Here is a 72,089-nt window from a genome sequence, read left to right on the forward strand (position 1 = left end):
ATATTATTATTATCTCTCTTTTCTTTCTTATCTTTCTATGAATTCTCATCATGTTCTTCTTTATATTTTGATACACGATAAATCTCATGATTATTCTTCCGCATCCACCGTTCGTATAAAAATGGGTTCCTACAATATGTATCAGAGTCGTACCTTGAAGATTTAATCGACTAGTTCAAGGGAACGACTCCCGTTCGGTGATTATCTTGAAGTTTTTCGTGTTTTTGCAAGAATTTTTGGGTTCAAACCCAAAATTTCTGATGAGTTTTCTATTTTTCTGGGGTGATTCTTACTTGGTAGAATAATTATGTTGCTGCTTCTCAATCACATTCGTTGCTGGAAATTTTTGTTCTTGGTGTTCTTAGTATTTTTCTGTTGAAGAAATGAAGAAAAATAGGAGAAGAAATTATTTTTCTGGTCTCAAATTGTTGAAGAAATTGTTCCAAGAAGTTTTTTATTCTTGGAAGTAATGACACAAAATTAATGGGCTTATTATTCTTGAAGAAAGTGGAGAAAACACTTTATTTTGAAGACTTTTTCTTTCCAGCAACCTCTTATGTTCTTCACAACAAGCCAATTTTTTTTTTTTTTTATTAAAACCAATTATTTTTTTAACACCAATTTTTGTCACAACCGAACCTTGGGTTGTCACATTGGTTCATTTCATGCCGATTATTTTGGAAGATTACTCCATACCGCAGTTGGACTTCATATTATTCTTTGTGATGCTTGCACCGCAATGGCGATTTATCAACAAAGTTGTTTCGTATTCTTCACTTTTTGGAATTTTATGACTTGTCGCTGTTGATCTTTGGTTGACGAATCATATATCTTGAGCATGTGGACTTTATTTTCTATTGAAGACCACTACGAGAGTTCCAGCACCGCAGTTTGGATATTTCTTGTATTTTCGGCACAACAGAGTTATTTTCATGAAGTGATTCTTTGTTCTATGGTATTTGTTAATGCAGTTTCAGCAACTATCTCACCCACCTTCTCATGACTTCAGAGTATCTATTTTACTCTATTTCTCGTGTCTTATCGAGACCCATCATTCATCTAGGGAGATCTCTCTTAGCTCTTGGTATTCGACACTCTCCATCCAATGATTTGTTGATTTTTGATATCCGATCATTGGTTATAAAAAATAAGGAGAGAATATCATCCGGATTTGGTTATTATGATTGTTTGAGTTTGGATTTTTGAAGACTTTTGAAGACGATTATTTATTTAGTGATGCGATGTGGCACTTATTTTTGGTCTTTATGGATCAAATTTTTGGCATTACGCGATGTTTTCCGATTTAGATTATTTATTATTCGGACTCTACCACAGGATGATATTGTGTTTGCATCCGGTTCAGATCTTATGATTTTTCGAGTTCGGATTTGTGATATGTTGAAGACAAAGATTATTTTGGCGATGTGACGTGACACTTATTTTTGATCCTTAGATCAAATTTTTGGAATTGTTGGACCATGTCGGTGGACTCACATTATTTTTATCCAGACTTCATTTTATGGATGCTTCACATTTTTAGCAAGTTATTCTTTGAAGAATCTTGGTGTATTGTGATTCAAGAACTCGAGATGTTTTTCAGAGAAGTGTTTCTTTTATTGGATCTTCGACTTGCTCATGGTGACCTTCTTCTTCCGATGATTATGACTGGTTTGAAGATTTGGATCTTATTTTTTCTGCTTCATTGGTTGTGCTTTGAAGTCGAAGGCCTTCATTGTTTAGAGATTCATGTCCAATTTCAGACTTCATAGACACTTCAGAGTTTCAGAGACATTTTAGCATTTAGTTCTCACTATGTTTCATTTTATTACCATACTTGCTAGTCGGATTACTGTACTATAGCCTTGTATCACTTGTTATATCTCTCATCATTTGTAAGCATTTAGGGAGAGAATGTTGGAGCATGGAAATGCTCTACAAATTATGAGTGATAGTTAGGTTGTATTTTTCCCTTTATTGTATTGTATGCATCTTTTCTCACAATGTAATCCTAGAAAAAGAGAAAGTGATGGATCTCTCCCACTTAGGGAGAGTTTTCTCTCCCACCATTGTTCTTCATGAATATTATTATTATCTCTCTTTTCTTTCTGATGTGTCTAAGAATTCTCATCATGTTCTTCATATTTTTATATTTTGATACACGATAAATCTCAAGATTATTCTTCCACATCCACCATTCGTATAAGATTGGGTTCCTACAGGGGGCGTCTAAGATGTCCCTTAGGACGACGGGGCGTTATTGGGGCATCTCGTGTTGGAACGACTTGTTATGTAAAGTTTTCAGAATTCTGAATGGTGTCATACACAACATCTAAGATGTCCCATAGGATTTCAACCACTTTAGGCCATTTTTTAGTGTATTTCAAGGACGACAGAGAGCATGCAAAGATGCAAGGAGGACGCCTAGGCGTTATACATGGCGTCTAAGATGTATCCTAGGATGTCCAACGTCCCACATCGCTTTATTTCACTATTTTCTACCACACAATATAAATAGGGACATGCACTCGCTTTGAGGGTTCCCACTTCCGAAAATCAGAGTTCTTACCTGCGATTTTTAGGCTTCTAAACCCTTAGAATTATTTCAAAACGCAATTCCATTCTATTTCAATCTGGATTCAAGGAAAGACCACATTCAATTCATCATCAAGCAACATTTGGAGATCATTCAACCGGCTGATCATCATCAATTCCAGTAATTTTCAGAACCGATTACTTCTTCCCCAAGGTTTATTTAATTCAAATATTGATAATCATTAGGTTACAATTATGGGATTATTTTAAGTTTGTTTATGAATTCTACTATGCATTTTATTCATTTCATCCAAGTTATTGTTTTTATGAACTCAATGGAAGGCTAAACCATTAGGTTACTTCCAAGGATGTTTAGGAATTTTGGATGAACATACTTGATTATTAATTGGTTATAGTTAATTTTAATTGCTGTTTTGTGTTTCGTATGATGATCTTTGAAAGATAATGATTGGAATTGGGTTGTACGAATTCATTTGATTTCATCACTAAATTAGTACATTGCCAATTCACTGATTGTTCTAAGTTCATGTAGTTTAGGAACAAAGACTATTGGTTGAATCCACATGTATTATTCCAACTTGTGATATTAAATCTTAATATTGTAATAGGTAGTTGCAAGACACTTTATTGCCAATTCACTATTTGTTCATGATCCAATTAGAAGTAGAGAGTAATACAACTAGTTAAATGAATATATTGTGTACCTAAAATTATATGTTACAAGATAATAAACCCCAATTACATATTGAACTAGGATCTTAGGAAAGAAAGTGTGTGAATCTGAGTTGTCCGATAACTAATAGGGAGTAGCTTAGTTTTCTCATTTAAAGTTTCATTTTAATTAATAAAGTTCCAAGTACTTTTTTTTAATCTTTGTTTAAACCTTTTCCTGACAATTACAAGTAATCCATTTTCCATTGACTATTTTGACACAAAGTTTAACCACAAACTCGTCGTAGATTCTACCCAACTTATCCTATGTACGTAGGTTAGTTGGTTTATTTTTTATTGAGACAGCGACCTCGGTCAATGATGCTTGCTTGAGTCGATAGATTAACCTTTCCAGCTTATACACCATATTGGATACTTGGCATGCTCAAAACCTTCATGTTGTGTCATGTACAAATCCTCAGGAAGTTTGCCTTTAAGGAAGGCTATTTTAACATATATTCTTCATATTTCATAATCGTGAAAAACAACTATGAAAAGTAGTATTTGAATAGACTTAATCTTGGCTACCGGTAAGAATGTTTCCTCATAATATATTCCTTGAGTTTGAGTGTAACCTTTTTCCCCAAACTAGCCTTGAATGTCTGTATATTCCCATCCATGTCGATCTTCTTTTTAAAGATCCATTTACACCATATTGTCTGAAGAACAGGTGTAAGATCAACCAAATTCCAAACTTTGTTATGCATCATAGATTGAATCTCGTAATCCATTACCTCTTTTCATTTTGCTGCCTAAGGGACCACCATTCCGACTCATCCAGCTTGGCTAGTGTTCTTTTACCGATCAATGTGTCCCCATCCACAATTATACGGAATCCATAAAACTCGGGTCGCTAGCTAACCCTACTAGATTTCCGAAAAGGTAAGGAAATATCATTTGGTTCAACATGTTTTTCAACATCTGGTTCAGAGCTAGTACCAGCTTGAGGTTATTTTAGGTTGAATCTTGTAATTCCTCAAGGTCAAGTTGACTCCTACTGGCCTTTTGATATATAAGTTCTCTCTCAAGGAACACTCTTCTTGGTCTACAAACACCACATTTTCACTGAGTCTATAAAACAAATATCCAAAAGTCCTTTTGTGGATAACCGACAAAGTGAAATATCTCAGATCTAGATTCAAGTTTGTCTTGGGTTTCATGAAGAACAAAAGCCTCACAACCCCAAACCTTACTATGGTTAAGCGAAGGAACTTTTCATGTCCACACTTCGTGAAGTGTCTTTGCAACATTCTTAGATGGAACAAGGTTTAGAATATGAGCAGATGATTGCATAGCCCCAAAACGTGACTGGTAAAGAAGCACGTAGATTGTACCATATCCAATAGTGTCTGATTTCTCCTTTCAGAAACACCATCCAATTGTGGCATTCTTGGAGGAGCCAATTGTGAGACTATCCCACAATTCCTAAGATGATCGTAGAACTTGATACTAAGTTATTATCCTCCCTATCAGATCAGAGAACCTTTATCTCCATGCCCAATTGGTTCTCTACTTCATCCTGAAATTCTTTGAACTTTTCAAAGGTTTTAGATTTATGTTTAATGAGGTAGACATAACCATACCTACTAAAATCATCAGTAAATGTGATGTTGTAGTGTTTACCATACCTTGTGGCAGATCTGAATAGTCCACACACATCTATATATATGAGATCCAACAATCCATCATCTCTTTCACACTTCCATGTGAATGGTGATTTTTTCATCTTTGCCTTATAAACAAGGCTCACATATATCATATGATCTAAGACCGAATGACTCCAAGGTTCCTTCCGACTGGAGCTTGGTGATGTGTTTCTTATTATGGCCTAAGTGAAAATGCCATAAGCATGATTTATCTGGAACATTAGAAGAATCAATATTAAATTTAACATTGTCATTATATGAAACACAAACAATAGTTTTGAAATTACATTACGAGGGGAAGCTTTAAACATAAAACAACCATCTTTATAAATGAGAATATCACCTTTCTTATTATAAAAAATATTGAAAACCTTGTATATACAATGCATGGAAAGAAATTATGTTTCTTGATATCTCAGAAGAGTAATAAAAATTAACTAAATTAATCCTAACTTCACTACTAAGCTTCAACTCAAATTCTCCAATCATTGTGACAACCGACCTTCATCTGTTTCCCATGATCAGATTGACATCTCCATGTTTAAACTTTATTTTTGCTTTTAGTCCCTACAATACCGAACATATGTGAACACCACATCCAATATCAAGAACCCATGATTTAGAAGTATTAGTATTGTGAAATTCGGTCATAAAAGTACCTGAACTGGATCTGGTTGCTTGAACCTTGCCATCCTTGAGATTTTTCAAGTACTTGGGGCATCTTCTTTTCTAGTTTCTCTTCTCTTGACAGTAAGTACAATTAGCTTCATTTTGATTATGGTTTGGAGCAATATCTGAGTCCGGCTATCACACCCTTGGCCACCGGCGGAAATGCCGAGTTGCACAACGTAAACCAGTAATCACAGTTATTAAACAATACAAATATAATCTTCTATTATTACCGAAATGGAAGTTACATTGACAATAGTTATTGATGAATCGCTACATGCGCCTAACAATCTGGCATTCACAATTGTACAATAAAAATACCGGAGGATCTTCTGTACAAACACTTCAGACATTATAAATAACCTGAGAATACATGCATTAAGATACGTCAGCAAAATTGTTTGTGCGTTCTATAGGTTTTGACATAAAGGAATTTTATACTAAAAAATGTTTTATAATATTTATCAGGTTGACTAGCTTTATAAACACATTCTTTTCTATCAAAAGTATAAAATAATTGAGCCACAAAAGTATATTTAAACTCATTTAGAAATATCGTTCGCTCAAATCCAAAAATATACCCGTTGTAAAATATATAAGCAAATCAAACTTATAACAAATTTTATAGTTCACATTACCAAAATCTTTTTATATAAATATTTTGATTATCAATTTATATAAAATACAGTCATATCACACTTTGTGAAAACATAAAATATTTGAAACTTTGTACAACCGTTCATATAGTTTATGTGCAGAACTCATAGGCTTCGAATTTTATAAACTTTGTAAATTCATGTCATTGCATTAATTAAGTATTATCTTACTTAATTTAAAAACCACACTAAACCAGTGGGACAAACTCCTCCCAAAATACTTTTCAACAACCGGTAAATTATAAACACATATTTTTACTACTCATGTGATTTCAACGACAAGGATTAGTTATTTTGGTGACAACCCTATTACTAGAACATATTTGCTTACGGAAAATTATGCCATAACGAGATGAGGTTATTATAACATGAACCATTTTAAACATTCAGCCCAAAATTAGGGAGGATTAACTCATCCTATACCTATACTTCTCTAGAATATAAATCTTCATTCTAACAGTTAGCCTATAACCGACACTAAAGGCATTCCGGTCCACAAAGGCACAACAAAAAGGAGGAAATCGGGATCATTACTAACATTTCAAAACAGTCATATAATAACAAAGAAAGAAACACTTGACCCCTCCTGGATTAACGGTTATAATGTTAGGTTTCAATTCTATGATTTTCATCCTAATGAAAGAAAAACACCCCATCATAAAACTCTCTATTTCACCCTTTTCGTAAATCCTCACACAGACACACACGAGATCTAACCATATGTCTAAGAATCCTAATCCTAAATTCTCCAATATAAGACATTAGAATACTTATAATTCTTTGGCGTCTAGGAATGATTCTGATTTATGACTTTTAGTATTTGAGATTCATAAGACTTAACATATTTTCAAATCTTATTGCCTGCCAAGACGAAATTCGGGCAGCGTAACGGTTGTTTTTATAACATTTTCTAGTTTTCAAATAATGTGAAAACCAACTCTCGGATTAGGGTTTCAACAACGTTTTCGGCTAGCAACGGATTTCGGTCAACAGTTTTCGGTCATAACATTATGAAGGCTCCATTGTACTAGACGATTTCTTAAATATAAATGTGTGCATTGGATTGATTTCGCTTCTTTTTCTTGATTTGCTTTGCATTGAATCTGCCATTGTTTAGCTTATTCGATTGATCACTAGTTGGTTCATGTTTTGGGACTTACAATTGGTATTAGAGCTTGGATCTGTATCAATTGATTTGGCAAGTTTTTGAGAGTTTCTAGCGTTTTTTTATTTATGATTTATGAAAATTTGGTTGTTTGTTCTTCGGGTTCTTCATATTTTTGGAGTTTTGATCGAGTTTGGCTTTAAAATTTTGAAAAACTCGTGTTTTTGGAAAATTTTGGGTGATTTTGGTCGTAATTTGCATGACCCTGACGGCTATTCTCGGTCTCGGATTAGGGTTTCAGCAGCGTTTTCGGCTAGCAATGGATTTTGGTCAGCAATTTTTGGTCATTGCATTGTGAAGGCTCCAGCGTAGTAGACGATTTCTTGAACATAATCGTGTGCATTGGATTGATTTCGCTTCTTCTTCTTGATTTGCTTTGCATTGATTCCGCTTTTGTTTAGCTTATTTGATTGATCACTAGTTGGTTCATGTTTTGCGACTTACAACCCATAACGCCTAGTCTGCCAATATACGATTTCACTTAATTGACAAATGCACATACTGGAGTTCCTTCTTTGTATTTACATGTAAGTAATGCCTTTTTGATGTCAAACCTTTCTGGCCTCATAAGGGTGGAAAGGAGTCAAGGTTGCAAATTAAGGATAGGTGGTATGAATGAGAGTGAAAAGTTTGAGTTGGTGGGAGGAGGAGGAAGACGAAGTTCATTTTGACCCGACATCTATGAAAACAAGAGAGAGAGAGAGAGAGAGTTTAATTATTTGCTTTATTCCTTTAATTAATTACCTAATTTAGTTAAGGCCATGATCCATATATTCAATTTGTTTTATGAAGAGGGATATCGTAATCATTCAACAATTTATTTTAGGTTGGCAATTCACTTTACCAATTTCAATCATTACGAAATTCCTAGATCTTTGAGATTCATTGAAGCTATTCAATGGCATGTTAATCCCAGATATGCACATCCTATATATCTGTATGGGATGTCGAGGTCTCACAAATATGATGGTGAATCAGCCATGCAAGAATGCGTGACCACTAATTACCTTATGGCTCTCAAATTGTGTGTCAGTTATCCACACATGCTACATCAATTAAGTCACAAGCACACGTCCACATCATTTTCCTTTTATGTCTCAAATTTATGTGTCGATTAACCACACATGCTCCATTAACATACTTGTAACGAATAATGTGCATTGATCATGGATTAACAACTATCCACATTTTCCTAAATTAACTAAGAACGAGAATTTTGTTTTTAGTACTTATACTTGTTATACTCTTAACAAAACATCGTCCTATCGAACCCTTTCGGCTATAGACAATCCACCACACAACGAACCGGTGAGTGAAAAGAACATTCATTCAACAATCATTTTATAGGCTATTTCCTTATACATCTTTTATAGCATGACTTCATGAATGAAGCCTAGTCTTGATTTGACTAATGATCATTAAATATACATGTGAGGACACATGTTGTAATTTTTCTTTTACATATAATAGGTATTACATATATATATAAATTTCAGGGCCTAATATAAACTTCTATAATTTACGAGGGGTGTATTTTAAGCTATTTAAAGTTATATGATTTAATTTAATTATCTTTAATTATTTAGATTTTAAAGATTAAGATAACAATTAAAACTAAAGATAAATCCTAAATTAAAAAATATAGCATAAAATCCGATCTCACAAAACTCTGCCGGACACGCCGTGTTCTGCTATAACAAATTTCTTTTGCGAAAAAATTTCAGTTTTAAATCTTGTGCATATAAAAACCCTATGGCTTTGATACCAATGTTGGGTAGTCTATGCAACTATACACTAGATAAGGCAAGAAAAGCATTCAATAATTATCCTTAGTGTACATGGACCCAAGGATTATCCTAAGTGTACATGCAACCAAGGATCTAAGTTTTAGTATTATAGCAATGTACTTTAAAAACCAAATTAACAAGTTATAAAAAAGAATTATTAGAACATTAACCTTAGACAAAATTTATTTGTATCTTGAGGCTTGATTCCTTGATCTCTTATTGCTTATAGGAAGAATATTACCCAAAGTAGAGTACCTATAATGTTTCACACCCAAAAGCCAAGAACCCTATAAACTTAGGAGAGAGAGACTAGACAGGGGATCAGAATTTTTAGCCTTGCAGGAGGAGTGTATGGACGGAAATTTCGGCTCCCCAAGGCCCCTTTATATAGTTGAGTAGGTGACATGATAATCCTGATTTGAATCAATTAAATTTTAGGATTTAATACAGATTCAACTCACTTCCTTATCTGTTTCATGGATAACTTCTGGAAGGATTGTGGAATCCTCCTAAAACTGTCCACACTTATAGCCTTCCAAAATGTTCCCTTTGTTATACTATTGAACAATTAACATTCAGTCCTTGTACCTCCAGATTAATTCCATTAATCCAAAATTAATTCTAATTAATTTCAATTAGTTTCTAACTAATATATTAATCATATAATAAATTGTCACACCCCCAAACCGGAACGGCGGAAACGTTCGGGGGCGGAGGACGTCATGTTTAGTATCACAACACATGTATCATAGCAATCATAGTAATAATAACCATTATATTAATATTAAAGCATTTTAAGTAGTGATTCACAAAGGTTGAATCCATTAGTAAATAACAAAACAAGACTTAAAGCTACTATACTTCATCTTCTGAATCCCTGTGCGCATACCTGTCTGCTAGTTTCCTGAGAATACAAGTTATTTTGAAAGAGTAGTTTAGCAGTTAAGCTGGTGAGTTCATAAGTATTTTAGTGATGTAAAGTGAGTTGAAAGTTCTTTTAGAAAAGTTCGTCTGTTACTCCAGAAGATCCTATATCTTCTGATATGATGAAAGTTAAGAAAAAATGGCTCTACAATCCTTTCTAAGAGTGCTAAATGAATACAAGTTATATAAAACCCAGAGTAAACAATAACCGGTTGTGTGAATCTGCCCTAAGCCCACAACCAAACAAGGAACATGAAATGAGGCAGAAGTCGCACATCCCATTGTTTGTTTGATCTTTGTTGTATATAATCTTGGCGTATTCATTTGGTACTCACGGAGTTAACTGTAATAGTTCCTTTATATTTGAAGAAAACACTCTTTAAGAATAACTTTTATTTCCTTTAGGAAAATGGTAACCGCAATGGTTCCTTCTATAATCACTTCGTTTACACTAGCTATATATAATCTAATATCGAATGGATAGTTGATTGTGTGCATCTACCCTAAGCCCACAACCAAACTAGGAATAGGAAATGAGGCGGAAGTCACACATCCAACTACCTATTAAATATTAATGATATATTACTCTCATGTATGAACTACGGTATTATAGAACTAACCACTTAAGGTCCTTTAAGTTATACTGGTTTAATAAAATGGATTAAACCTTTTGCTAAAAAGTTTCTAGTTTAGTTAACTCAATGTTCTACTGTTCGAAAGACTACTAAAACTAATGAGATCTTGTACTCTTAACGCCCCAGTCGATATTGTTGTGATTTTTGTATATATTTGTGAGTTTTATTTATTATTGACAGGTACTTTATAGATGTACCCTTTATAAATAATTTCGGTTCAATATATTGCTATCACCTCATGTTTGCTAACCCTGGCATGTTGTTATCATACCTTTGTTAGTGCAAACCCGGTAAGATATGTGATTATGTAATATCACCTCGTGGTTGCTAACTATAACACTCGTGTTTCTAGCCTAGGCATTTATATTGAGGTAATAGTCTAGGTTAACCTTTGTAACTTATTTTGAAGAAATGAAAAGGAATTATGTGAATATTATGTGTTTTATGCTTAATTACTTGGAGTTAATTAATTAAGAATAAAAATGAGCGTCGAAAATAAATATTAAATAAAGCCGGGATTTATTAATAAAGTTGTAGTGGTCATGACAAGGATTAGGGATATATAAAGAATACCGAAATCCGAATTATAACGAAAAAGTTATGACCTGTCAAAGTTTCACGACAAAACCGGCACGAAGCCGAATGTCGTAAAAAGTGAGTTTTTGATAAACGACTTTTTAGCCTTAGTGATCTAAACGAAACTCGTAGTGTTCGTTAAACCGAGAGTAGGTATAAAAAGAACACCCAAATCTGACTTCGTATGAGGAAGTTATGATTTTTCGAAGTTTCAACTTAGCAGTAGACATCTAAAAACTTGAATTTTAGATCGAGTGATTTGTAGCCGACACAACCTAAACGAGAATCGAAGGTCTCGTCATTAGCAGTACAACAGTAAAAAGTCTGACGAAAACGGACGTCGGATGAAGAAGTTATGAATTTTTAACGGATTTCCTGTCTCGGTCTGTTAAAAATAATAATATAAAAATTAAAGTCAAAATTAGCCGACGAAGTCTAAACGAAAGTTGTAGAGCGTAATTTTACCTACGCGTGCATATAAAGAACATCAAAAACGGAGTTCGTATGAGAAAGTTATGGATTTTAGAAGTTTTTGCACAAAAATCGAGAAAATTCGCATAGTCACGTTTTTGCCACGTCACCCTTGCTCAAAACGCGCCATGTGTCCAAAATATTGCTGAGTCATCCGAGCTGCTGATTCATCGGAAGCAGTCCAGTGAGAATCTGACGCGTGTCCTCTTCCTCGTGTCCGAAGCCTTCGCATGATGCCATGAACCCACCCTACATTGGACTAGACATCGGTCCAATCAGGAGCTGCCAACGAGGCCATCGCATGCACAGCCCATGTGCGAAGCCATCTGCTCCCTTCGGATCTGCTGCCAGCTGAGAGCTTCTCAGTCGTCCGATTAGAAGCCTCCCCCTATAAATAGAAGGTTGCGAGCCTTCTCGGATAATTTTAAGAAATTGTCCATTTTCACCCCTTTCTTCATATTTATTTCATTTTAATATTCCCCAAAGCCCCGGTATCAATTATAACCCCCGGAATATGCCACGAAGTGCCCGAGAAGCCCAAAAATTTTATCTTTTCGGTTTCGAAGCCCAACCTTCGCAGAGCCCGGTTTCTCAATAAAACTCCCGGTTTTATTAGAAACGATCGTTTTAAGCAACGAATTGTTGCCCGATTATCATCAATTCATGTGAGTGTGTATTCACTTCCATCTTACACCTAGATATGAAGTATTTTCTATAAAATACGTGTTATGTGTAATTATATTAAGTGTTTATTTGAGGTGACTATTGAACAGATGTTTTATACAAGTTTTAAACTGTATATGTATTTTATCTACACATATGGTGGGTAGAACATGGGTAGATGAAATAATTGATGTGTGTTAAAATGGTGAGAGGCCTCGATGTTGTTGTTGTTGTTGTTGTTGTAGTCGTCTAGCGGAGTATAGATGACGACCACATACTTTTCTAGACAATCCAGTGGCACACTAGCAAGTTCGCAACTTGTAGGTGTTGATGAACTGAATGTTCATTGGCGTACTCCAATCCCCCTCATGGTTGCCTTTAGGACGTGTATGGCTGAGGAGACCCCTTAGTAGTAGTGTCCATCCCAATGATATTCCTTAGGCTAGGTCCCTTGTGATAGGTGTTTAGGGACGTAAAGTGAGGACAACGGGAATGGGTAATCAAGGTTATTGCTGATTGGTGAACTTAATAAGTTTATTATTATTGTGGGTTGAAAACCCTATATGCTCACCAGGCTCCCAAGCCTGACCCACTCAGCTTTTTATTATTACAGGTAGTGGACCTTGAGCATAGTCGGAGGATGATGAGGAATTGAACATGAGGCAACGGCGCTGGCTAGAGTTACTCAAAGACTACGACTGTGAGATACTTTACCACCCTGGTAAAGCAAATGTTGTTGCTGATGCTCTCAGTCGGAAGGTAAACCTTGAAAAGAAAAGGCCAAGAGCGTTGAGAATTGAAGTTGTGTCGACAATTGTGGAAAGTATAAAGAAAGCTTAAGAGGAAGCTTTAGAGAAAAATGACCGAAAGGAAGAACATTTGGGCAAAACGTTAGTATTCGGTACAAACAACCAAGGGTTGAAGGTATTCCAATATAGGATTTGGGTACCTAAGACGGGAGGAGTAAGAGATGTTCTGATGGATGAAGCTCACAAGACCATGTACTCGATTCATCCCGGCAGTACGAAAATGTATAGGGATCTAAAACCCTATTATTGGTGGTCGACGATGAAGCTCAATGTTGCTAAGTATGTGGCCGAGTGTGTAACTTGTGCTAAGGTTAAGGCACAACATCAGAAACCGTATGGGAGTTTAGAACCTTTGCGTGTACCCATGAAAAAACTGGAAGATATTGCCATGGATTTCGTGACTAAACTGCCCAGAACAAGGAACCGTCACGACATGATTTGGTTGGTCGTTGATCACTTCACTAAGAGTGCACATTTCATAGCAGCCAAAGAGAAATGGTCTATGGATAAACTTGCAAATGCTTACGTGAAGGAAATTATGAGGCTTCACGGTGTTCCATTAACGATTGTATCTGATCGTGACAGCTGTTTTACCTCAAGGTTTTGGAGGAGTCTACAAGAGGAATTGGGTACCAAGTTGTGTTTGAGTACAGCTTACCATCTGCAAACCGATGGTCAGAGCAAACGAACAATTCAAACATTGGAGGATATGCTGAGAGTATGTACCCTAGAATTCCAAAGTAACTGGGATGAACACTTACCTCTAGTAGAATTTTCCTATAATAATAGTTTCCACTCAAGCATCAAGATGGCACCTTATCACGCTTTGTATAGAGAAAAGTGTCGAACACCGTCATGTTGGCTGGAAGCTGGGGAAAAGCAGTTTATGGGACCTAAAATAGTCCATCAGACTGCTGAAAAGTTGAAAATAATTAGGGAGAGGATATTAGCTGCTCAAGATCGACAAAAGCGTTATGCAGACAAGAAAAGACAACCGATATCCTTTGAAGTTGGAGATTCGGTTTTATTTAAAGTCTCACCATGGAAGGGACTTATAAGATTTGGAAAATACAAAAAGTTGAGTCCAAGGTTTATTGGACCATTTAAAGTTCTTCAGAAGATCGGGAATCAAGCTTACAAGCTAGAATTACCGGAAGAATTGGAGGGTATTCATAACACCTTTCATGTGTGTTATTTGAGAAAGTTCACGGGAGATGTGCCCGACATAATTCCGATTTCTGAGTTAAGCTTGGATGAAAACAAGAGGTTAATCGAAGAACCTGAGGCAATCATTGACCGTAAGACTATGAAGTTGCGATGCAAGATGGTTGATTTAGTGCTTGTGCGCTGGAAACATACGAATCGACCAAATCTCACCTGGGAATGATGAGTCGCTACCCACAGTTGTTTGTTGAGGTGTAATTCCGGGGACGAAATCATCCTAAGGGGGAGAGAATTGTAACACTCGTGTTTCGAGCCTAGGCATTTATATTGAGGTGATAGTCTAGGTTAACCTTTGTAACTCATTTTGAAGAAATGAAAAGGAATTATGTGAATATTATGTGTTTTATGCTTAATTACTAGGAGTTAATTAAATAGAATAAAAATGAGCATTGGAAATAAATATTATATAAAGCCGATATCTATTAAGAAAGTTGTAATGGTCGTGACAAGGATTACGGATATATAAAAATACCGAAATCCGAGTTATAACGAAGAAGTTATGACCTGTCGAAGTTTCACGACAAAACCGACACGGTGCCGAATGTCGTAAAAAGTGAGTTTTTGATAAACTATTGTTTAGCCTTAGTGATCTGAACGAAACTCGTAGTGTTCGTTAAACCAAGAGTAGGTATTAAAAGAACACCAAAATCTAACTTTGTATGAGGAAGTTATGATTTTTCGAAGTTTCAGCTTAGCAGTAGACAGCTAACAACTCGAATTTTAGATCGAGTGATTTTTAGCCGACACAACCTAAACAAGAATCGAAGGTCTCGTCATTAGCAGTACAACGGTAAAATGTCTGACGAAAACGGACGTCGGATGAAAAAGTTATGAATTTTTAACGGATTTCCTGTCCCGGTCTATTTAAAATAATAATATAAAAATTAAATTTAAAATTATCTGACGAAGTCTAAACGAAAGTTGTAGAGCGTAATTTTACCTACGCGTACATATAAAGAACGTCAAAAACGGAGTTCGTATACGAAAGTTATGGATTTTAGACGTTTTTGCACAAAATTCGAGAAAATTCACATAGTCGCGTTTTTGCCACGTCACCCTCGCTCAAAACGCGCCACATGTCCAAAATATTGCTGAGTCATCCGAGCTGCTGATTCATCGGAAGCGGTCCAGTAAGAATCTAACGCGTGTCCTCTTCCTCGTGTCCGAAGCCTTCGCATGATGCCACGAACCCACCCTACTTCGGACTAGACATCGGTCCAATCAGGAGCTGCCAGCGAGGCCCTCGCATGCGCAACCCATGTGCGAAGCCATCTGCCCCCTTCGGATCTGCTGCCAGCTGAGAGCTTCACAGCCGTCCGATTAGAAGCCTCCCCCTATAAATAGAAGGTTGCGAGCCTTCTCGGATAATTTTAAGAAATTGTCCATTTTCACCCCTTTCTTCATATTTCTTTCATTTTAATATTCCCCAAAGCCACGGTATCAATTATAACCCCCGGAATAAGCCACGAAGTGCCCAAGAAGCCCGAAAATTTTATCTTTTTGGTTTCGAAACCCAACCTTCGCAGAGCCTGGTTTCTCAATAAAACTCTCGGTTTTATTAGAAATGATCGTTTTAAGCAACGAATTGCTGCCCGATTATCATCAAATCATGTGAGTGTGTAGTCACTTTCATCTTACAGCTAGATATGAAGTATTTTCTATAAAATACGTGCTACGTGTAATTATATTTAGTGTTTATTTGAGGTGACTGTTGAACAAATGTTTTATGCAATTTTTAAACTGTATATGTATTTTATCTACAAATATACTGGGTAGAAAATGGGTAGACGAAATAGTTGATGTGTGCTAAAATGGTGAGAGGCCTCGATGTTGTTGTTGTTGTTGTTGTTGTTGTTGTTGTTGTTGTTGTCGTCTAGCGGAGTGTAGATGACGACCACAGACTTTTCTAGACAGTCCAGTGGCACACTAGTAAGTTCGCAACTTGTAGGTGTTAATGAACTAAATGTTCATTGGCGTACTCCAATCCCCCTCATGGTTGCCTTTAGGACATGTATGGCTGAGGAGACCCCTTAACAGTTGTGTCCATCCCGATGATATTCCTTAGGCTAGGTCCCTTGTGATAGGTTTTTAGGGACATAAAGTGAGGACAACGGGAATGGGTAATCAGGGTTATTGTTGATTGGTGAACTTAATAAGTTTATTATTATTGTGGATTGAAAACCCTATATGATCACCAGGCTCCCAAGCCTATCCCACTCAGCTTTTTATTATTACAGGTAGTGGACCCCGAGCATACTCAGAGGATGATGAGAGATTTTTGGATTATAGGCCAGTAGTTGTATATAACTGTTGAAAGGCTTACAATGTCTTGTTTATGCTTTTGATCTGTATCGGAACATGAAATCCTGAGGTTTTGATATGAAATGAAACTATAAATTTCTTCAAGAAAGGTTTTGATAAACTTTTATCATGTTTTTTTTTTGTTTTGGGGACCAATTTCGCAACATCTTTTAAAAATATTTCTCTGATTTTATTTTAAAAAGCATAAATTAAATCGGTCTTTTCTGGCCGAGAAATTAGGGGATGTCACACTAACCCTGGTACGTTGTAATCGTACCTTTGTTGGTGCAAACCCGATAAGATATGTTATTATGTAATATCACCTCATGCTTGCTAACTGTGACAACCCGTAATTTTCATTCGGTCAAACCCTAAAAGTCAATCACTTCATATTATAAGTCAAGTTCACTTTTACTTGTTTTTGGGAAAAATAAAGTTCGTTTGATTATTTTAATATTATTTTTAAACGAACGGGTGAAAGAAAGTGCCGTCTCGGGTTTTGAATTTTAAAAACCGCAAACACCTCGCGTCTTAGAAGTTCCCGGCCAAACTATTTTGTTTGGGTCGAAAAATCATCCCAAAAATCCGTAAACTCATGCTTATCCATGAGTTTACACCCCAAGTCTAGCCATTTGTGTTTACTCCCCAAATACCCAAAAGAGTAAACTCCAAAATATCCTTTCAAGTATCATCCTTGATTTTGTTCTAGATCTTCAAACTAGTAAGTGTTCTAACCATTTCAAATTGTTTTAATACTTAATCTAGTGTTTGTGCATCTATTCATCCATTCATTTTTGTGTTTTGATTAGTTTTTCCAAAACATCAAGAACACCAAGAACGCACACTAGTGTTCTTGGACTTAAAGTTCATTTCTAGCTTCCACAATGTAAGTACTTCTATCCTAGAGTCATTTAAAGCTAGCTATACATTTTTATACCAAGGAAAAGTCCCAAGAACACCAAGTTAAAGTTGTTCACAGTTTTGGGAGGTCCCAAAACTGTAAACACCAAGTTTAGGGCCAAAATGGTGTGTTAAGGTGCCTAGATGCTTCACAATGCCTTAGGAACTTGTCTAGATTCATCCTTGAAGAGTTTATCACACAAAAAGCACCAAATACTTTCCATTTTTATGTGTTTACGGTTTGGGGATGTCTGAAAACCGTAAACACCCCAAAAAGTGTGTAAATGTCCCATAAATGTCCCATGGTTGTTCCTTATGCCTAGAATCTAACCTAGACTAGTGCCATGATTGAGCTAAGGACTTGAAAACCCCCAAATACCAAACTTGTGAGTTTAAGGTAGTAAAATCGTGAGTTTAAGGTAGTAAACTCATGAGTTTAAGGTAGTAAACTCATGGAGAAATGGTCCTTAGACCGTAAACTCCATTTAGGAGTGTTTTGATGCCACACAACATTTCCTAAGGCTTAAACATGAGGTAGGAATGTTTGGAATAGCTTAGAAGACTTCAAAACAGCAAATGGTCAAAAGGTTAGGAGTTTACGACCGTAAACTCAAGAGTTTACGACCGTAAACTCATGGGGTGTTGGTCTTTAGGGAGTAAACTCATTTCAAAAGTGTTCCTTGAACCCCGATCACACTAGCCTTTCCCTACAACACTTAGATGCACTCCTTAGCACTTATAACACATATACAAAGTTTTTGTCATGTCCTAGAGTGTCTTGACTTGTTTATTAGTTGTTTAAAGACTAATTGTTTATATACATATGTCCGCATATGTAATTAGGATCTTTGTGCGTGTCTAAGTCTTCACTTAACACCTAGCACTTATCCGATACTTCCATCCGATCCACTCGCAACAGGTGAGTTCATACCCCTTAATCAATGTTTTAAATACTTTATGGGGGGATACAAGTAGAATCATGCTACTTATTATATCAATCACATGTGATTAATAAGCAGCATTCAAATGATTGGCTACTCATTAGCCGTTTTACCAAACAGTTTCCTTCAAATGTTTTTCATAAGTACTTATTATGTTTAAAACTCCTTATTAAACTATACATTTTACTCTGTATGTTTCATTCAAACTCATTTACAATTGTGTTTCAAACAAATGCTTTTTTATACTTAAACTGTTTTATCAAACCCATGCCTTTAAACCGTTTTATAGATTGACATCAAGTCGATCTTTTCTTAGATAATAATTATGTTCAAAGGTTTTACAAAACTTATTGTATGCTTTTATATTATCAAATGCATGCCTATATATGTATAGATATATAAGAAATGTTTAAAAGACTTAGGAAGGCTATCCACCCTATTTCCTTTTCGCGCTTGAGATGTGGTCTGGTGGGACATCGGGTATCTGTCCGAAGGTTGTTTAAATATTAGTTATATATCATATGTCCATATATAGTCATAAAGGTCCTTCCAGTTCATCCAATGCCCTTGGGTAGCAAGGGTATACATTCATGTTCATACGTACTAGTTACATTACTAGTAAGCTACCATATGGGTAGTTTAGGAAGATACTAGAACTATTACTAGAACGCGATATCATACAATGAGTCAGTTCATTCATGAGTCAATACTTGCTAGATAGAGAGAACACACATTATAGCTAGTACACACAGTACATTACTATACATGCTAGATAGAGAGAGAACACACGTTACAGCTACTACACGCAGAACATTACAGTACCTTTACATAGATACATCTACATGAGTACATTTACATGAATACGTTTACGTATATACGCTTACATGACTACATTTACATAGATACATTTACATGAGTACACTTACACGAATTACTAGTACATTTTATATGTATATATTCTGTTATATAATCCTCAATCTTATCTTTACCTTGTGATTCAATCACATAATCGACGAGATAGATTGGATTTAATATCCTAGTACCAAAGGATACGTTGCGGAATTAACCATTCCTAGAATCTCTGTTAGCTACATAGATAAAAGCACATCCACGGATGTCAACGATTGATACCATTACAGGTATACTTTAAGGGAATAACTATTCCTATACCCAGCTGTTAGCAATAGAGGTAAATGTACATCTACGGATGTCTTTAGTTAACATTGTTAGTTACCCTAGTACGAAAGGTAATACTAAGGCTACATTCAGAACAGTCGGGTCTTGGTAGAAGGCTACATTCAGAACAGTCGGGTCTTGGTAAAAAGCTACATTCAGAGCAGTTAGGTCTTGGTAGAAGGCTACGTTCAGAGCAGTTAGGTGTTGGTAGAAGGCTACATTCAGAACAGTTAGGTCTTGGTAGAAGACTCCCTTTTATAGTAGTAGGAGTCATAGGGATTTCTAGGGTTTTTCAAACGTTTACATTTGTTCTACAAAACATTTTCAATACTTACAGTTCATATACATTTTCAATACTTACAGTTCATATACATACAAATACTTACATACAAATTAAGACACTAAAATGCTTATGATCTCACCAGCTTTAAAGCTGATACTCTCTTTCAAAATAACTTGTATCCTCAGGTCAACGATAGACAGGTACCGATGCAAGGTTTAGAGAAGATGGAGCTCGATCAAGACTCATCTTTCATTTTGTTTATACTTTAGTGTCTATTATAATTTGACAGAACACTTGTATTAAAAATTATATTAATAATGCAATGAATGATGTTGTTGCTTGTTTACTACTTTTCATTGTTGTGATACTGTACATGACGTCCTCCGCCCCAGAACGTTTCCGCCGTTCTTGGTTTTGGGGTGTGACAGATTGGTATCAGAGCATTGTTTATAGTGAATTAAGTATATCAACCCATAAAAGATATACTAACTATAAATACATAGGGATTAAAAATACTCTGACCAAGAGTTTATAGTTTAAATAATAAAATATTTAATTAAGTATACGTGCCTGCATTCATACTAAAATCAATGTCACTAGGACAATACAAAAGAATTACGATTTTTGGGCAACACATGTGGACTTAGAGACATATGGTCAAAACTGGGAAGATATAGCTTGATCAACTATATTATCCGAGGGTTGACTAGCATGTGCCTAAGTGTAGTTGTGTGGTTGCAACAAGTCAAAAATCTTACCAACCCTACCACAATGAGAGCAGTAGAATATAACATTAAACTTAAAATACTATAGGGGTATTTGGTGTTACTATAAGTACTTTATACTTGAGAACTAAAACGGGATCTTCATTACTAAGTTGATAGTTGCTAAGTGGATACACTAAAGCTATATGTAATTAGGATGTTATAGACTTAGAATCTGTGAAAATTTTACTTTACCCCTATTCTGTGTGAATTTGGAGTTAAGGTCACTTATTCGAAGGCCTATCCTGTTTCGATTACTTATAACTGGTATGTACTTCACAAATAGCGATGTAACTAATGAAGATTTTCTGAATAATTATCTAGATAGTTCGTCTAATAATTATTTTCTTACCCCAATTCTCGCATAGATAACATGGCTGGACTCCATCCCCATGGTAACCAGTATCTCCCGAACGAAGTCATTGCTGGTTGGTTTGGAGAAGAACCAATTAATGAGCATCCTATCCCTTTGAATGATCACCATGATGAAAACCTTTCGGATGGTGCTAATTACGAACCCGAGGTTGAGAACCTACCGCAGGCAGCTCCCGTTCCAATTCCTAACCCTCGTCCGACTTTTCATGACCCGACGCCTGAATGGGTGGAATGCTTGGAAACATGGAGCCAAGGACAAGATCAGCCCATGCCATTTAATGGTGATCGAAGCTTTTATGACTTAAGCAATGGCGGCTCAACAGACAGAATCTTGTGAATCTTGGTCCGCAGAGTGGCCCGAAATGAGATTCAAGGCATGACAGCCCTACATCAGATCACCGAAGTTGTCGCCGATGCGAGAATGCATACCCTCCGCACCATTTGTCTAGAAGATGCTCGCGAGAGATTAGAGAGAAACGATGAAACCCTGCTGCAAGCATTGACTGAATCATGAGCCAAAGTCATAGAGCTCCGAGTACGCTAGAGGGTGTATGAAAGACACATACTTGATGTGGAACGTCAACTGGCTGAACTGAGAGTTCACCAGAGGGATGACCGTCGCCAGTAGTAGATGCCTTACTTTATTTTCCTTATTAAAAGGAATTGTTTTTCTGTCTATGCCCGATGTGGCATTTTCTATGAAATTATCTTTTACCGTAAGTACTTTTAGTTAGGTCTTTATGCTGTCAAGGACTATCTTCTCTGATTATGATGTAAGACCTTTTACAAGGTCATTCTCCCGAACTTTTACGCCATGAATATCAAAGATTTTGACAGTCGGCTAACTTCCGTGTCCTTCTTTATTCAAGTACTCTCATCATACTTTCATTGGAGTCTATCTGAAACATGCTTTAGTTAAGTCATTGGACTATAGTAATTTAACTTCGGAGACATTTCCAAGTCTCTTTTAGTGGTTGGATCCTGTTATTCACCAACCATCGATACCTTGGCTTGAACGACAAACGTCTTGAGACCATTCTACGAACACAGTTCCACTCAGTGCTAGGACTGCATCATAGGGATGTAGGTCAAACCTCCGTGAACATACTTCCAATCCGTACTAAGACTGCATCATAGGGATGTAGGTCAATCTGTCGAAAACATACTCTTACTCTTTACTTGAACAATCGAAGTACATCTAGGGTCAACCAGAATCGCTCACAAAATCCTTATCTTTCGTGTTACAGAATCATGTCGTCATCTGGAACCAATTAGCCGAGCAACAAAACCTCTACCTTTCCTATGGATGCCGCTACCTTCCAAACCGCAGTTACAGCTACTGTAATCACTGCCGTGACAGCTGCCCTTGCACACCGTAGTGCTATCAGCATAATCAATGCTGATAATGGGGTTGAAGTTTCCAATCGTGGTAGCCATCCAGGAAGTCGTCAAACGGTAACAGTCAAAGGCTCGCTAAGCCGAAAATCAGAGAACAAGAAACGAAAGCATCAAGCCCAGAAAGAACACAAGAAATCCCAAAGGCTGGCCATGCAACAGCAGCAAGTGGAAACCCCTGCCATCCCCGTACTGAGCAGGTCATACGAGGGAAAACTCCCGAAGTGTGATAAGTGTAGTTTCCGTCATCATGGGGCTTGCCATGAGATGCAATGTTGCAATTGCCTAAAAATAGGGCACCATGCTTGTAGCTGTGGAGCACCGTCACGACCCATCACTCAAGTCCCTATCATCGGGACCAACCCGACACACAAAAGTAGTGATAAAGTCAAACGCTTTGGGAAGCAATTTCCAAGGTGGAGTAATGAGGAAGGCACTTGTGTCCACATAACATTGGCTAAACACCTCACTTTCACCACCAATGTTGGTGTTGTCCAGTTATGTCACCAATGCGGTGAAATTGGACACCTCAAGAAGGATTGACCTATAGCAAAGAACTCTGGCGCAGATGGGAAGATTCTCAGGATCACAGCTGCAGGAGAACCTGCTCCGGAACCACGTTAATGTAACTTAGGCGTGTTGTCGTAACAGACTTATAAACTATCCAGAACTAGTGCAACTAGAGTCTTATCTTTTGTAGGATCCTATCGGTATAAGGATGCTTGTGCTGCGTACACTTGTCTTTTGTAGTATACCTCATTCGCAGCAATGGTCTTGTTGTAAGTCTAAAGTATTGTAACTCTATTGATGGTTGCACGGTTGTGTTTTGTCTGTAAATGTCTTATGTTCAAATCTAATGTCTTTAAGTTTCAGTATGATTCCGACATTATCATACGACTCGATTCAATTTGATCCTCACAAAAACAGTTTCATACGTACATCTCCTTATCAGTAAACGTCTTTTTAGCGAAACCGTCATTTCAGAACACCGAAGTACTCATGCGTGGAGTACCTCATAGTTCTTCTCTTTTCCGAAGAAATCCCCGAAGTACCACTCGTGCAGTACGTCAAGTTTAATCCAAGGATTCATCCGGTTGATCTATCACTGAGGAATGTATACATAAGAGTGATATATAATCAAGGTTCTACAGGTTTAGAATTGATGATTCCACTTTAACTTCTTTTTCCTCGATGGGATGTGAGCTTAAAGAAGAATCAGTTATTCGACTACCTTTTCAATCTTAATTATATACGACTCGTATACACGAGATTGTGATTGTGAAACCATGTATGAATTCTATAATGAACTTCAGGACGGAGAACTGCCCATGCCTACGAGTAATCACATCGTCATGTGAACAAACCTAGAACCCAGTATGACTCTTGTAAACAGATCGCCCTATAGTCTAAACACCTACGGAGATACCAGAACAACCCGCATAACTTAGCGAACTACACAAAAATAGAATTAGAAGACTAGACTTCAAACCCCGAAGAACTCCGGTCTTATTCTTCCAGAGGTCGACGGATTGCATCGTATGTACCTCAGATAACGAGGACTCCGTCAAGATTTTCCATTAGAAATTGTTGTCTCTTCCTCGCATAGATGAAGCAGTTGAGCAAACACAAGGAAAGAATTACTTTCATAAATTGACCTGAGATCCGAATATCACCAGTTTGAGTGTGAGGGAAGGATGTCCGGAAGACTACCTTCCGAACTCGATGCGGACACTTCGATTCCGTAGTGATACCCTTCGGATAGGACCAATACGCCCGAAGCATTCATGAGTTTAATGAATAGAGTCTGTCTTTCTTACTTGGATAAGTTCGTCATTCTCCATGTAACGACTTACTTATCTGCCCTCGTAGTAAGAAGGAACCCGCGGAAACATTACCCTCGGAGATACTTTTCGTAAAGTTCTCTAAACATGAGTTTTGGAATTGAAGAGTCAAAATTTCCTAAGACACACTATTAGTGTTGTGGAAATTCTTGAGTACTTTGTCAATTTATCAAAACCGTTGAGAATTGGTCGACACCAGAGACGCCGATAGGAATTCGCCAAATTCTAGGTCGTACAGACCTACTGTCATAGTACATCCAGAACTCCTCGCAAGTCATAGAAACCCTTACGACTTTGACCCAACAGGGGGTGTCCCTTGACTGGGAAGTTAAGCAAGAGAAAGAAACCTCGTAGATTCCAAGTGAGAGACCAAATTCTTTAGGAAAACTCACTCTGGGAATGCTTAATGCGCTTCGAAAAGCGTGGAAAGCTAAATCCAAGATAGTCAGGACCTCTGAGATTCTTACCAGAATCGGTCCTGTACCTCGCAAACTAGACCTACTCCGCAAACTCAATAACGTACACTATACCCTTCGTGCCTCGATTTTGAAACCATACCTTTCCGTTAGGACTCTTGTAAGTCCACTCGTCGAGATCCTCACCTTCGTATTAGAACCGTAGTGACCCTCGACAGAGAGGTCAAGCGGACGAAGCAACGCCGTCGCCATTTAGTGAGGGTTCGTTGGGATACCAACAGAGGACCCGATTTCACTTAGGAGCACTAGAACCAATCGATTAGGAAGTTTCCTCCTCATGACTCAATCATTCATACATACTTCCTTACCTAAATTCTAATTTCGGGACGAAATTCCCTTTAACAGGGGGATGATGTGACAACCCAGAATTTTCATTCGGTCAAAACCTAAAATTCAATCACTTCATATGATAAGTCAAGTTCACTTTTACTTGTTTTTGGGAAAAATAAAGTTCGTTTGATTATTTTAATATTATTTTTAAACGAACGGGTGAAAGAAAGTGTCGTCTCGGGTTTTGAATTTTAAAAACCGCAAACACCTCGCGTCTTAGAAGTTCCCGGCCAAACTATTTTGTTTGGGTGGAAAAATCATCCCAAAAATCCGTAAAATCATGCTTATCCAGGAGTTTACTCCCCAAGTCTAGCCATTTGTGTTTACTCCCCAAATACCCAAAAGAGTAAACTCCAAAATATCCTTTCAAGTATCATCCTTGATTTTGTTCTAGATCTTCAAACTAGTAAGTGTTCTAACCATTTCAAGTTGGTTTAATACTTAATATAGTGTTTGTGCATCTATTCATCCATTCATTTTTGTGTTTTGATTAGTTTTTTCAAAACACCAAGAACACACACTAGTGTTCTTGGACTTAAAGTTCATTTCAAGCTTCCACAATGTAAGTACTTCTATCCTAGAGTCATTTAAAGCTAGCTATACATGTTTATACCAAGGAAAAGAACCAAGAACACCAATTTAAAGGTGTTCACAGTTTTGGGAGTTCCCAAAACAGTAAACACCAAGTTTAGGGCCAAAATGGTGTGTTAAGGTGCCTAGATGCTTCACAATGCCTTAGGAACTTGTCTAGATTCATCCTTGAAGAGTTTATCACACAAAAAGCACCAAAACTTTCCATTTTTATGTGTTTACGGTTTGGGGATGTCCCAAAACCGTAAACACCCCAAAAAGTGTGTAAATGTCCCATGGTTGTTCCTTATGCCTAGAATCTAACCTAGACTAGTGCCATGACTGAGCTAAGGACTTGAAAACCCCCAAATACCAAACTTGAGAGTTTAAGGTAGTAAACTCATGAGTTTAAGGTAGTAAACTCATGGAGAAATGGTCCTTAGACCGTAAACTCCATTTAGGAGTGTTTTGATGCCACACAACACTTCCTAAGGCTTAAACATGAAGTAGGAATGTTTGGAATAGCTTAGAAGACTTCAAAACAGCAAATGGTCAAAAGGTTAGGATTTTACGACCGTAAACTCAAGAGTTTACGACCGTAAACTCATGGGATATTGGTCATTAGGAGTAAACTCATTTCAAAAGTGTTCCTTGAACCCCGATCACACTAGCCTTTCCCTACAACACTTAGATGCACTCCTTAGCACTTATAACACTTATACAAAGTGTTTGTCATGTCCTAGAGTGTCTTGACTTTTTTATTAGTTGTTTAAAGACTAATTGTTTATATACATATGTCCGCATATGTAATTAGAATCTTTGTGTGTGTCTAAGTCTTCACTTGACACCAAGCACTTATCCGACACTTCCATCTAATCCACTCGCAACAGGTGAGTTCATACCCCTTAATCAATGTTTTAAAAGTTTTTAAATATTTTATGGGGGGATACAAGTAGAATCATGCTACTTATTATATCAATCATATGTGATTAGAAAGCAACATTCAAATGATTGGCTACTCATTAGCCGTTTTACCAAACAGTTTCCTTCAAATGTTTTTCATAAGTACTTATTATGTTTAAAACTCCTTATTAAACTGTACATTTTAATCTGTATGTTTCATTCAAACTCATTTACAATTGTGTTTCAAACAAATGCTTCTTTATACTTAAACTGTTTTATCAAACTCATGCCTTTAAACCGTTTTATAGATTGACATCAAGTCGATCTTTTCTTAGATAATAATTATGTTCAAAGGTTTTACAAAACTTATTTTATGCTTTTATATTATCAAATGCATGCCTATATATGTATAGATATATAAGAAATGTTTAAAAGACTTAGGAAGGCTATCCACCCTATTTCCTTTTCGCGCTTGAGATGTGGTCTGGTGGGACATCGGGTATTCGTCCGAAGGTTGTTTAAATATTAGTTATATATATCATATGTACATATATAGTCATAAAGGTCCTTCCAGTTCATCCAATGCCCTTGGGTAGCAAGGGTATACATCCATGTTCATACGTACCAGTTACATTACTAGTAAGCTACCATATGGGTAGTTTAGGAAGATACTAGAACTATTACTAGAACGCGATATCATACAATGAGTCAGTTCATTCATGAGTCAATACTTGCTAGATAGAGAGAACACACATTACAGCTAGTACACACAGTACATTACTATACATGCTAGATAGAGAGAGAACACACGTTACAGCTAGTACACGCAGAACATTACAATACCTTTACATAGACACATCTACATGAGTACATTTACATGAATACGTTTACATACATACGCTTACATGACTACATTTACATAGATACATTTACATGAGTACACTTACACGAATTACTAGTACATTTTATATGTATATATTCTGTTATATAATCCTCAATCTTATCTTTACCTTGTGATTCAATCACATAATCGACGAGATAGATTGGATTTAATATCCTAGTACCAAAGGATACGTTGCGGGATTAACCATTCCTAGAATCTCTGTTAGCTACATAGATAAAAGCACATCCACGGATGTCAACGGTTGATACCATTATAGGTATACTTTAAGGGACTAACTATTCCTATACCCAACTGTTAGCAACAGAGGTAAATGTACATCTACGGATGTCTTCAGTTAACATTGTTAGTTACCCTAGTACCAAAGGGTAATACTAAGGCTACATTCAGAACAGTTGGGTCTTGGTAGAAGGCTACATTCAGAACAGTCGGGTCTTGTTAGAAGGCTACATTCAGAGCAGTTAGGTCTTGGTAGAAGGCTACATTCAGAGCAGTTAGGTCTTGGTAGAAGGCTACGTTCAGAGCAGTTAGGTCTTGGTAGAAGGCTACATTCAGAACAGTTAGGTCTTGGTAGAAGACTCCCTTTTATAGTAGTAGGAATCATAGGGATTTCTAGGGTTTTTCAAACGTTACATTTGTTCTACAAAACATTTTCAATACTTACAGTTCATATAAATTTTCAATACTTATAGTTCATATACATACAAATACTTACATACAAATTAAGACACTAAAATGCTTATGATGTTACGATGTCTTCCTAGAATACTAGGAATATCATATAAGTGTGTAATTCATGAATTGTTCTTCTATTGTTGTTATAGTATATTCCTCCCGGTACTAGTTGTAGTATGTTCCTCCCTGTACTAGTTGTAGTGTGTTTTTCTCTGTACTAGTTATAGTGTGTTCTTCTATATACTAGTTATAGTATACTCCTCCCTATACTAGTTATAGTATGAACTGAAATGAACTCCTAAACTATTCCTATTATAGTTTACTAGCATGTTTACTTGAACTGTTACTGATTTTAAGAAAAGACTCCTTTATCTACTAAGTGATGATTGTATTTCAAAAAACAGAGTTTTATAAATAATAAGACCACATGACTTTAACGAGCTTTTGAAATGAGTTGATAACCTATAAAAGCATAAGAAATCATTTAATGTGATGGTTAACACGAATAACATTTACACAATTATCATTGTGTTCAACTTGTATACCCCCATCCTAAAAGCATTTAAAATAATTTAAAAGATTGATTATAGGGGTATGAATTTACTTTATGTGGGTGATTCAATTGTAGATTCGTGTAAGGATGAGAAGTTCTGCGAATGAAGTCCCAAGACACAAATGAGTCCTACATGACATATAACGGCATATATTGGCATGAATTTATTGTTTAAAAGCAACTAACATGCAAGGAAACACCCTGAGGGACTAGGAAACACGTGGACTAAGTGTTAGAATCACTTGTGATTGATCAAAGGGCGTTTTAAGGTCACAATATGGAGTGTACGTACATGGGGTGTACGATCGTACACTCATGGTAGAACATGCATAAGAGGGTGTTTAAACCATGGGGAAGCTAGTGGCTTTATTGCTCAATGACAATATGAACTAAGTTCTCATTTGGAGGGCCTTTTGGAGTGTTTTGAGGCGTGTACGGCCATGCAAGGGTGTACGGCCGTACACTCCTTTTGTTCTTGTAAAGTGGTCATTTCTAGGGTGTTAAACAAGAGTTCCTAACGTATACTAAGCATACGGAAAGGATACTTACGATTTGGAAGCTTGAAGAGGGTTCACGGCCACCAAGAACAAGTGTGTGTTCTTGGTGAAATGGATGAAGATTTGAAGATCTATCACAAAAGAGATGTTTTCATGGATGAATCAGGAGATGATTACTAGACTAGGAAGGATATCAAGAAAGATGGAAGAATCACTTACCACTTTTGAAGATCAAGATGAAAGGCTTGATGATAGTTGAGAGAGAAACTGGTTTTCTTGACTTGGAAATGGAAGAAATGAAGGGATGATTTATATATGGGAGGTGGTTTACGGCCATGATGGGTGTACAGCCGTACACTCCTCTTGAAGGAGTGCATGCCTCGAATGACATGCTATGAACTTAAAGTACCCCTCCCTAAACCCTAACCTTGATTATACTAGGCTTATAACATTCGAACAGACCCCAAACAACGCTGAAAGATGGCAGAAATAAGCCTGACTTGGATTGAATTGAATATTGCACAAGATAGAAATTTCGGGTTGTCACATCATCCCTCCATTAGAGGGAATTTTGTCCCGAAATTAGAGTTTACACAATATACACGGATGAGGTGGAAGGTATTGATCTTCATGATTCATTTGATTCACCCAACATCTAGGGAAATCAAGTCCTCAGAATACAGGTTAGAAGACTTTTGTCATGAGGTACGGTTTTGTTTTCGTTCGCTGGACTCCACTGACTAGGGTTTCCAAGGGTTTCCTTCACTTAACTGGATTTCTATAGATTTCTTTGCCAAGATGAGTTTTTTGCTTACATCGATCTAATCGAGTGGAATAATAAGAGTCCCAACGGACAACCGCTTGTTCAAATCTTTATAGACGTGGAAGGATAGGGTGGAATGCATTGAATTCTCTAAATAGACGGGACCTGTAAGCTGCTAGACCAATTCTATTGAGAATCTCACATGGTCCTAAGTACCTTGGATTTAGCATTCCATGCATCTGAAACACAGGATGCCCCTCTAGGGTGAGATCCCCATTTGACGTGATAATCATCCTGGAGGTCCAAAGGTTTTTCTCTTATGGATGGCTTAGCTTTCCTGTTTGGTTCTAGAAGTTCTAGGTCATATTTGGATTCGAACATTCTACTTGGCAGTTTCCTCGAATGGTTTCTAGATGGGCGAATATGCTACCTGACATTTAGCATCTAGTTGCGTGGCATTTACCTTAGTCCAGTTCAGAGAGGTTTTGCGCTTGCGACCAATGAAGGTTTTCGAAAGGAGCAACTCCAAATGTCAATATGGTAAAGGACTTGACTAGTTGGCAATTGGGTATCCCCAAGCTTTACCAATGTCAATCAAATGCATTTTCTGCATAATCCCTAATGGTTGAATCGTCCTATTATTTCGTCTGTCGTTTCATTGATGGTAGGCTATGCTCATGACTAGCCAAGCCCTCAGGGATTTTCTGATGTGACTGCCAAATTCAGGAGGTGATTCTATTTGTTGGGTTTTAAGCATTCTAACACTCCTATGGTGTACATGCAACCCTATAAACCTTGGATCTATGTTTTCTTTATTATAAATGAAATTATTAAATATTCCAAGGTTTCATCCTAACTATCATATTATGAAGCACCTATACTACAAAGTTCTAGTTAGATGACATACCTTTTGATGTAGCTTGATGTGTTAAAGCTTTAAGAGCTTAGCCCCAATAGTGTGGAATCCTCAAGTGGAATCACAAATCACAAAAACACCTTGGAAGAACTTGAGAGAATATGTTTGCACACTAAAATCGGCCCACTCCTATGTCCTCACACACTTGTGCCATTTCTTGTGCTAAAGGCCTCTTTATATAGTATGGAGGATTAGGGTTACATCCATGTAAACCCTAAGACCCATGACCTTTCATTTCATATGATCCATGGGTTAAAACTCCATGGACTATCCATGATAGCTTTGCCCTTGGCCCATTCCATATATATATATATATATATATATATATATATATATATATATATATATATATATATATATATAAGAGTCCATATTTAATTAGTTCCTACTGATCACTTAATTAATTCTAAATTAATTCTTGATCAATACTAATTAAATAATATGATTCCATATTAATATATTAGAACTTATAATATATTAATATAAATCATAAATATACTATTCTCAAAAGACTATCCATATAAATTGTGCCGGTGAAGTGCAACCCAAATGGACCATGTCGGGTCGGGTCAAGTACATACCAAATATAGTTATGGACTTAGACATTAATCCAACAGTCTCCTACTTGGATAAGTCTAAAACTATTATTGAGTATGACTTCAAAACCTACCTGGCAATCGTAGCTCTTAAAACCACTGTCGAACTCTGACCTTGTCAACGAACTCTGACCTTTGTCAATGACTTGTCCATTAGATAAGGGATCATATATTCCTCCATTCTAGATATCATATGGACTGAGACATGGATTATAATCATTCTCTCAATCCATTTGTTGTTTCCCGAGTTACGATTTATGATGACTGACTAATTGAACAAATCAAATCAGTCTTGGCTTGGCCAAGCACTCACATGTGTCATCGCTAAATCATCGAGGGGCCCACAGATATCACTTTTATCCTGAAGGTAAAAGGAATGGATAAACTTCAACTCATATGGCTTGTTCTACTACTTGTTGAATCATTCAGAAAGGCACGTTTGATAACATCGAGTTATCGAATTCGTTTTCGTGCAATCAATGTACAACTAACTCATAGTAACAACTCATATCTCTAGGTTTGAAGAATATAAGATATTATCATCTCATAATCACTCGTGATAAAATCCATGAAGTGATTCAAATGAGAGGGGTTGAATCCAATACTCAGAACTTATGAACACGCATGAGTGTTGTAGCACAACTTTGTCCACCAACTTGGACCTCTACAAGTCAATCCATGACAGTCTTGATTCATATCTACTTCCAACATATGACCGACTGTGGATGGTTTGAATAACTTAGTCATTCCAGAAAAATAACCTAGTTATTATGGAAGTCAAAACATGCAAAGTGAAACACAAAAATAAATGAATCTAATATGGTATCAAAACCTATGAATATAAATAAAACAATTTCTGTTTATCACCATACTGATTACTCATTATTCATTGTTTTGGTTTTATCAACTTTATTCTTGAATTAAAACACTAGGTGTCCCATGCTCCAAGCATGTACACTATGTTTTCTATACAATAGCTTTGCCATACACCAAGTATGAACTCTATGTTTGACTATGATCCTTTTCTTTGTGAACTAGATCAATTGAACATAATTTCAATGATTCTCTTTTCACACTCCCAAATCCTTGTCTTAAATGTAAGAATTCCAAATTCCTATCATTTATCGAAGTCTGTTTAGATTTTAAACTTATATGCACTGTTCCTCTTGTAATGATTATGCACAAAGCCATAAAGGCTTGGCAACAGTCATTACAGAGTATCCCAATGGAGAGCAATTCCATGGAAACGATGTATCAGATTCAAAGCACATTGCTTTGAACATGCTTCTTGCATTAAGTTTCTTTAACCTTACACAGATTGCTTCCACGTATGAAAACAACTCTATATTCGCATTTTGACTACCACTTCTGAACAAGAGTTGCCTCTTTTCAGACTATGTCAATATGGTCCTTCCAATATTAACAGTATACTTCCAACTGTCCTTAAGCAACCAATCTTTGGTAAACCTTAGATTGTCCTCGACAATTGCTTAATCACTTTAGTCATATCCAATTCTAGACATTTTTCCCCTTAATGCCCCAAGGCATTTGGAAAATTCAGAAAGGATAAATATTATAGCACATGTAATCGATCTTGTACCCAAAGTAAATGGGACACGATTCATGATGTTTCACAGAAAGACATGGTTCTAGACCTGATGAGAATTAAACTCTAGATCGATTAGATCTTTCATAGGTATGATTATGGAAATCAAACAAGTCAAAAACAATAAGAGAATGAACACAAAATATAAGCAAATGTATGCTTATGATTCAAAATAAAGTCACGCCTCAGCAGAGCTCGATGAAGAACTTCCGATGTAGAGGTGAGCTAGGGTTTACAAAACTTAGAGAAAATAAATAATAAAAAGCGATTACGACTAAGACTGCATGCAAGCAGCTTATATACTAAACCCTAGTACAAAAACATGCACGGTTGGACAGGCCCAATACCGGCAATCAAAACTGGGCTAAGGACCGAGCCCATGATGCAATCTAATAGACCCAACAATCTCCCCCTTTGCGTCAAATGAGGCGAGAGATCATTTCTTCTGAGTAGGCTTCACCGTCTTTATTACTTTAAACAAACGAGGAATTATTACGAGAAGTGTCTGTCTAAACTGTGTGTACCACCTCAGCATGTCAGTGAATAACCTCTTATCAGCAGCACTGTTCTGATCGCACCTCTTAATGATCTCCAAGATGTGCTCTAGGAAAGACGTTGAGAAGAGGTGTTTGTCAACAAGAGCGAACATACATTTTTGACCTTCGCCTCTGATGAACATAACGGTGTGGTACTTTGAATCTATTTTCCCCTTGATCATAGTGTTGACATTGTCAGCTCTGCCCATAGTCTTGATCGTTGTTCGCTTGTGTATGGCAGAGGCAATCTCCTGGTCCATCTTCGCTACCTCATGTATGTAGCAAACAAGAATACGCTTGACATGATCAATTATTGGCTGGTACTCCTAAGGATTTGACAAAAGAATGTTGTTGAGGAGTATCCAGTCATGGGGCTTAAGGTTCGGTAGATCAGCGAGGGTAAAATGGTAGACTGAGCCTTCGGTTCCTCGAGTCACCTTGAATTTGACATTAATAAACTTCCCCGCTGAATAGGGCTTCATAACCTTGACAGTAGTAATTTTCTTTGAGCTCCAATTCAGGTATTGGGGTTGAGCAAACTCCAAGTAAAACTCTAGAAGATCCATGTCTACCTTCGGGTCTGGGGACGGAATAGCAGCAGTCGAATTGAAGCAATGGAAGATAAATGCCTTTCGTATGATTGGCATATCGAACTGTGCATCCTTGGAGTTGTCAAGTCCAAAGGACATTACTGGCTCAAGCCAGAGAATGCTTGGCTCATCGATTGCACATCTTTGAAGCGAGTCTATGGTCCAGACAGGAAACATGGACTTTTTCTTCTCTAGGAGCTCCGCCTCCTTTCGCTTCTGCTCTAGCTCAGCTCGTTGTTTCTTAATACTTTCTCCCATTTCTTTTTTAGAGGTCTTAACCTTCTGGAAGGGATTCTTGGGATTCTCGGCATAGTTGAGTTAATCGGTCATTGACGTTAGCATGTAGAGTTTCATTGGCTACTTCAATGGCTTGGCGTGCAGCTTCAAGGTTTGAGCGTTCAGATTAAAGAGACCTTTGAAGGTTCTCTACTGAAGCGTTGACTATTTCGGCGTTCTTAGCAGCAGCAGCCTGCAAGGATTCTAAAAACAAATGAGCTTCAGAGACTAGTTTATCGACTTTTGCGATCGCTTCCTTGCACTCCTTAGTAGAAGCATCAACAGCAAGAGAGGCTTATTAACATTGGGAAGTAGAGGCTTCGATTGCTTTGGCGGCAGCAGAGAAAGTGGCACTGTGTTCTGTAACAACAGAGGAGAACAAGGCCTTCAATGCAACTTCAGAATAAGTGCCGGAGGAAGAGGATGAAAGAAGTTGATCAAGCTTTTCATTTACCGCCTTGAGATGATGCTTTGTAACAGGCTCATCATCATCATCATCGCTCTGCACTCGGTAAGGACTGAAATACATGGAATCAAATTCCAAGTCCTCACCACCTAGAATAGGGGTTGTTTCAGTGGATTGTGTGGGAGATAATGGTTTTGAAGTAGGTGGAGGTTCGGTTGTGACATGTGGTTCGGTTACTGGTGGATTGGGAACAGTAAAGTGAGGTTCTGTGGTAGTAGTGGTATCTGTGAAAATGGGAGTGGGGATAGGAATCGTAGTGAATGGTTGAGTGGTTGTAATGTGAGATATAGGAGGGATGGATACTGGGATGGTTACAGGTGGAGGTGAAGGAGGATTAGAGTGAACTGGAATTTCTGGGGTAGGGGAGCGAGGCGGAGTATCACCTCGGCCCGAAGCCTCTTCATCAGAGCTTTCACTCTCAGATTCTGAAGGAGGAGTGTTCTTATGCTTAGGAGGGACATATTCTGAATATGAATCACTTGTAGATTGAAGAATAAGCCTCCTAGCAGGCTTCTTCTGCTTCTTCAGTTGAGCTTGAGAAGTTGCAGCCTCATCAGACTTTCGCTTCTTGGGGGTTTGCCCCTTAGTTGGTTTAATGACAGGGCCTTCCTTCTGTGTATCAGGCTTCTTACCCCTTTTGTCTGGCTTGTCAGCCTCTTCAATAGAGCGAATCATGGCTGGCGTAAGCTCTCTTGGACCAGACAATGGACGCTTCCTGTACTGTTGGAGAACGTTACTCGACGGAGAGATACGTCTGAGCATTGCTTCAGGAATGGATCCAATAAAAGAGAACATGGTTGGATCAGTGACAATGATTTTTGTCATGTGAAAGGTAGCAATGGATGAGAGCAGAGAATCCGCCATTATTGGAACACGAAGGCGGTCCATATCCCAGTTGGTGATGATCGACCAAAAGCGCCCATGTGAGATCTTAGAATGCCTGGATGAAGAGACCAAGCTTTGAACCAACTGTTTCCAGATAATAGACCCATAGTCTAGGTCGATCCCATGGTACAGCCCATACAGCATAGTCATGAAAGACTTGCTCGCACCATCTGAGCCAGCGCTTCACTCAGAAAGTCCCTTGAATAGCAACGTGAAAAGGCCATTCCATTGAGGAGGAAGGCAGGACTTCTTGAACTTTATGATGGTGTTTAGGGTTTCGGTATACCCCATCTGATAGAACATAGAAAATAATTGACCGGTGGTAATGGAGTCAGGGTTTACCATAGATTGGTCTTGAGAAAGACCAATTAGGGCACAAAATCGATGCTTAGAGATGGAGGTCTTCTCATCGTGGAGTTTGAAGTGAATTCGTTTATTAACCTTGTCGTAGAAGGCAGTAGAATAGACAAGAGACAGGCAAGACATTGGAAAAACTTCGACTTTAGTCAGCGCGTCGATGAGTGGTGAGTATTTGAGACACTCAACCGTATATAGCATGTATGGTTCATAGATAAACTGGGCGAGATCGATGATCAGGTTCTGTTGGGGTTTGATTGTGAGAAGTGGTTGACGAACTGAAGTATCGTGAACGGATGACGAGTCTGCCATTGTAGTAGCTTGGAGAAGATGATGAACAGTTGCAGAAAATCGTCGGTGTTCTTTGAGAGAGTATGGTAAGTGATAAAAGTTGGGAGAGTACCGTTCCAATTCCTTTTATACGTATAAGGAAGAGAGAGAAAAATCCGGCTGAGATCTTGGATTATCTCAAAAATAGCGCCTGACTTCATGGGTGAATAGTTGGCATGTCGAAGATGACGCAGGAAAGAGAAAGGACGTTTCCTTTTTACACGCCATTCCATAAAATGCACTTTTTCAAATCGCCAAACCGTTTGGATAGCCGCTGAGTCAGCTTTCACTTTATCCCAAGCGTATCTTCATAATACATTTGAATCTCCGTTGCCTATAGCTTTCGCTTCAATTCAGAATTTCGATACTTGAAATAAGACCGAAACTGAATGAAGTATTTGTGAGATCATTGTGATCTGTTGAACAAGTAGGTAGGATAAACTTTATAGTGACGAAAGGAAGTATGGAAATCTCAAAAAAAAATAAACTGGATCTTTTAGGGTAAGAGAAGCCTTGGTGAAAGACAAGCTTATAAAGATCACTCAAAAGAAAAAAGAGATTTCATTAGGTAAGAAGTAAGATCTTGAATATTAGAATTCACCGTCAATTCATTAGTGGTGTTGAACTTTGGGTTTCACTTAGTACATAGTGGCATGAAACTAAGATCATGAATACAGTTTTGGTATAACCATAAACCTCAGTGGTTAATACTGAAAGTCTCAGGGGTTATATGGGTGAAACGAATTATAATGGATAAAGATGATGGAGATGGTATAAGAAGCGAATGTACCTCTGCTTTAAAGAAAAGAAGGACCAAGCAGAAAACTCTAAACTCAATTTGAGTAGAGTAAGGTAGCTCATGATTAGAGTGAATTTGACAGCCTGGATTGGGAAAACATGATTGCTATATATCATGTTATTAAGGCCTCACTCAAAATCTTTCGAGGCTTTAGTCAACATACAGCAGCATGCTTCTAGGGACTCTTAACTAAGAAAACCATTTACCTGCCTTAGTTCTTCCATCGAGAATCACACTTAAACAAAAAGAAAAACTTTAGATATATATAAAAAAAATATATGTTTGAATTTTGTGAGAATTGACGAATTGAACGAAAGAGAAAAATATTTTTGGGTTTCATAAGTATTTTTTTTATGAGAAAACAAAAGAGAGAAATATTTTTGGGATTTTATAAGTAGAAAAGAAGTAATGAAAAAGGTGTACATTAGAAAACAGTCAAAATGCCTTGTTAAGAAAAAGAAGCGAACGAGTTCAGAAGGACCGAACCCGAAATAGACCGAACGTTCGGTTCATTTCGGTTCATGATCGAACTTCACCCGAAATAGAATGAATTTTCGGTTCATTTCGGTTCGCTTTATTTTGCTTGTTACCTTTATGAAAGCGAAGGCGGTTTTGGTACAGATTCGGCTTGCATCATTCCTAGGCCTTGTAGAATCTTATTGAAGCTTGCTTCTGGTAAGGCCTTCATGACTATGTCTGCCAGTTGATCAGTCGTTCTAACGAAGTGAATTTCTACGTTACCATCTTCGACGTGATCCTTGATGAAATCGTACCTCAGTGCTATATGCTTAGTCTTCGAATGTTGCACTGGGTTGTGACAAATCCTAATTGTGCTTTCAGAGTCGCAATATAGTGGGATTTTCTTCGTGTTTAGCCCGTAATACCTGAGTTGACTTTGTATCCATACGAATTGAGATGTGCAGGATGTTGCAGCAATGTATTCAACTTCTACAGTGGATAGCGAAACACGGGTTTGTTTCTTCGATTGCCAACTGACTAATTTACCATATAGAAATTGACATCCTCCAGTGGTGCTTTTGTTGGATTGATGTCTAAGTCCATAACTATATTTGGTATGTACTTGACCCGACCCGGCATGGTCCATTTGGGTTGCACTTCACCGACACAATTTATATGGATAATCTTTTGAGAATAGTATGTTTATGATTAATATTAATATATTATAAGTTCTAATATATTATTATGGAATCATATTATTTAATTAGTATTGATCAAGAATTAATTTAGAATTAATTAAGTGATCAAAAGGAACTAATTAAATATGGACTCTTATATATATGGAATGGGCCAAGTTCATTTAGGTTAGGCTAAGCTTTCATGGATAGTCCATGGAGTGTTTAACCCATGGATCCTAGGAAATGAAAGGTCATGGGTATTAGGGTTTAACCCTAATCCTCCACACTATATAAAGATGTCCTTGGTTGGTGAAATTAGCACTAGTGTGGTACACTAAGAAGGGCTAGCCAATTTCACTAGAGAGAACCAAGTATCCATATTCTCTAAAGTCTTCCAAGGTGTTTTGGTGATTTGTGATTCCACTTGAGGCTTCCACACTATTAGGCCTAAGCTCTTAAAGCTTGAAGACATCAAGCTACATAAAAAGGTATGTCATCTAACTAGTAATTTATAGTATAAGTGCTTCATAATATGCTAGTTAGGATTAAAGCCTTGGAAAGTTCTTATTTGCATGTATAATAGAGAAAACATAGATCCAAGGTTTATAGGGTTGCATGTACACCATAGGAGTGTTAGAATGCTCAAAACCCAGCAGTGGTATCAGAGCCTAGGCTTGTTTTCTTGTTATACTTGCAAAACTGCTTAAAAAATCGAAGTTGTTGTTGTCTGATCAGGAGACTCGGCGAGTCCATGCCTAAAAAGTAGTCAAATCGATCCAACTCGCCGAGTTGGTTCATGCACTCGACGAGTTGGACCCCCAGACAGCATAGTTTCGAGGTTTTTGGCTAGAAATGGACTAGGAACATTACCCTAAGTTGTTTTTGAACTAATAAACTTGTTTTTGATGTGGTAATGTTCATGCTAATCCATTTTCAAAGATAATTGTCAATAGATTCATGTTTTGTATTAGTTTAAGGTTTAGACTAATTTCATGAAAAAATTTGATTTGAATTATCTTGTTCTTATGAGTTGCTTAGATTAATAGAAATGTTGAGTGAAATAGTTGTTTTCAATCCAAATTAATCTAAGAGTTGATTCTAAAATGTGTTTTTGTAACTTGTCCTCAAGTTATTTGAAAAGTCACATTTAAGTTTCAAAAAACTCATAAAAGTTGGCAATGGTTACAAAAGATGAAGAGTCTTGTCCTTAAGTTATGGAGGTTCAAGAGTCACTTCATTAAGTAATAAAATATGTAACCATAATTAAATCCATAAGTTATAAAATAAAGAAAAGTTAATTCTTTTATTAGTTTAAAGTCTTCCATAACTTGTCCTCAAGTTATGGAACTTGAAGAGTTTTTGGATTAAAACTACTTTAAACACATAAGTTATGGAATTAATTAGTTTTTGAATAGTTTCAAAACTTGCCCTCAAGTTTTGGAATTTGAAAAGTTTTCTTTTATGAATACTTTAATTCCAAGTTAGCCCTTAGAATTTTAAAAGTTAAAATTCAACCCTTATACTTTATAATATTATAAGTTAATAATATATATATATATATATATATATATATATATATATATATATATATATATATGTATAAGAGTAAAGTTAGTCTTACCACTAGTACGCCTCATTCACGAAGCCGGTCTATAAGGTGGGTACAAGGTTGTTGCCTATAAAATGGCGACTTAATGGGTGTCTACTCTCACCCACCGCTTGCTTGACTGGTGGAGGGTCGTTAGCCGAACGGGTTTGACAGGACTATAATTCTCCCTTCATTAAAAGTATTAATGATAAATACTAAGTAACTAAACTCTTATAAATACCCAATCTTAGTTACTTAGGAAAATGTGAATAAGGTGCTAATCCATGAAATTACACTTTGCACTTTGTTTAAGTCGGTTAGTGGAGCGTGTGTGGTTAACCGGCACACTAACTCGTATTTAACAAGGTAGACAGAGGGTAACTTAATGTTTATCATAGTATCGATGGAGCGTGTGTGGTTAACCGACACATCGATTGAGGGGTAAACACTTAAGGGTACCAAGTAATTTGCATGGTTACTTCACACCTTGTTTTGTGATCCTCGGCATCCCAGTCACAAAACCTGAAGGGCACACTCGAGATTAAAACATGCCATTGAACAGTTCAATGAATCTCAAAGATCTAGGAGTTTCAAACCAATTAAAACCTAATAATACATTTCGTTTATCTTGGTGGAAATTGGTGAATCGTCATTCACCTACCTTCAAATATTTTATAGCTTGGATTACGACATCCCTCTTTTAAGTTATAAAATAGTTTGTTGGGTCCTAGCCTTAATATTTCATATTAGGTGTCATATTAAGGACTTTAGATCAACTATCTTGAATATCTCCCAAAACATGTCTGGTTTAGACATTTATGATCTTCCCAAATCTCTTGAAACAAGCTTTCCTAATGAAGATGATGTCCCATGGATATCATATTTCTTTCACCTCCTCCAATTATTCTCCCTAACCTACAAGTTCTTGAAAAGTTTAAGGTCACTCAAGCCCTATTGGCAAGGCAAGGTCTAGGTGTGGTCACATCTTGGAGATGTAGTCACATATTGACAAGCCGGGTGAGTTGGGTGTCAAAGTCTTGAGAAAGTTGGTGGTTCAATCACTTTCTAGGTCTCATAGTGAGTTCTTTTGGAACACCTATGAAACAGACTATGACAAGACCCTTAATGATCTTATCTATTTGTTAAGATAAACTTCCTAAAACTTTATGGACATTGACAATGATGACATTGGATATCTAGTAAAGCTCTCTCTTCCCAGTGGAAAGGGATGACCATAGTCAACTCGGTTGACCAAATGGTAAAGAGAAAAGCTAAGTCTGTGATAGTCTCGTGTACCATTATCATGGGTCCATATGTTTATATTGCCAAAGGAAGGGGCATTGGTTGCGAAGCTGCCAAATTTACCTAAGGATGTTAAAGTCAATAAGTTTGACTCTACTTCAGGTAAAGTCCATTATCTAACTCTGTTAAGTTTTTATTCTGAGATTCTTGATACATGATGTGACTGGGTCACATGGTGATGTTTTAAGAATCAAAGGAAAGTGAAGAAACTTAAAGAAAGAATATGCTGAATCTGATCGTGTAGATGGATTTCTATCGCATAGTTTGAAGATCGGATTCTTGAGCTACTTCTTAGGAGTTATGAGATATTTCTTAGGAATAGATAACAACAAGTTTTCATATGGATTGTAAGGATAAGTTCTCCGCAAAGTTTTAAAATAAAAGAAAATTTTTGATTTTATTTATTTTAAAATATCCTTACAATGGCATTTGAGGAAAAATTGTTGCTTATAAAGATTCCATTAAGAGCAAGAATGGAAATATGAAATTGATTCTTTCATTTGTGGTAATGTCTAAATTTACCAAATAAGGAAAGATTCTCATCACCCAAGTTTCAATTGGACCGGAACTTGGAATCATGCAAGTTGTATAGCATGATGAATGAGAACTTTCAAGTATTGGAAAATTAAGACTAATTACTTGTTCACATGGTTGTGTGAGTCAAGTAAAGGACTAATGGATCGAGTACACATTCTTGTGCACTGATTAAGTCCACCACAAAAGTTTGATAAGACTATTCGTCATAGTTTACTAAAGCTCAGTAAATATGATTATACTTACATGCTTAAGTGTAACTCTGAGACATTGGAAAAAGGTTCCAATGTATGACAGAGCGAATAAGAAGAATCAAATTAGGCAGAAGGATAAAAGTTTCTCAAATCTGAAGAGATGGGAGAGTACTTTAGTATCAGTTTTTTGTGATCATCTTAATGATTTAGAAACCATAGCACAATTAGTTCTCTAAGGAAATCTTAGTGCATTCTTATGACTAAGAAGAGGGATCTTGAATTGTTGAAATGGTTAAATCAAGAAGATGAGTCATACTTCGTTCCAATACAAGTCTTAGATTCATACTCCAAGATTGTAATTTGAGTGACATGTCTTAAAGAAGGTTTAAAAACACTTGTCAAATGTAAAAGTAAAAGTTTCCTACTCTTGGACATTTGACATTGGTAGGTTGTGATGTTTTGGATAAAACAAAGACCAACTAAGGCCAATTGTGTGAAGTGTTTGTCTTGATTAAGAATCCTCACTATCTCCTGAATATCTGACAAGAAAGTCTTATAGGTCAAGAGGATAGTGGGAGTCTTAAAGGTCTTGAAAATCTCAAGAACTAATCAAGAATAGAACCTGAAGTTCTTCACTAGCACACGACTTGCATGTTGACATATTCTGTGCCCATTCCAGTTAAAGTTGGCTTTGCATATGAGTTCTTAGAGTTCTCAATTTGTTGCACAACAACTTGGAAGTAATGGTAGGCCCTTGAGCTGCCAGGTGGCAAGAAATTAAGATTGAGTTCAGTCCATATGAGTTTGGATTTGTCATTATCCTTGTCTTGTGACTAAGGTTTTGACAATTCACATGGATAAGAACACATACACCATTAAATCTAAGTGTCATAAGGTTTCTCTCCGATTCATGAAAATGATGGTGAGGAAACACTTTCACTAAGTAGATTTTAGCTAGATAGCAATTGTGAAATTTGCATTCTCAAAGTCGTTAGTGGAGCGTGTGTGGTTTACCGGCACACTAACCTGGACTTGTGAGAAGTGGCAAAAAGGTCTAACCATTATGATTACGGCATACCTCTTCATAAGTGTTTAGACACACAAGTGTGTTATCTAAGGGAAGGTGTATGATTTTGATAAAGTTTTATCAAAACAATCTAGTATCAGAAATCTGAACTTTGGTAAGAAAGTCAGCTGATTTCTGAGTACATGTCAAAGCTAGTGGGAGCATAAGTGTTATGCTAATAATCATCATGTTAGTGGGAGCATGATAATTATGATAAGTATTGCAAGCTAGCAATGTTAATTATAGAAAACAAAAGGTTTCAATTGGGAAAGAGTTGTTTTGCTATAATTAAGGGAGAGGAAATTATACTTCATCTCAAATCTATAAGCTTAGATCGTGAGGATTTAATCATTTAGTCAAGGGTATATATATGAATTTCATGTTGGAATGGCTCAACATAAGGAAATTCTGTATATGGGTCCATTATTTGCGTTCTAAAATTCGATTATGATTACGGCATCCCTTTTCATAATCTGAATTATGAGAACTTGGCAAATAGAAATGGAAATATTATAGCAAAAGACTGGTTTAGTCTTTATGTGAGACATCATGAATCGTGTCCCATATGCTTCGGATATAGGATCGATTACATGTGCTATATTCATCCTTTCTAAAATTTTCCAAATGCCTGGGGCATTAAGAAGGGAAAAGGTTTAGAACTGGATATGACTAAAAGGATTAAACAATTGTCGAGGACAATCTAAGGTTTACCAAAGATTGGTTGCTCAAGGACAGTTGGAAGTATAGTGATAATTCTAGAAGGACCATATTGACATAATCTGTAAGGAGGCAACTCTTGTTCAGAAGTGATAGTCAAAATGGAATCTAGAAATGTTTCAAAGTTAGAATTTTCAATCTGTGTAAGATTAAGGAAACTTAATGCAAGAAGGATGTTTCCAAGGAGCTGATCTCCTTTGGAATGCTCTGTAATGTTTGTTGTCAAGTCTTTATGACTTTGTGCATAATTATTACAAGAGGATCAATGCATATAAGTTTAGAATCTAACAGATTTCAGTAAATGGCATGAATTTGGAATTCTTGCATTTGCAGTAAGGATTTAGGACTATGAAAAGAGAATCATTGAAGTTATGTTCAATTGATCTAGTTCACAAAGTAAAGATCATAGACAAACATAGTATGCATAATTGGTGTATGGCATGACTAGTGTTTAGAAAACATAGTGTACATGCTTGGAGCATGGGACAACTATTGTTTTAAATTCAAGAATAAAGTTGATAGCTAAAACAGTATACAATGAATAATGTGTAATCATATGGTGATAAATAAAAGGTGTTTTATTTATATTCATAAGTTCTGAGACCATATTGGATTCTATTATTATTGTGTTTCACTTTGCATGTTTTGACTTCCCGAATAAACTAGGTTATTCTTCCGGAATGACTAAGTTATTCAAACCATCCACAGTCGGTCATATGTTGGAAGTAGATATGAATTAAGATTGTCATGGGTTGGCTTGTAGAGGTCTAAGGTGTTGGACAAAGGGCTACAACACTCATGAGTGCTCATAAGTTCTGAGTATTGGATTCAACCCGCGCTCATTGGAATCACTTCATGGATTTTATCACGAGTGATCATGAGACGATAATATCTTATATTCTTCAAACCTAGAGATATGAGTTGTTACTATGAGTTGATAGTACATTGATTGCACGAAAACGCATTTGGTAACTCGGTGCTATAAAACGTGTCTTTGTGTATGATCCAACAAGTAGTAGAACAAGCCATATGAGTCGAAGTTTATCCATTCCTTTTACCTTCGGGATAAAAGCGATATATGTGGGCCCCTCGTTGATTTGATGATGACAAATGGAAGTGCTCGGCCGGGCCAGGACTAATTTGATTTGTTCAATTAGTCATTCGTCATAAATCGAAAATCGGGAAACAACAAATGGACAGAGAGAATGATTATAATCCATGTCTCAGTCCATATGATATCTAGAATGGAGGAATATATGATCCCTTATCTAATGGACAAGTTCGTTGACAAGATCATAGTTCGACAGCGGCTTTAAGAGCTACGATTGCCAGTTAGGTTTGAAGTCATACGCAATAATAGTTTTAGACTTATCCAAGTAGGAGACTGTTGGATTAATGTCTAAGTCCATAACTATATTTGGTATGTACTTGACCCGACCCGACATGGTCCATTTGGGTTGCACTTCACCGACACAATTTATATGGATAATCTTTTGAGAATAGTATGTTTATGATTAATATTAATATATTATAAGTTCTAATATATTATTATGGAATCATATTATTTAATTAGTATTGATCAAGAATTAATTTAGAATTAATTAAGTGATCAAAAGGAACTAATTAAATATGGACTCTTATATATACGGAATGGGCCAAGTTCATTTAGGTTGGGCTAAGCTTTCATGGATAGTCCATGGAGTGTTTAACCCATGGATCCTAGGAAATGAAAGGTCATGGGTATTAGGGTTTAACCCTAATCCTCCACACTATATAAAGATGTCCTTGGTTGGTGAAATTAGCACTAGTGTGGTACACTAAGAAGGGCTAGCCAATTTCACTAGAGAGAACCAAGTATCCATATTCTCTAAAGTCTTCCAAGGTGTTTTGGTGATCTGTGATTCCACTTGAGGCTTCCACACTATTGGGACTAAGCTCTTAAAGCTTGAAGACATCAAGCTACATAAAAAGGTATGTCATCTAACTAGTACTTTATAGTATAAGTGCTTCATAATATGCTAGTTAGGATTAAAGCCTTGGAAAGTTCTTATTTGCATGTATAATAGAGAAAACATAGATCCAAGGTTTATAGGGTTGCATGTACACCATAGGAGTGTTAGAATGCTCAAAACCCAGCAGCTTTTACGATCTAATCCACAGCCACCTAAATCAGCATCTAAGAATGCTTGAACAAAGAATCCTGAGTTGGCTGGATACCACAGACTGAGAGAGGAAGTTCACTTCAGATAGCGAAAGATGTTTTTCACGGCTTGAAGATGAGGTTCGTGTGGGTTGGCTTGAAATCGTGCACAGTAACAGACTGAGAACATGATATCAGGTCTACTGGCTGTAAGATACATCAGAGACCTAATGATTTTTCGATAGAGTGTCACATCAGCTGCTGGTTTCTCCAATGAGGGTGTAAGTTTAGATCCAAAGGCCATAGGTACTTTCACTTTGGAGTCTCCCATCATCCGAAATTTGGCTAATAAAGTCTTGGTGTATGCTTCCTGATTAATAAAAATGCCTTCGGGTCCCTGTCTAATGTTCAATCCAAGAAAGAAGTTAATTGGACCCATTGAGCTCATCTCAAATTTAGTTTCCATCAACTTTCTGAATTCATCTGTTAAGCTAGGATTCGTGGAGCCAAAGATGAAGTCATCAACATAAATTTGGATTATCATAAGGTGGTTACCTTCTCGCTTACGAAAGAAGGTTGGGTCAACCGAACCTTGTTTGAATTTAGACATTTTTAAGAAACGAGTGAGAGTTTCATACCATGCTCTGGGAGCCTGTTTGAGGCTATATACAACTTTGTCAAGGACATAACAATGATCTGGATACTTCTCGTTCACGAAGCCTGGCAGTTGCTCAACATATACGGTTTCTTCAAGTTCAACGTTGAGGAAGGCACATTTGACGTCCATCTGATACACTTCAAAGTTCTTGTGAGTTGTATATGCAAGAAAGATACGAACAGACTCTAATCTTGCAACTGGAGCGAAGGTCTCTTCATAATCAATTCCCTCTTCCTGACAATATCCTTTGCCCACCAGCCTCGCTTTGTTACGAATGACATTCCCTTCCTTGTCCATCTTGTTTCTGAATACCCATTTGAGACCGACAACCGAAACATCCTTTGGAGTTGGAATAAGATGCCATACCTTGTTTCCTTCAAACTCATTTAATTCATCTTGCATGGCTTGAACCCAGTCTGAATGATCAAGAGCTGAGTTAACAATCTTCGGTTCAACTTTGGAAACAAAGGAGTTGAACATACAAAACTCGACTTTAGAAAAGAGTGCAGCCTGTTTCGCTTTGATTTGAGAACGAGTTTACACTTTTTCTGAAGATTCCCCGATAATTTGACTTTGAGGGTGATCTTTGGTCCATTTGATAAGTGGAGGAAAATTTGGATCATAGACATGATCCAATTCAGCATTGATTTCTTCCTCTAGCTCAGACAGAATGTCATCATCACCGACATTGGTGTTCTCCCCCTCGAAGAATGACTCCTGTTTAGGACCTGTATTGGTATCCCCTTCTTTGGTTGGAATTTCAGTAGAGCTTGAAAAATGTGGCGATGAGTTCTCCCCCTGGAATGAAGATCCTTGATCGTGATGAGGAGTTGGACCCTCCCCCTGGACATTAGGACGGTCACATGAAGGTTCGCTTGCTTCTGCCCTTTCGGTTTCTTTGGATTGATCATCAGCCATCTTTTTAGCAGCATCGTCGATAACTTGTTTCAGATTATCAACTTTGTTGTCTTTTTCAGTTGATTCAGAATCAATCGCCTTTTGAGGCTCATCAAACAGGAGCATGCATTGGTCGAAAAGATTCGAGACAAAGATAGTAACTTGACCATTCTTTGGAAAGATCTCTTGCGATGCATCTTCTGTTGATTTCATCTTCTTAACATAACTATCGTCAAAGGTGACATAGTATGTTTCTTCAATTTTCTTTGAGTGCTTATTGAGAACTCTATACACCTTGGAGTTCAGGGAGTAGCCTAAGAAAATTCCTTCATCAGCCTTAGCATCAAACTTGTTTCGATTCTCTCTGGAGTTGAAAATGAAACATCTTGAACCAAACACATGAAAGAATTTCACATTTGGTTTTCGATTATTCAAGATCTCGTAAGGGGTAATAGAGAACCGCTTATTCAAATATGATCTATTTTGAGTATAACATGCAGCAGCAATTGCATCAGCCCAGAAATACAAAGGTAAGGACGCGAAGCATAGCATAGTTCGAGCTGCTTCACACAGAGATCGGTTTCGCCTTTCAACGATGCCATTATGCTGTGGAGTATACGGGGCTGAGAAATTGTGAGTCGTCCCATTTTCAGCAAGAAAATCTTCAAAATCTTTGTTCTTGAATTCCAAGCCATTGTCGCTCCTCACATTACGAACTACTTTTCTTAGTTGCGTCTCTATCTGTTTAATAAAGAGCTTAAGCTTTTGAGTGGCTTCAAACTTTGGTTTGAGGAAGAATACCCATGTAAATCTTGAGAAATCATCCACAATAACCAGAATGTATTTGTTCCCCCCAATACTTTCAGTGGACGATGGACCACATAGGTCGATATGCAGTAACTCCAATGGCTTTATCACCTTTGTATTGATAATAGAAGGATGACTCTGCCTACTCTGCTTTCCCATTTCACATGCTGCACAAAGATGTTCTTTATCAAAATTTAGAATTGGAAGACCTCGAACATGATCACCCTAGACCAACTTGTTAATATCCTTGAAATTCAGATGAGATAGTCTTCTATCCCATAACCAACTTTCATTAGAGTGAGCCTTTGTGAGTAAGCACACATCTGGTTTTACCTCGAATTGGGTTGAGGTTCAAAGGATACATTTCCCCCTTTCGCTTTGACTTCAGCAGAACGTTGTTTGTTTTCTTATCGACAATCTCTGAGCCTTCATCGTCGAATGATACTTTCAATCCAGTGCCAACCACCAACTGTGATACACTGATAAGATTGTGTTGAAGTCCTTCAACATAAGCTACTTTCCTTATAGAGAACTCGCCATTAGTGATCATTCCATAGCCTTTGATAGTACCAAATGAGTTGTTGCCGTACTTTACAATGCCACCATCTTTGAGAGAATGAAACTCCCTCAGTTCTTCCTTCCTTCCTGTCATGTGATGTGAGTAGCCACTATCAATGTACCATTCTTTGTCAAACTGCTCATCACGAATAACCTGCAAAATATTAAGCAGATTTAGGAACCCAAAGTTTCTTGGGTCCTTGTGAGCCTTTTACAGGACAGGGAATAGTAAGAGAAATATCAACCATGTATGTGCGTTTAATTAAAGTTGTTTCATCTTTTCTTTTAATGGTGAAAACTTTAATTTTAGTTGATTTAGTAGGACTGGAGTTTGTGGTGTTGACATCAGCATTCTTTAAATTCTCTTTTGGAAGATTGTTATCTTCAGGAAAGAGTTTTCCTTTTCCCTTTGAAGTAATTAAAGGACAAGAATTTGAATAGGAAGAGTTAGATTTAGAAGTGACTTTGGATCCCCTGTTTTTCTGATTGGACTTGTATGGATGGGGACCGAAACCGCTATTTTGGTTGCTATTAGGTGAAGGACTGAAAGCGCTCTTTCGGTTGTTATTGGGTGAAGGACCGAAACAGCTCTTTTGGTTGTTATTGGGTGAGGGACCGAAACTCTCCTTTCGGTGGTAATTGGATGAGGGACCGAAACTCTCCTTTCGGATGTTATTGGATGGGGGACCGAAACTTTCCTTTCGGCTCCTATTGGTCGAAGGACCGAAACCACCTTTTCGGTTCATTTCCGTAGAGGGACCGAAACCATTCTTTCGGTTGGTATTGTGGTGAGGACCAAAACTATTCTTTTGATTCATTCCCGACGTGGGACCGAAACTTCCCTTTCGGTTCCTTGATTCCTCTTGTAATTTGTGCTTCCTTTCTATCCTTATAAAGTCAGGATTTTGAGAATTCCAAAACTGTTTTCTTTCTGAGAGATTCTTCTTGTATCTCAGATTTCTTTGATGCTTTCTATCAACCGCCCGTTTTGGATTTCTGTGAATGTTGGCCTTTTTTTTCGAAGTAGGAGCACATCATTCACTTTTTGCCGATGATGTTTCACTAGTGGTTTCCATAGGTTTGCCCAATGGAGTTTTAGTGCCACTTGTGCTCGACACATCATATTTTGTAGGCTCATTTAGTGGTTCGGGTATGTATCTACCTTTCACTCTCCATGAAGTTTTCTGAGATAGACCCTTCGTCTCATCAGCGTTGTCTATTGGGGTCGACCAGAAAAATTCGTCACATCCGCCAGCATTGTCTTCTTCTACCATAGCTGTTAACTCTGCAGTTTGTCGTGGAGTGACACCTGGTACTGTGTAGACTTGATTTGGAGTGTTTTGTACCTTCTGGTACACAACAGCTTTAGCTTTGTGAACTTTGGTTTTGTCAGTAGAGGAACGAGCAAACTCAACAGAGTTTTCAGAAATTAGGTTTTTGCATGACTTAGGTTCGCTTTTGACAAATTCAGAACATTCCACCAAATCTTCTACAGAGATTTCACTCAGATCATCATCCTCATTAAGTTCAGATGCGTTTTCAACATCAATTTTATTTTCTGAACTTAATTTGGCATTCAAAGAGTCAAATTTTTGTACAGTTTCGGTTCTTAATTTTAGTCTATCATTTTCATCTAACAGATTTTTGAACATGTCCTTGAGGTCTTTGGACTTTATATACGATTCTATTTTGTCCAGACCTATTTTATAAGCTGGAGAAACTTCGTCAGAAGATACAACGCTTTCACAGTTGTAGGCTTCAGCATCGATTTCATCCTCCTTTAACTCAAGGAAGGGTAAAATCGTGCGATGTATCTTCTTTCCTATTTCACAATCAAGATGCAACTCAATGATGTTAAAATAGAGTATTTTAGCAATTAAACAAAACACATTTCACTGTTTAAGAAGTTTAAGATTGTCTCTTTGCAAATAAATTGAATCATCCTTAGACCTAATTAACTCCTTTTCCTTTTGCTCGATCCACATCCTTCGTTACTCACTCTTTGATGAAATCTTGTTGATTTGATCAGTTAGGTTAGAATTTGTGACACAGGTTTGGGTGAGACTACTACTTATGCTCGAGAATTTTGACTTTAAGTTATTTAATTCCTTTTCATAATTAGTAACAGGTATTTTTAGAGAAGAAAGAATATTTTGTACCTTTTTGATCAAATCATCACATTCGTTGATCTGTGCACTGACAGGTTTGGAACCAGAACACCTATCCTCTCGCTCCCTTCGTCTTCAACTCCCCCATCGGTTGTATATCCTCTCATTTAGGACACACCTTCGGTCACCACAAAGCACCTTCCTGTTGCATGTTCTTCTTTTGCCAGCATAGCCTTTCCATGAGTAGGCTTCCTGACTTCATCATCCTCAGAATCTGTGGACCAGACCTCCACACCACCAAATTCATCACTGTTGTTTGTATCCTGCACAATTAAAGCATTCATGGTAGTATTGTTAGCAGCAGACTTTCTTTTCTTGATTTCCTCCAGTCTTCTCAGGAGGCTCGCTTCCTCATCTTCTTCATTTGTCTTTTCTTCTTTCTTTCTCAGCATACACTCTTTAGCAAAATGATTCTTGCCTCCATAGTAATGGCAGTCGAATCCTGAGTCTCCTCCAACTTTTGCTTCCTTCTTTGACTCTTCAGACTTTGACCCCATCTTCGGTTCCTCCTTCATCTTTTCGGCGCTGTAACTACCCTGCCAGTTTCGGTTCTTGTTGGCTGGGAATTTCTTCTTAATGAATTTCCTGGGATTGGACACCATCATGGCATATTCTTCACCGGTTAGATCATAATTGGCAAGATCCAATTCCTCTTCTTCTTCAATCGAACTCTTTCCTTTAGAGACAAGAGCTAAAGAACCCAGACTGGAAACCACATTCGTTTCCTTAGACAGTGCACTCTCATGGGATTTCAAAATACCTACTAGTTTTGCCAGAGAATATGACTTGAACTATTCATGAGCTTTAACTGTTGACACAACAACCATCCATTCGGGTCTGAGGCCATTCATGAAAGTAACTTTTTGTTCGATAACTTTCCTTTCAATCCCATGCTTTATCATCTTACTTAAAAGATGATTGAAGTGATCAAAAGTTTGAACAAGTTTCTCTTCAGGCTTCTGCTTAAAGTCACCAAATTCAGACAGCAAGAGAGTTTGGATTGAATGTTCCAAATCTTCGTCAGTGGAATACAATTCTTTTAATCTATCCCAGATCTCTTTAGCTGTAGCACAAGAACTTACCAAACGAAACGTATCCAACTGCAGCGCAAACCTTATCATCCTTAGAGCTTTGATGTTGCATTGAAAGTTTTCCTTCTCATCCTGAGGAATATCTTTGACATCGTTGACAAGCTGATTATACTCTTTCTGTGTTTTGACAATCTTAGAAGTGCTTGAGTGAGTGAATGGGCCTACAATAATCGCTTCCCAGATTAAGTATCCATTATCCTCCGATCCAATCACGTAATCTTCAAAGTGATGCATCCAAACTTCATAGTCTTGTGTATACAAGATTGGTATTCTTGTTGTAGCCCCTATGCTGTTGGAGATATTGATCGGATTGGTTTGTGAATCATCCATGGACATTGTAAATACTTTTGATCAATAACCTGTAAAAGATTAGACTTGTAATATATCGTTAGGATTAGATCAACAATTAATGAGATACGTCAATATAGAGTGACGACTCAATTAATATCAATCAATGCGGAATTAAAAACCCTAATAACTTCTTCGACAGAAGAGATGTGTATGAATTACACAGTCTCCTGCTCTGATACCAATTGATGAGAATTAAACTCTAGATCGATTAGATCTTTCATAGGTATGATTATGGAAATCAAACAAGTGAAAAACAATAAGAGAATGAACACAGAATAGAATCAAATGTATGCTTATGATTCAAAATAAAGTCACGCCTCAGCAGAGCTCGATGAAGAACTTCCGCTGTAGAGGCGAGCTAGGGTTTACAAAGCTTAGAGAAAATAAATAATAAAAAGCGATTACGACTAAGCCTGCATGCATGCAACTTATATACTAAACCCTAGTACAAAAACATGCACAGTTGGACAGGCCCAATACCGGCAATCAAAACTGGGCTAAGGACCGAGCCCATGACGCAATCTAATAGACCCAACAAGACCAGTCTTTTGCCATAATAACTTTGTTTCCCATATTCTCAAAATTTGACTATGAAAAGGGATGCCATAATCATAATCGAATTTTGAGAACTCAATATATAGAATTTTCTTAAATTGAACCAATCCAACATGAAATTCATATATATATATATATATATATATATATATATATATATATATATATATATATATATATTCTTGACTAAAGGTGATTAAAATCTCAATATAAGCTCTTTAGAATGATTATAAACTCAATCTAAGCTTTTTAGAATTGAAATGAAGTATACTTTCCTCTCCCTTAATTGTAGCAAAACAACATTTTCAACCCCTGCAACCTCACGAATTGAAACTTTTGTTTTCTATAATTAACATTGCTAACTTGCAATACTTATCATACTTATCATGCTCCCATTAACATGATGATTATTAGCATAACACTTATGCTCCCACTAGCTTTGACATGTATCTAGAAAATAGTTGGACCTTTAGAAGTCAATACTTTATTAACATTCTTACCAAAGTTTAGATTTCTGATACTAGATTATTTTGATAAGACTTTATCAAAATCATACACCTTATCTTAGATAGCTCACAAGTGTGTCTAAACAATTTCAAAACTACGAAAAGGGATGCCATAATCATAGTCTCAATTGTTTAGACTTTTTGCCATTTCACATAAGTCAATCTTAGTGTGCCGGTTAACCACGCATGCTCCATTAACGACTTTGAGAACTACAAATATCATAATTGCTATCTACTTAAAATCTACTCAGTCAAAGAATTTCCTTACCATCATTTTCATGAATCGGAGAGAAACCTGATGACACTTAGATTTTATGGTGTATGTGTTCTTATCCACGTGAATTTGTCATAACCATAATCACAAGACTAGGTTAGTGACAAATCCTAACTCATATGGATTGAACTTGTGCAATCTTAACCTCTTGCCACCTGGAAGCACAAGGGACTGCCATTGCTTCCAAGTAGTTATACAAACAATTGAGAACATGTAGAACTCAAATATATATAGCCAACTTAACTGGAATGGACACACAGAAATGTCAACACGATAGGTTATAAACCTCTAGTTGTGTGCTTGCAGTGAAACACAAGTTTTTATTCTGGATTAGTTCTTGAAACCATTTCAGGATCTTTTAGACTCCCACTGTCTTCTTGACCAATTAGACTTTCTTGTCAAATATTCAAGAGATAGTGTGGATTCTAATCAAGATAAACACTTCACACAATTGGCCTTAGTTGGTCTTTGTTTTATCCAAAACATCACAACTTACCAATTTCAAATGTACAAGAGTAGAAAACTTTTACTCTTACATTTGACAAGTGTTTTAAACCTTCTTTAAGACATCTCACTCAAGTTACAATCTTAGAGTATAACTATAAGAATTGTTTTTAGAACGAAGTATGAATCATCTTCTTGATTTAACCACTTCAACAATTCATAACTCCTCTTTTTAACTATCATAATGCACTTAGAGGATGAATTGTGGTATGGTCTCAAAATCATTAAGATGATCTTAAAACATGATACTAAAATACTCTCCCATCTTTTCGGATTTGAGAGACTTTTATCCTTCTGCCTAATTTGATTCTTCTTATTCGTTCTGTCATACATTGAAACTTTTCCAATGTTTCAAAATTATACTTAAGCTTGTAAGTATAATCATATTTACTAAACCTTAGTAAATCATGATGAATAGTCTTCTCTATCTTTTGTGGTGAACTTTGGCTAGTGCACAAGAATGTGTACTTGATCCCTTACTCCTTCTCTTGAGTCACATATACATGTGAACACGGAACTAGTCTTAATTTTCCAAAGTTGAAAATTCTCATACATCACACTAAACACCTTGTATGATTCCAAGTTTCGGTCCAATTGAGACTTGGGTGATGAGAATCTTTCTTTATTTGGTAAATTTAGACACTACCACAAATGAAAGAATCAAAATTCATTTTTCCAATGTTGCTAGAAACATACAAACATCAAGTTTTCATAAATGCCATTGTAAGGAGATATAAAATAAAGTAAAACAAATTTTTATCTATTTTATCAAAATAAGTAAAAACTTTTTCCTTACATTGTAACTTGATGAAAACTATTCTATTACATGTTTCCTAGGAATCTATAATAACTCCTAAGAAGTAGCTCAAGAATTCAATCTTCAACCAAGTGAAAGAAATCCATCTTCGCGATCAAATTCATCATACTCTTTCTTTAAGTTTCCTTCCCTTTGCTTGATCCTGCTAAATATCAAAATGCAACCGAGTCACATTTTGTATTAAGAATCATCAACTGGGAACTTAACAAAGTTAGATAGTGGACTTACCTGAAGCAGAGTCAAACTTTTGATTCTTCTTTCATTCCAGACTTAGACTTTCTCTTTACCTTCGGGTCAACCAGGTTGACCAAGGCCGATCCCTTTCCATTGGGAAGAGAAAGTTTTTCTGAACTTACAATGTCACCATTGTCCATGTCCATGGAAGTGTGAGAAATAGACCTTCCAACCATATTTGCTTGACTATTGCACCAAATCATTTCTGATTTAGCAGCAATAAGCAAATAAGAAAGATCCATTAGGGTCATGTCATGATCTGTCACATAGTAGTCTTTCTATATGACTCAGGAAGTGACAGAAAGACCCAGTCAATAGTTAACTTCCTTGGGACAACAACACCCAACATTATCAACCTATCACTATGTGACTTCAGTCCTAAGACATGAGTGCACACAGGACTTCCAATTTTATGTTTTATTGTGAGTAGGGATTGAGTGATTTTAAACTTTTCAAGTCCTTAAACTTGTGGGTCAAGGAGAATAACTGGAGGATGAGGAGAAAGAGAAGTATGACTTCCATGAGCCAAACTCGGGAAGTCACAGTAATTAGGAAAGCTTGATTTGGGAAGATCATTGTTGTCTAAACCAGACATCAACAATGGGAGAAATTCAAATAAAGTTGATTTAAGTCCTTAATATAACACCCAATATGAAATATTAAGGCTAGGACCCAACAAACTATTTTATAACTTGGAAGAGGGATGCCGTAATCCAAACTATAAAATATTTGAAGGTAGGTGAATGACGATTCACCAATTTCCACCAAGATAAACGAAATGTATTATTAGGTTTTAATTGGTATTGAAACTCCTAGTTCTTTTGAGATTCATTGAACTTTTCAATGGCATGTTTCAATCTTGAGTGTGCCCTTCAGGTTTTGTGACTGGGATGCCGATGATCACAAAACAAGGTGTCAAGTAACCATGCAAATATACTTGGTACCCTTAATATTTACCCCTCAATCGATGTGCCGGTTAACTACACACATTCCACCGATACTATGATAAATATTAAGTTACCCTTTGCCTACTTTTTTAAATACAGGTTAGTGTGCTGGTTAACCACACACGCTCCACTAACGACTTAAACAAAGGGTAAAGTGTAAATTCATGGATTAGCACCTTATTCACATTTTCCTAAGTAACTAAGATTGGGAATTTATAAACGTTTAGTTACTTAGTATTTATCATTAATACTTTTAATGAAGGGATAATTATAGTCTTTGTCCTATCTGTTTGGCTAACGACCCTCCACTGGTCAAGGAAGCGGTGAGTGAGAGTGGAAACCCATTAAAGTGTCATTTTATAGGCAGTAACCTTATACCCCCTTTATAGACCGGCTTCGTGAATGAGGCCTACTAATGGTAAGACGGCTTTTGTTCTTATACATATATAAATATTATTAAACTTATAATATTATAAAGTATAAGGGTTGAATTTTAACTTTTAAAATTCTAGGGATTGGAACTAAAGTTTTAATTATGACTTTGCATGTTCCAAAACTTGAGGGCAAGTTTTGTAAACTTTCAAAACTTTTCATTTCTCATAACTTATGAGATAATGGCTTATTAAAATGAGTGACTTTTCATCTTATGTAATCATTGTGTTCTTTTAATGGATTTAATGACTTGTGACTTTTGGTTACCCATAACTTGATGACAATTTATGGACTCCATTAAAACACATAATGATCAAGAATTAAACTACCAAGAAGGTTACAAATAATTCCTGTTATCATCTAAGCTCATAAGTTCAAGAACATGCATATCAATAATTTCAAGAATCATAAAATTAACCATATAAAACTTGAAATTTTGATAACAAATATGAAATTGGTTTACCATAATCATTACAACATCAAAAAATAGTTTTTATAAGTCCAAAACATTTCAAGATAATGATTCTAGACCAATTCCAGCACCAAAACTCGAAGATATGCTGTCAGGGGGTCCAACTCGCCGAGTGCATGAACCAACTCGACGAGTTGGTTGCATTTTGCCTTGGACTCGTCGAGTCCATGAGTGAACTCGGCTAGTCCACTATCCAGACAACAAGATAACTTTAATTTTTCAGCAATTGCATCAAGTATATAAGAAAACAAGCCTAGTCTCTGATACCACTGTTGGGTTTTGAGCATTCTAACACTCCTATGGTGTACATGCAACCCTATAAACCTTAGATCTATGTTTTCTCTATTATACATGCAAATATTAAATATTTCAAGGTTTCATCCTAACTAGCATATTATGAAGCACCTATACTACAAAGTTCGAGTTAGATAACATACCTTTTTGTTGGGTCAAAAAATATGGTTTATACTTTGATTTTCTAGGAAAATATATTTTTATGTAATGTTGTATGTGTTTGCGGTTCGTGTGTACGGCCGTATACGTGTGTACGGCCGCACACCCTGTGTACGGCCGTACACACGTGTACGGCCGCACACCCTGTGTACGGTCGTACACATGTGTATGGCTGGAGGTCCATATAAACAGAGGAGTGTATGTGGGTGTGTACGGTTAGAAGACGGCTAGAGAAGAGAGAGAAAGTTAGAGAGAAGAAGAGTGTGTGTGTGTGTGTGTGTGTGAATCTATTGTAAGGAGCATCAGTCATATTCATTCAATACATCATTAGATTCATCTTAATTCTTCTTCTCCTTCTCTTCCATATTGATCTGACATCATCCAATTGATTGGGATTCCGCACCATCAATTGGATCTGATCGATACTCAAGCAATTTTGGGGACTTACAATTGGTATCAGAGCTTGGTTGTATCAATCAATTTTTTTTTGGATCGGGAGCCTATTTGATCTTATTTTGAAAAGATAATAGCGTTTTTGGATAGATCTCGCAAAAATAAAGGTGGTTACTTCTTTGCATTTTTCATAAAAACGAGTTTTTGATCGAGTTTTGGAGCAAAAAATGGTGAAAAATGCCGTTTTTTTTTTACGAATCTGTTGAAGATGTGCGGCCTCAGTGTCCGAAGTTCGCATCGTGTACATTTAAAAAAAAAGCGAATTTTTGAGATGACTCATAAGCTGTCCTTCTCGGTTTATAATTTCACAAATTGACAATTTCAACCCAAAAATCAATTTTCTTTATTTCTAAATTCTATTTTCAACCCAAATTTTTTAATTATTAATTTTTGATTTTATTTTTATCTTTGACCTTAAAAATTTTAACTTTGACTTTTAAAATTTGACCTTTGACTTTAAACTTTGACTTTCTCGTTTGACTTTTAATTTTTCAAATTTTGCTTTTCGGTTTGATTTTTAAGTTTGACTTCTGAATTTGACTTTTAAGGTTGACTTTCTCGGTTTTTAAGTCAAAGGGCAATTAAAAATAAAAAAACATTAAAAAATTAAAAAAAAAAAAAAAAAAAAAAGAAAATGAGTTCCACATCAATTCCGGTAAATGAAGTTTCATGTACTCCATCTTGTAAAGCTACGATTAAATTTCTTCGCGAACAAATGGATTTGCTAAAAAGGGAAAATGAGGACCTTAAATATGAAGACTATACTCTAAGGAAAGGTCAGAAACCGTTAAAAGCTCAATTAGAAACCAAAATCAAGGATTTCCGAAAACTCCAAGAAGATTACAGCAACAAGTGTGAAAATTATGATCACACTAAGAAAAAATTTGTTGCTGTAACTGAAGAACTTGACGCTTTGAAAATAAAGTGTGGAAAAACAGATGTTAGTTTCAAAAATTACACTGCGTCAAGTAAGACAGTCGAGTCCTTATTTGAAAATCAATTGAAATTCAAAGATAATCAAAACAAGGGTCTAGGGTATGATAGTGTTCCTCCCCCTTTCAATCATAACTATATATCCATACCTTTGACTCAGGAAGAGATTGACCGAGAACCATTTATGGTATACGGTAAACCAGTAGTTGAACAGGAAACTGAGGGTGTTGAGTTGAACGATACTAATGCTTCTACTTCATGTGCACGTAAAGTAGCAGATGATGAGAACAAGGAGAACACCATTGAACAAACCAACATCTCCTTGAACTCTGAATCTGTTGCTTCGAACTCAGCTACTTCTGATCAACCTGTTATTGAGAAGTACAGGCCACCAAATCAAGTGAAACGGTCGACTTGTTGCAATTGTGCTTGTAGGAACAACCATAAACAAGGCAAGGACACGCCACCAGGAGCAGGAAGAAACAACTCCACAGTGAAGAAAAAGATATGTTTTCACTGTGGAACACCTGGACACATTGCCAGAAATTGTCCAAATCGCGCATACGTTCCTTACTATGCACATGGCTGGCAGAAAACACCAAGAGGGAGATACTCCAAAAGAAACCCCTCAAGGCCACATTCAGAAAATAGCGAATGGAATGCCACGAAGGCCAAAAATCAACCCCACAAGGCCAAGAAATCAACTCCCAAGGTCAAGAAGGGAATGTTGGACAAGAAGCCAAATCCAAGAGATGCTCCCATGAAGCCAAAATCAAAGTCATCTTGACGATCGGCTTCAAGTTCAAAATCAAGTGCCGAGGCACCCATCCGCTCGAAAAAGAAATGGGTTAAAACCAACTACAGATGGGTACCGAAGGTGCAATCTCCCAAATCATCTAATGCTTCTAATATTTCTACATTTTTTGTTTGTGATAAACAGGACATGTCATGGGAGAGAGTACCATGCAAGGATGACAAAGGTCAACCCAGTTTCAAAATAGACTGGGTTCCAAAGACCAACTGATCTCGCTCTGTGTCGGAGCAGCTATGGAGGCATATCATCAGACTTCGGTTTGTTGGTAGTGATTGTTCTTGGCACTTGATAGGGGACATCTCTCAACTGTACAACATTCAGACATTTGTTTGAGAGTATGTGTCCTTTGCGGGAAGGGAAGAAAAGAAGGGATCACATGGGGTTTGTGCTTAATGACATGAAGAATTTTTGGATCTGTTCTGAGATTACGCGTGTTGTTCTCAGACCTTCTAGATGCAAATTCAACCGGTGACTTACGGTTTGAGTTTTCTTCTCTATACTCCTGAGTTTTTCTTAAGCTGATTCGCTTTAAAGACTAATTTTTGTTTTAGGATAGTTTAAATTTGCGCATTTACTTTCGTTTCTCTCCTATGCACAAATTTAGGGGGAGAAATAAAAACAAAACAAAAATTAGAAAATTTAAAAAAAAAATCAAAAAATCAAAAAAAATATAATATGTTGGTTATGGAATGTGCTTGAGGGAGATGTTTTGGGAAGTGATATTATCAAGTGATAACGGGCAATCTGATTATGCGTAACGTACCCAAAGTTGAAGGGTCTATGCTCTGGTTTGATGCGTCGGTAGGCACGAAAGATTCTAAATGGACATGACTAGGCAGAGTTGAACATAAGAAATCAAATGACTTGACAAATCTTGACCTAGTTAGATCCGTTTAGCCTGACAATACGACGCTTGGATAGGTTGAGCAGGGAGATATATATGGGAATCTACTCGTCACATTAAATGAACCCGTATCTGAAACCGTTGTTTAACTTTTCCTCCATGTGCGGATTCTATCCTTAATTCCGGTATTGATGGGGCAACTGGTAAATTCCGATAAATTAGGTCTGTAGAAAATCATTTTATTTCTTTCTGTCTGTTAGTCATATGTTACCTCTTCTGCGTGATTGGAAGAGATCCGACCTGGACTGTAACATATGCCACTCTATTTCTCTGCATATTATATATATATATATATATATATATATATATATGAAATTTCTCTTATCTATTAGCCATATGTTGTCTCCTTTGCGTGACTAACAATCCGACCCGGTACACGGCATATGCACTATCAGTGATAATACTCTGAATCTATCTTCTCCCCTAATGATGGTCTGCTCATCCGATGTAAGGAGTACTCTGGAAGTCCTTGATTACTGGGGCATATCTGGAAGCGGGAAACATATTCCAGTACAATTAAAATTGAACACTCAAAGATTGTCTATAGATCTCCTGCTCAATTTAGGTGGACAACAATATCCCTGGTCGTCGTCAGCTGAATGGTCCTTAAGATATAGTATCTAGAAACTTAGGATCAGATATACTATCTAGGAACTTAGGATCACATTGTCTTGTCACTTATATTATGTCCTAATTTTGTCACAATTTTTCGTGTTTAAGTGGACAACAATATTGGCGATCGACCAGACAAAGACGTGAAGATGGAAAGTACCGACAAGCGGATAAAGGCTGTCTAAAAACTTTGATCCCAAATCATTCTTAAAGTTAGATATCATTTTATTTTTGTTAAATTTGCACATAGAGGAAGGGGGAGAATTAAAAATAATTCAAAAATCAAACAAAAATCAGAAAATTAAAAATCCAAAAATAGTGTTATTTCTTATTCAGAAAATCCAAAAATATTTTTGTTTCTGTTTTTATTTTTCCAGAAAATATAAAAAAAATCCAAAATATTTTTTTGTGTGCTAATTTTTTCTTTTAGTTTTGTTTTGTCTTGAAAAGTGATTTCAGGCGTAGATGAGACTCATGGAGACTGTATTGAAGATCTTCTGAGCCAAGGCTTCATCCGTGAGCATCGAAGAATTTTCATTCGAAGGAGCAAGAAATGAAGATTATTCTTCCATCATTCATTCTTTCAACCTCAGAAGCAAGGTGAAGCTGTTCTTGAAGATTATGTGATAGATTGCATTGAAGCCTCAATCAATTTGCTGCTATCTATGAACCTGCTGAAGTGATCCAGAAGATTATTTCTCTCCGTTGTTCTCTCTGAAGATTCTCAAGCTGAAAGTGCTATCTTTCAAGAATCTTTTCATCAAGCCTCCTCACCCAATGTGCGTTCAGAGTCAAATATTGAAGAAAATCCCAACCGCTCGAGATGAAGTCATTCATGAAGATTCATCAAGTTCATCTTGAAGCTGTGAAGAAATCAAAGATTAAAGCTGAAGCCAAAGCTCCCATTGAAGATTGACAAGAAAAGCCAGCTATTTTTTAGGGGGAGCTTGTTGGGTCATTTAGAAAAGAAAGCTATAAACCAAGGGGGAGATTGTTGGGTCAAAAAATATGGTTTATACTTTGCTTTTCTAGGAAAATATATTTTTATGTAATGTTGTATGTGTTTGCGGTTCGTGTGTACGGCCGTACACGTGTGTACGGCCGCACACCCTTTGTACGATCGTACACAGGGTGTGCGGCTGTACACATGTGTATGGTTGGAGGTCCATATAAATAGAGGAGTGCATATGGGTGTGTACGGTTAGAAGACGGCTAGAGAAGAGAGAGAAAGTTAGAGAGAAGAAGAGAGTGTGTGTGTGTGTGTGTGTGAATCTATTGTAAGGAGCATCAATCATATTCATTCAATACATCATTAAATTCATCTTAATTCTTCTTCTCCTTCTCTTCCATATTGATCTGACATCATCCAATTGATTGGGATTCCGCACCATCAATTGGATCTGATTGATACTCAAGAAATTTTGGGGACTTACACTTTTGATGTAGCTTGAAGTCTTCAAGCTTTAAGAGCTTAGCCCCAATAATGTGGAAGCCTCAAGTGGAATCACAAATCACCAAAACACCTTGGAAGAACATGAGATCATATGTATGCACACTAAAATTGGCCCACTCTTATGTCCTCACACACTTGTGCCATTTCTTGTGCCAAAGGCCTCTTTATAAAGTATGGAGGATTAGGGTTACATCCATGTAAACCCTAAGACCCATGACCTTTCATTTCATAGGATCCATGGGTTAAAACTCCATGGACTATCCATGATAGCTTAGCCCAACCTAAATGAACTTGGCCCATTCCATATATATATATATATATATATATATATATATATATATATATATATATATATATATATATATATATAAGAGTCCATATTTAATTAGTTCCTATTGATCACTTAATTAATTCTAAATTAATTCTTGATCAATACTAATTAAATAATACGATTCCATATTCATATATTAGAACTTATAATATATTAATATAAATCATAAATATACTATTCTCAAAATACTATCCATATAAATTGTGCCGGTGAAGTGCAACCCAAATGGACCATGTTGGGTCGGGTCAAGTACACACCAAATATAGTTATGGACTTAGACATTAATCCAACACTATTATCTCGATTAGAGATAACATATATTTGAACACTGAGCAGACTAACTAATCCCTCGGAAACACGTTCCCTTAGCTTTTCTATTGTGTTCGTTTTCCTCAATTTGTAAGGAGCGTGCAGATTTAATCTGTCAACAGTCACTAAAAATGATATTGTGTCCGCCTGTTGCCTTAGGAAGCTTGAGTAAGCAGCCCAACACAATATGTTGTCTCTGATTGGTAGAATACCCACTCGTAGACCTGGCAACTTTGCCCTAATGTCCATGACATGATTCATACCTAGTCCATCTATCATTACCTCGTGTATACAAGTTGTATATAATTAAGATTAGTAAGACGGTAGGATGTGCAACTCTGCCCCAGGTCCACAACCATACAACGAACAGGAGATAGGGCGGAAACACGCATACTAAATCTTCATAATCATAATTATATACCACCCTTGCGTATACACTTATTAGTAATAGGTGGGCTGTATTCGTCCTTAGCCTATGTGCTTGAACTTGATCTGTTGGACGAGTGGTAGTTCGGGAAGGTCTGCGGAATATACGGTGGTAAGGTTTCGGAGGTCAAGGTACTCCTCGCATGAGTACTACTGGGTTTGGAATGTGAGCGAGATGATTCTGAGGGCTAAGTCGGGTTGACGTTACGAATGACGAGGGTTTTGTGAATTTGATGGTCAAGGCGATGGAAATATATGAACTTAGTATGGTGAGGACCACACCAACTCATGACGAATGATGATAACGGACTCTTTTATCGAATCAAACGTTTGGTCAATTTGAATGAAACGTTTGTTATACGACGATGTATTCTGAGTGTGCTCGACAATGTACTCAGTGTAAATGTTCTAGTGCTTTCTGTTTTCTCTCTAATGCTAACATTGCCACAAATCGTACTGCGATCAGCGAGTACTAATAGTGCAGCGTTTTGATAAATACTGTTGATACTTTATATTATAATCCTTCTTGGTACCTTTATGATTGCTCTGCATATACAAGTTATGTATAATTAAGATGAATAAGACGGTCGAGTGAGTGGCTCTGCCCTAAACCCACAACCAAACAAGGAACATAAATTAAGGCAGAATCACTCACTCTAAGTCTGCAAAATCTTAGCTATGCACAACCCTGATGTACATATTAAGCCATCATAGCTTCCTAGAATGGATCCTTAGTTCTCTTATGAATGTTGTGACTTGTTCATGTGAGTGAGTTATTATAATTATTTTTAAATTTTTTCCCCAAGTTTTAATCTTATATAATTATAAATAAAGTTTTAAATCAATACTTAATTCGAAGACGTACCAAAATCTCAAAATCGGGATTCCTCGCTGATCCATTATGTCTTGTTGTTAGTTTCCTCCTTCTCCTCCGTCACCTCTGTCTCTGTTGGGCAGTCCCTCTTGGCATGTCCCATTTCACCACATGCATGGCATACCTGAACTATACACGTATCGGTGGTTAAAGTGATGTGCTTAGTCGGAGTATCATAGAAATGAGTTTTTTCGTCTTCCTTCCCTGTTGGACAATTCCTCTTAAAGTGTCCAGATTTGCCGCACTTGAAACAAGCCAGATTTACTTGGGGGATTGGCCGTGTGGGCGCCCTGCAGAAACGGGCAGTGTGCCCCTTTCTGTTACAATTTCTGCAGTATAACTCTCGGCAGGCTCTGTTGTGGTGGTAAGTGCATCTATCGCACTTTTGGAGATTTCCAGCATATCGTTTGACGGGGGTTGTAGTGGTGGATGAAGTGTTAGATGTTGTGCTTGCTGTTGTGACCGTAGGGGTAGTCACAGACTGCCATCTCTTGTTGGAACCTTGAGCCGACCTTTTTGCCTTGTTATCCCAAAACTTTCGCTTGTTCTTCTTAGGTTTGTGGTCTGGGGTGTCCTTGTCGACCGAAACTCGTTGGTTCCCTTGATTGCTACTACAATTAGCATAACCGGCACCGCTGGTGCCATTAGCATTGAAATGTGCCATGACGGCTGTGACCGTAGCCTGAAAAGTAGTGGAGTCTATCTGCAGAATTAGTGCCTCGCCTGCTGGTTGGTTTCTTCCTGGTGAAGACATGATTCTGTTGCACGGCGAAGAATGATCTCGTGAGTAATGATGGTCATCACTGGTTGCATTCCATCACTTTAAATATACTAACTAGTTTCGCGCTTTTCTGGACTATTCTCAATGTTTCCGACAAAATTCCTGAGATGTGTCCATGGTAGTGGGTAGAAGTAGGTTCTGTACGTGTGATATTGAAACTAAGTTATCCCTGGTTCGAGTGTATCTGGTTCTGACTTTCGTAGGTTTTTGGAAACAATTCATAATGGGAGTCTATCTAAAATAAGCTCTATGAATCAGAAATGGCTATCCTCGAATGAATTTATGTGGACTGAATAACTGATAACGGCTGCTTGAAAAGAAATAATCTAACACATAGTGTGAGTGGTGTAATCACTAGCTCACGAAGTCAAGTAAGGTAATTATTTATTAGTGTGGCGCGTAAGACGTCTTAATTTCTTTGGCTGATTACTTCTTGGAAATCTCTCCTTGCTTCTCCTTGTCTCCTCTACTGACTACTATGATGGAGTGGTTACACCTATCTGGGTTTGTCGTATGAGAATGGAAGTGTCTAAAGAATGTATGAGATTTACGGGTAACATTATGGGGCGATCCTTACTGTGTCCTCTTATAATTGTGCAATGTATACAAGTTGTATAAAATTTTAAGATTAAATAGACCTTCGAATAAGTGATCCTACTCCAAAACCACAACCAAACAAGGAACAGGTAGTGAAGCATAGATCACAAATTTTAAGTCTATAAAATCTCAATTATATAAAACTTTGGAAGTATACACTCCGAAATCATAGACCTACCAGAAAAGGGGCTTTTAAGTTCTCATATAAGTTATTTATACTGCTTAAAATACTCCTATAGTATTTTATTATAATGAACTTGGTATGTTTTAAATTTGTTGTTTGTTTTATAGCATCATGAAATACTCCCATAGTATTCCAACTTTTTGTTCTGATCTAGAAACCCCTTGAATAGAGTTAGGTAAGTTTTAAGACGGTTGCCACACCACATCACTCCTAAACACATGTCGGTCATATCTCAAATGAATATAGTTGATCAGGCTATATTGATCCCAGATATGATTACATAACTGTCCAGGTTTGACCGCAATGTTCAACCTTTAAATACTTATGTTCTGTTCATTTTGTGATACTTGCTCTAGTATGTATGTATGTATGTATGTATATATATATATAAGCATGTATGTATACTTTTATAAAGTATCGTTATATTCTTAAAACATATTATTATTCATAGCACTTAGGCCCCATTGTATTTATAGTTTTATATCTTTTATCGGTTGATATACTTAGTTCACTATAAACAATGCTCTGATACCAATATGTCACACCGCCAAACTGGAACGGCGGAAACGTTCGGGGGCAGATGACGTAATGTTTAGTATCAAAACACATGTATCATAGCAATCATAGTTACAACAACCATTTTATTAATATTAAAGTTTTTACAAGTAGTGATTCACAAAAGTTGAATCCAAAAGTAAATAACAAAACAAGACATGAAGCTACTATACTTCATCTTCTGAATCCCTATGCGCGTACTTGTCTGCTAGTTTCCTGAGAATACAAGTTATTTTGAAAGAGTAGATCAACCTTTAATCTGGTGAGTTCATAAGTATTTTAGTGATGTAAAGTAAGTTGAAAGTTCTTTTAGAAAAGTTTTCATGTTCCTCCAGAAGATCCTATATCTTATGATATGATGAAAGTTAAGTAAAAATGGCTCTACAACCCTTTCTATGAGTGCTGAATGGATACAAGTTATATAAAACCCAGAGTAAACAAATAATCAGTTGTGTGAATCTGCCCTAAGCCCACAACCAAACAAGGAACATGAAATGAGGCAGAAGTCGCACATCCCATTGTTTGTTAGATCTTCGTTGTATATAATCCTCGCGTATTTATTTGGTAATCACAGAGTTAACCGTAATAGTTCCTTTATATTTGAAGAAAACATTCTTTAAGAATAACCATTATTTCCTTTAGTAAAAATGGTAACTACAATGGTTCCTTCTACAATCACTTAGTTTACACTAGCTATATATAATCTAATATCGAATGAATAGTTGATTGTGTGAATCTAACCTAAGCCCACAACCAAACAAGGAACAGGAAATGAGGCGGAAGTCGCACATCCAACTACCTATCGAATATTAATGATATATAACTCTCATGTATGTACTACGGTATTATAGAAGTAACCACTTAAGGTCCTTTAAGTTATACTGGTTTAATAAAATGGATTAAACCCTTAGCTAAAAAGTTCGTAGTTTAGTTTACTCAATGTTCTACTGTTCGAAGGACTACTAATATTAATGAAATCCTGTACTCTTAACGCCCTAGTCAATATTGTTGTGAGTTTTGTATATATTTGTGGGTTTTATTTATTATTGATAGGTACTTTACAGATATACCCTTTATAAATAATTTCGGTTCTATATATTGCTAATACCTCGTGTTTGCTAACCCTGGCACGTTGTAATTGTACCTTTGTTAGTGCAAACCCGGTAAGATATGTTATTATGTAATATCACCTCGTGCTTGCTAACCCTGGTACGTTGTAATTGTACCTTTTCTAGTGCAAACCTGGTAAGATATGTTATTGTGTAATATTACCCCATGCTTGTTAACCCTAGTACGTTGTATTTGTACCTTTGTTAGTGCAAACCCGGTAAGATATGTTATTATGTAATATCACCTCGTGCTTGCTAATCATGGTACATTGTATTTGTACCTTTGTTAGTGGAAAGCCGGTAAGATATGTTATTACCTTAATTTGTTATAAGCAATGAGTTAAGGTTACGGTGTCTTCCTAGAATACTAGGAATATTGTATAAGTGTGTAATTCATGAATTGTTCTTCTGTTGTTTTTATATTACATTCCTCCCGGTACTAGCTGTAGTATGTTCCTCCCTGTACTAGTTATAGTGTGTTCTTCTCTGTACTAGTTATTGTATACTCCTCCCTGTACTAGTTATACTATGAACTGAACTGAACTCCTAAACTATACCCATTATAGTTTACTAGCATGTTTACTTGAAATGTTATTGATTTAATGAAAAGATTCCTTTATCTACTGAGTTATGATTGTATTTCAAAAACAGAGTTTTATAAACAACAAGACCACATGACTTTAACGAGTTTTTGAAATGATTTGATAAGTTATAAAAGCATAAGAAATCATTTAATGTGATGGTTATCACGAATAACATTTACACAATTATCATTGTGGTCAACTTGTATTCCCCCCCCCCTCTTTAAAAGCATTTAAAATAGTTTAAAAGATTGATTATAGGGGTATGAACTCACCTTATGTGGGTGATCCAATTGCAAATTCGTGTAAGGATGAGAAGTTCTACGAATGAAGTCCCAAGACACAAATGAGTCCTAAATGACATATAATGGCATATATTGGCATGAATTTAGTGTTTAAAAGCAACTAACATGCAAGGAAACACCCTTAGGGACTAGGAAACACTTGGACTAAGTGTTAGAATCACATGTGATTGATCAAAGGGGTTTTAAGGTCACAATATGGAGTGTACGGCCAAAGGAGTACATCCATGGAGTGTACGGTTGTACACTCATGCTAAAACATGCATAAGAGGGTGTGTGAACCATGGGGAAGCTAGTGGGTCTATTGCTCAACAAGAATATGAATTAAGTTCTCATTTTGGAGGGCCTTTTGGAGTGTTTTGAGGTGTGTACGGCCATGCAAGGGTGTACGGCCATACACTCCTTTTGTTCTTGTAAAGTGGTCGTTTCTAGGGTGTTAAAAAAGAGTTCCTAACGTATACTAAGCATATGGAAAAGATACTTACGATTTGGAAGCTTGAAGAGGGTTCACGGCCACCAAGAATAAGTGTGTGTTCTTGGTGAAATGGATGAAGATTTAAATATCTATCACAAAAGAGATGTTTTCATGTATGAATCATGAGATGATTACAAGACTAGGAAGGATATCAAGAATGATGGAAAAATCACTTACCACTTTTGAAGATCAGGATGAAAGGCTTGATGATAGTTGAGAGAGAAACTGGTTTTCTTGACTTGGAAATGGAAGAAATGAAGGAAAAATGAAGGGATGGCTTATATGGGAGATGGTGTACGGCCATGATGGGTGTACGACTGTACACCCATGTGTACGGTCGTATAATCCTCTTGAAGGAGTGCATGGCTCGAATGACATGCTATGAACTTAAAGTACCCCTCCCTTGTGACATCCCCAAAATCACGGCCAGAAAGGACCAGTTTCATTTATGCTTTTAAAATAATTTCAGAGTAAATTCATTGATTTAAAAGAGTTGCGGAATTTTTCCCCAAAACAAAACGTGATAAAATAAAGTTTATCAAAGCATTTCTTAAAGAAATGTATTTTCATTATATATCAAAACTCGGGATGTCATGTTTTGATACAGACACAAAAGCATAAACAATAAAACATAGACCATATACAGTTTTATACAACTACTGGTCTATAAATAAAAGCATCTTCACAAGTTCTCCAACTTATGCTCTCGCACCATTACCTGTAATACAAAGAAACTGAGTGGGTCAGGCTTGGGAGTCTGGTGAGCATATAGGGTTTTCAACCCACAATAAATAATTATATTTAATTTCACCAACCAACAATAATCCGATTACCCATTCCCGTTATCCTCACTTAATGTCCCTGTAATAACAACTATTACAAGGGACATAATCTAGGATTTTCATCGGGACAGACACTACTGCAGAGGGGTTTCCTAAACAATGAATGTCCTAAGGCAACCATGAGGGGGATAGAATACAACAAATGAACACCCAAGTTCACCAACACCTACAGGTTATGAGCCTGCCAGCATTCCACAAGACAGTCAAGAAAGAGTCTATGGTCGTCATCCATATTTTGCTGAATGACTAGATCACAATCACCTCGAGGCCTCTCATCAGTTTATCACACATCAACTATCTACCCAAGTTCTACCTAATATTTTTGTAGATAACAACATACATATGCATTCATATGCAACTTAAAAACTGATAAGATACTCATTCAATACTCATCCCAGATAAACACATAACATATATATATATATATATATATATATATATATATATATATATATATATATATATACACACACACACATTTATACACACGTAACACATATTCTAAATCAGATACTTCATATATATGTGTTAGAAGCAAGGGAATATATACTTAATTGATAAGAAGATGATCGGATAGCACCTCATCTATTAAAATAATCTTTTCCGACGAAACCAGGCTTCACGCGGGCAGAACTTCGGCTCGGGAATCTTTCTTCTCGGGATCTTCGGGGCTTCGGGACTCACTTCGGGTCTCAGGGACGATACCGGGGCTTTGGGATATTACTTGAATGAAAAACGATGCAAAATGGGAGAGAGAAAAGAAAATGAGCAAGAAGGCCGGTTGCCGTCGCACCCTTTATATAGGGCATGAACCCTCGCATTACGCTGGGCGTAATGCTCAGCTATGCGGGGCGTAGCTCGAATTTGTCACTGCTTACGTCATCGGAGCACTCGAGTTCGAGGCGGTTCATGCACCGGGGGACGCTGGGCTTACTCAACTACGCTGGGGGTAGTTCGGATCAGATCAATGACTCCTTCGGATATCTATCGGAATTAAAAATTAAATAAATAAATATTAGTTATTTAAAAACTTCAGAAATTTATATCTTCCTCATACAAACTCCATTTTCGACGTTCTTTATATCCACGCGTAGGTGAGACTAGGCTCTACAACTTTCATTTACACTCCATCAGCTGATTTTGAATTTATTTTTATTATATTATTTTTAGTAGGCCGAGACAGGAAAACTCCGTTAGAAATTCTTAACTTCTTTATCCGACGTCCGTTTTCGTCTGTCATTTCACTTTTAGACTACTATCGACGAGATCTTCGATTCTCGTTTAGATTGTTTCGTCCAAATATCACTCGATCACTATTTCGAGATTTGGGTTGCATACTACTAAGTCGAAACATCGAAAAATTATAACTTTTTCATAGGAAGTCAGATTTAGACGTTCTTCTTATGCATGCTCTCGGTTTAACTTATTCTACGACTTCTATTTAGATCACCAAGGCTAAATATTTCTCTAGCGTAAATTCACGTTTACGTCACGTATTGTCGCGTCGGTTCTATCGCGAAACTTCGACAGGTCATAACTTCTTCGTTATAACTTGGATTTTTGGCATTCTTTATATATTCGGAAACCTTGCCACGACCACTACCACATCCTTCATAGATATCAGGTTTATCTAACATTTTATTTTACCCCTTATTTTTATTCT

The sequence above is a fragment of the Lactuca serriola genome, chromosome 7, assembly GCF_051521515.1.
Source record: "Lactuca serriola cultivar US96UC23 chromosome 7, Lser_US96UC23_V15, whole genome shotgun sequence".
Lineage (NCBI taxonomy): Eukaryota > Viridiplantae > Streptophyta > Magnoliopsida > Asterales > Asteraceae > Lactuca > Lactuca serriola.